Below are 60,948 nucleotides of genomic sequence, written 5' to 3'. Positions count from 1 at the left end.
GGCAAATGGAAGAGTATGGAATTATTGCAAGGGTTTCTCAATATTGTATTCATAATCACCACTACCAAAATCCTCTTTTACCTTGGAAGCCATGACTTCTTGGGGTCTTGAGATGATATAAACTGCCCCAAAAATCAAACTTTCCCACACAATTCTAGCAGATGTTGATTTCATGTGTTTTGCCAATGGTCTCTTCCTCCCCCCCAAATACCGTGCACAGGCCGTAGGAGGAATGAGCCTGCCAGTGAACGCTTCTCTCCAACAAGTGTCTTTGAGGACCTCATTCAGAAATTTTTTTTTAAAGGTTTTATTTATTTATTCATGAGAGACACAAAGAGAAAGAGGCCGAGACACAGGCAGAAGGAGAAGCAGGCTCCATGAAGAGAGCCTGACGTGGGACTTGATCCCGGGTCTCCAGGATCACACCCTGGGCTGAAGGTGGCGCTAAATCACTGAGCCACCGGGGCTACCCTCATTCAGAAATCTTGAGAGAGTTAAGAAGGTCTCAGATGAAAAAAAAAAAAAAAGAAGGTCTCAGATGTATCAAGGTGTTGTGTCCATCATCTTGATATGTGACCTCCAGGTTTGGCCCTGGAGTTCAAATGAAAGCCAGAATAACAATTCCAGTCTACAAGGTATATAAAAGACTTTCTAATGTAGGGCATATTATAGGAAAACTAATAGAACCTAACCTGGAAAATAAAGGGAAGCAAACTACTATTTTGAATGAATATTTGAGATTTTAAGATGGATTTCCCAATATAGTTCACCCATTTCCATTTAATATTCCTATTTTAAATCTTCAACAATATGTATATATTCACTCAGTGAATACTAAATATCCAGCCACAATTATCTGGGGTTCCTCAAAATTTTTTTCTATTAAAAAGGGCTTATTATACTGGAAAATATTGTGAATCACTTACTTTCCTAGACTGACTGGCTCATACCTTCTGGCCCAGTCATTTTTTAAAGGATAATAGCAAAGGTTCTAACATGGTCATTTTGGACTCTAGAAACAAGGCTACAGGAAGAAATGTTGATGTTGAACTTCCAGAGTAGTGTTAAGTGATTTTATGTGGTTATGATTCAAAATAACCTGACCGCTTTAAGAAGTCCAGGTGCTGAGTCATTTACTAAAAGAGCCAGAGGAGGTTAATTAGAAGCAGCTGATAGTGGCATCATCCCCTGCTTTTTTTTTTTTTTTTTAAATAAATGGAGAGGGTTATTCTATGAAGAGAACAGAGTGCTATAAAAGGTGTACAAAGCTAAGCAAAGACTCATGATTGAGGCCTACTAATTTATACCCCCACCGATAAGGGAAAAACTGACTCGGTGAATTCAAAGTAAGATACCTTGACAATATAGAAATTGTTAACAGTTACATCTAAAAAGACTGGGTAACATTTTTCCCTCTTATGCTGTTTGCTTTGTTTTCTGATAAATATTTTATTTTTTATAATAAACTCTTAAACAGCAAATGTTAACCAACATGCATAGCTCTTAGATTACACAAGGCAGTGTAAGGAAAGGGAAACTGGCCTCTGATCTCAACGAAATTGCAGAGGTTGGCGATGTCACATGGTCACGAAAAAGATAACAGTAGCATGTGCTAGGAATTAATGAGTAATGAAAGCAAGAGTGTTGTAAAGATTGAAGGAAGAGGAGTGGCTTCCTCTTCAAAAGTAGGAAAGTTAAGACACTTGGAATTCTTGGAGCATCAGTTCCTCTGAAGGGGGGTGAAGTGCTTCAGGGGTTGCTGAGCAGGAGGTGTGAGAGTGTGGAGGGGTAGTAATTACACACACCCCTGTCCAAATACCCTCCCGTGGCTTGCAGAGCCAGGGGGTAATAGTTTCAGCAAGGCTCCTTCCCCTCTGATCACTTCTTCAGAAATTGAATGAGACTCTAGACTCAGAAGTGAGGTGACTTGCTGAAACTATTACCTAAAATCCACATACTGAAAGGTGAGTGTTCTGTTTTCTTAGATTCTGTATTTATCTTTTTAGCAGCCATTCATCACAGGACCAATTATATTAATGTATAATACACATTTTTTTTTCCTGTATTCTTGCAGCTCTGGCATTTGTGGCCTTGCAGACCCTGAGAGACACCAATCTCCCGTAACTAGCTAATTCCTAAGAAGAGTAAACTAACTGCCTTGGAAGTACATTGTTTCATACACAAACCAAGCAATCTGGAGCCCGTTAGCCCCAACAACCTCCTCATCTAACTCGTATGCCCAGCAGTATTCCCGTCCTGTACCTACCCAGAGCCGGGTACACACAGTGAGGGACAGCACAGATGTCTCGGAGCTCAGCGGAAGACTTCAAACTGCTTCCCCTGCCCTGCCTTTCCCACTGACACACCAGTAAAGACTCTGGCCTCTGCCTTCATCCAGCTCCTGCCTCTCTGCCTCCTTCCCCAGCTCCGCTGTTTCCGCTATGGCCACGTGGCGTGCTGTGCCCTTCTCTGGGGAAATGTAGCATCACTCTGTCATCACTTAGTTACTCCCATAAATTAAAACCGGTGGGTACAAACCACTGGTGAGAGCACCCCCCTCCAAGACTCATCAAAGGAGGGATCCCTGGGTGGCGCAGCGGTTTGGCGCCTGCCTTTGGCCCAGGGCGCGATCCTGGAGACCCGGGATCGAATCCCACATCAGGATCCCAGTGCATGGAGCCTGCTTCTCCCTCTGCCTGTTTCTCTGCCTCTCTCTCTCTCTCTCTGTGACTATCATAAATAAAAAAAAAAAAAAAGACTCATCAAAGGAAGCAGGATCCTCACCAGGCTATAAGCTGTCTTCCTGGGGACGGGGACCCCTCTTAAGGTAGCTTTCCAGAGGCAATCCAGCGTCCCACGTAGAGGATATAAGCCTACAACCCAATTCGCTTAACCAAGTCCCAGTTCACAATCTGTAAGATACATAAGTGTTGGGAGTAGAGTGGGGAATAGGGGACATTGGACTTCATTTTCCCGCTCATCCAAAGGAACACTGCACCCCTCTAACTGCTCATCCTGAACCAAGCAGGAAGAGATGCAGAAGAAAAACTGGCACCCTGTTCTCATGGTTTTGCCTACCTAAGAACTTACGATAAAATTAAATTATTTTCTAGCAATCTGCTATGATAACAAAGTTCACTGTCGAAACATCCTCAAGGTTTTTTTATTGAATAGATACATGTGGGTGTTACATTTAGTCTCTGCCCTTTGGAACCAGTATTGATTCCAATCTACTTGTTTTGCCTCCAAAATGCACCACAGCACATGGAATGTAATCCATCTCTGCTGGAAACCCGGAGGAAGGGGTACGCGGCAGAAGATTCCCACTAGCTGGCTGGGACTTGTAGCCACCGGTTGTTTCTGGTCGCCCTGGCAATCCAGCAATCCAGTCACTAAGCTGTGAAGGGCACTGCTGTCAGGAGCCACAGGTGACTCATGAACAGTATTCGCCAGGGATCCCGGGAGGCAGAGAAAAGCTGCCACTCTTCTTTCTGTTAACCAGAAATCACATCCAGCCTTTGGTGTTTTGTTTTAAGAAAGCAAACTGCTCTGAAAAAAAAAAAAATTGTCAATTGGGCAACTGAGAGCAGGCTCATGTCTCTGTGATTCTAGACGATAGCTGTCCTTGCCTGCTGCTTACATATAACCCATGTAACCAGGAAGGCACGGTCGGGGTTGGTTCTCCTCTGCTCAAGGTAAGCTGGTTCAATGGGTTTACACAGAATTAGGGTGCTGGCCTAAATCAAAGATCCATGGAAGATCAAGTAAGGTGGAAGCACAGGGGCATTAGGCCCAAGAATCACTTGACAGATACTTAAAGATTTTCTTTAGGTCACAACCCCTGCCCTGAATCAACGGTCTAGTAGGGCATTCAGGCAAACAAGTGAGTCTAGAATGTGCCACGATAACATAACACAGAAGACACTGTGCAAGTATATATTCAGAGGTACACTGAGTCCAGCATTGGTGGATCAGGGAACGCTTCTCCTGGGAGAGGATGATAAAGCTTCTGCTACCATTTAGGAGATGGAACGATGTGAGAAAGCCTGTCACATCTGTGCTAATAAAAAGTGACCAGATAAAATAAAAATCATATTTTTCCATGGGTTGTTAGAAAGCAGTGGGTGGAATAAGACCTTAGTGAACTAAATTCTACAGAGAAGTCTGGGTCTAGGGGGATGGAAGTGTGTAGAGAGCTGTCACATTACCCTGCTCAGGGAGGTCTGGCCTAGCTACGGGTAGGGGAGGAACAAGCCTGTGACACTCTGAGGGACTCTGCAGAGTCAAGAAGAAGCCAGCTGAGATTTTTTGCCAACAGTATAAGCTGGTGGGACAGACTTGGGCCTGGAAGGACCCCAACCCCTCCAAAAAAAATTCACTTGGGCCTCCATCCCACTCCCTAAGATTGTTAAGATAGCAGCAGTAGAAGGAAATACGTCTGGTAAGTAAAAAGAACACTAAAAGTCTTGCACATTCTCATAGGTTTAGGGTCCTAGGCCTTGCTGAAGTTGAACACAAAGGTGAACCAAAATGTTCTGACACCATAGACCATTCCCCTCCAACTCAGACACTGACAAGATCAAAGAGTTCCACTCTTCACAGGAGGTCAGGAGTTGGGCTAACTGCAAGGGAATGCAGTCTGATTAAAACTAGAGCCCAGCACCAGTTCAACTCAATGTGTGAAGTATCTGAAGGCTCAGTTCTTCACTTAATTTCCACTGTTCCTTTTTTTTTTTTTCTCAGAAGGTCCAGAATAAAAATTAAAAATATGTGACATCCCAAAACAGAGGAAAAAGAACCCATAGTCAAACCTAAAAGAAGCAGACATATAGGTGAACCAGATACTGGAACCATTAGATAAGAATTTGAAAGTAACAGGGGTGCCTGGGTGGCTCAGGGGTTGAGCGTCTGCTTTTGGCTCAGGTTGTGATCCTGGGGTCCCAGGATCGAGTCCCACATCAGGCTTCCCACAGGGAGCCTGCTTCTCTCTCTGCCTGTGTCTCTGTCTGTGTGTGTGTGTGTCTCATGAATAAATAAATAAAATCTTTTTAAAAAGTTGAAAGTAACAATTATAAATTTGTTTTTAAAAATATACAGGGAGGGGCGCCTCAGTTGGTTAAGCATCTGACTCTGATTTCAGCTCAGGTCATGATCTTAGGATTGTGAGATCAAGCCAGGCATGGGGCTCTGTGCTGGGCATGAAACCTGGTTGAGATTTCCTCCCCCTCTCCCTCTACCCCTCCCTCCTCTCTCTCTCTCTCTCAAAAAAAAAAAAAAAATATATATATATATATATGTATATATATATATATGTGTGTGTGTATACATAGACACACAGGGAAAGATGGGAGATAGGTGCAAGAAATTTAATTTTTTTAATATTTTATTTATTTATTCATGAGAGGCACAGAGAGATAGAGAGAGAGAGAGAGAGGCAGAGACGCAGGCAGAGGGAGAAGCAGGCTCCATGCAGGAAGCCCGACATGGGACTTGATTCTGGGTCTCCAGGATCACACCCCCAGCTGAAGGTGGTGCTAAACCGCTGAGCCACCGGGGCTGCCCGTTGCAAGGAATTTTAGGAGAAAAACAGAAACTCCTAAAAATGGACATTTTAGAACTGAAGAATCTAGAATCAAAATTTATTGGATGAGTAGTTTCATAATAAATTGAACCCTAGAAAACAAAGTTTCAGTGAGCTTGAAGATAGGTTGATAAGAATTACCTATTCTGGGGAGGAAAAAAAAAAAGCAGAGCATCAATGAACTGTGGACAGTACTAAGCAATCTAACATACATGTATCTTGGAGTCCCAGAAAAAAGAAACATGACAAAAAAAATCTTTTTTTTTTTTAAATTAATGGCTAAAAAAACCTTCCAAAATTTTGACTTAGAACATCAAACCACAGATCTGAGAAGCCCAGCAAACTTCAAGAAGGATGAACACAAAAAATATTACATCCAAGTACCTTGTAGTCAAAGTGCTGGGAAGCAAGGATAAAGGAGGCAGCAGACAAGTAAGCAGGGGCAGGGGCAGGGGCGGGGGCAGGGGGGGGGGTGGGGGGACAAGGGGCAGGCCACAGGCAGGGGACACAGTGCATTTAAGGCCCACAGCAATTTCCAGTTTCAAGAATTTAGAGATGTTCCAGGGCAGGGAGTTAAAAGGAAAGAAGAGTGGGAAGCGAGGTTGGAGAGGTGAGCAAGAGCCAGGCCCAGGCCGCGGGCCTCGTGAGCACAGTACACTGAGGGCAACGAGGAGCTAAACCACATCCCGGGATGGCCAGCACATCTGGTGTGTAAACAGTAGCTACCGGGCCGCAGGTGCTGAGGCTGGAGGTACACAGATGGGGCAAGAGAGGCCACTGCAGGATCCCGGGAGGCAGAGCACGTCGGAAGGTGACATGCGGCCTGAAGGTCACCTGAGCCTTTCGGGCAGATTCAAGAGCAGAGCAGGAGCTGAAGGTGCGCAGCTTGATGAATGCTTAAGCACAGCAGAGGATGGAGTAAAGGGTGACGGTGCAGCTCGGCAGCTTCTCCGGGGCTGCCACCAGCGCCCCTCATTACCTTGTGCCTAATACAATGACTGTCCTCAAACACAGTCCTGATCTTGCCACTCCCCTGCTCAGAGCTCCCCAGGGGTCCCCTCAGGCCTCTGCCTGAAGTCTTCCCGCCTGCCCACCTTCCCCGGAGAGCCAAAGCCCTTACAGTGGACCACGAGGCTCCCCATAATATGTCCCCACACGAGTTTTATCTCCTCCAGTTCCCCACCTTGCTCACTCTGCTTCAGCCACACTGGCTTCCAGGCTGAGATGGCGCTTAGATACATCAGTGTGGGAAACTCCAGGGGTTGGGAAAATGGCAAGGGACTGACAAAGGAAAGACGAATGGCCAGAGAGGTGAGAGGGAAGTCATGAAAGAGTGAATCATGTCTCTCTCCTGCTCAGAATTGTTAACGGCCTCCAGCACCTACAGAAGAAACGTCGTGACATTTCCGTTTAGAATAAAGGTGTGTGTGTGTGGGGGGGAGGTATAAAATGCAGATTTCTAGGCTCACCCCCAGAGGTGCTTGTTTTTCTAAGGTTAGTCCCTGGAATGCATTTTAAGAAGTCCTGACAGCTCCCAAATAGCTGATACAGGTGGTCCACGGATCACACCTCAGAGAAACCTGGAGTCTACTATCAAATGTGGCACCAAAGGCCTTTAATGAGCTGTTCTACTTCTCCTGACTCCTTTCTTACCATTCTCCATTTCTGGAAATTTTTTTTTTTTTTCTCCAACAGAATCAAGCAGCTTCACGTCTTCCCTACATACCATACACACCCCAGGACTCTGTGCCTTTGTAGAAAAGTCCACCCCCAACTGTCTGTCTGCATCAACTCCACTCAAGTACCTGCTAAAAGGCTATCTTCTCCGGTTTCCTCAGATTTAGGAGCACCTGTTATCTGCGGTGTACCTACAAGTACGGGGCCACGCACACCCACGTGGGTGCAGATGCACAGCTTTCTCAGCGCTGTTAGCACCTCTGTCTAGATGCAGCACTTCTGGACTCCGTGTGTCTGCCCTCAACTAGAAGTTTTCTGAAGTGAGCCACTATTTCTGCATCTTTTCAGTGCTGGGTGTCCTGGTTGGTGCACAGAAAGGGCTCCAAGATTGGTTGGTGGCTGCCCTGGGTCCTACAGGTGAGGAGCTGCACGGTTAACATGGGAGCCAACATCTTCAAATCCCTGATGCCAAGTTCGGTCTCGGGGTCTGTGTGTTGTACGTTTCCGACGATCGAAGCGGCTGTCACCTCCGTTAGTGTACGCCTCACTTGTAGCGTCTGACTTTGTGTCTCACGTTCTAAAGCCCTAAGGAAACCAGTTCTGTCTCCTCCTTCGGGGCATAAAGAAACCCCTTCAGGGCAAGCAGGCTCAGTATCTGCATTCCCCACAGGACCGAGGCGAGCATCCGACACTTCCCAGGTATATACTTAAATGTATATACTTTTTATTACCGAACGACTTAGCTATTTACCCGACGGTGGAGGGAAGCAGGGGTAACCCCACTCGCGCCGCCCCCTTCTTAAGATCCCACAGCTAAAGCCGCGGTCTGGTCCTACCCCGCGCCTTGCGTCTGACGTCACAGCCCAGACTTGAACTACCAATCCCAGAATGCCGTGCAAAGAGGCGGGCTCTCCGGGAGCGGTCGCGTGATTGGCGGGCGGAGGTGTTTCCTTCCGGTGGGAAGGGCGCTGGGGGGTGGGCCCAGGGGGAGGTGTTGGCACATCGTTGCCGGGTTGGGCGGGCCGGGTTTGGGAGGGCTTTGTGGGCGAGCCTCTGGTCCCCCACCCGCTGACAACATGGATGAGGACGGGCTTCCTCTCATGGGGTCAGGCATAGACCTGACCAAGGTTTGTAAAAGGCCACGTTGCATTCAGGCGCCCTGGGAGGAGGATGGCCACCGGACGCTCGGTCCCAGGGACGCCCCATCTCTCCGTGTCCACGTCCGTCCTGACCCCCGGCCTCTCCGGTCCCGTCCTCGGTGGGGGGAAGCCCCACAGTTCACTGTAAAGATGCAGGGTCCTTCCTGACCCGTCCCAGCTGGTGGGGTGCCTTTCCCGGGGTCAGTCAGGGGCGCTTCCTGAGTGCGGACTCGCTACGCACGGGGTACGCGACGGCTACAGGGGCAGGTCGCGACCTCTCACCTCACCTCTTCTGTTTGATCCCCAAGTGTTCCGTGTGTCTGTGTGTCCTGCCGTTACCTCCTAAAGTTCGCACTTGTGAATCCAAAGCTCCCTCTTAAACTTTGCAGCTTCTGTCATCATCGGACACCACACTCCCACAGTTTAGGAAAACAAGTTCGTGACTATTTCTAGTACTTCGAGTAACTCCTATAGCATAGGAAAGAGGCCTGTTATTATTACATGGCAAGGAGTGTGTGTGTGTGTGTGTGTGTGTGTGCATAGATGCAGATGTCAGTGGGTTTGCATGGTGTACTTTGTCCTGTACAAACCATGTTTGTCTTTACATAACACAGGTGCCAGCTATTCAACAGAAAAGAACGGTGGCATTTCTAAACCAGTTTGTGGTGCACACTGTACAGTTCCTCAACCGCTTTTCTACAGTTTGTGAGGAGGTAGGTCCGGTGATAATGGTTTAATGGGTAGCTCAGGAACCATCTTACACTTTGAAAGGTGGCAAATGAGTAAAACAAGAATTGCAGTCTATGTGTTCATTTACCAGGACCTCTCGCTGTCCAGGTGTCCTGGTAACCTTCCTTACTTAAATCCTGCTCCATTCTGTACCATCAGTCTTGCACCCCACCTCTGCAGAATTAGTTTCTGGAGGCCTTCAGAGATAGTTTACTAAGTCTGTGACTAAAGAGAACAAAAAGGAATTCACAGTCAAAAACATTACTTTGAAATTTGTTTCTATTACCCCAAAGATTTACATTGTTTTCCCTGAAGATTTACATTTTTAAGTACACATTATTTTCAGTTTATATTAAAATTATCGGGGCACCTGGGTGGCTCAGTCTGTGATTAATCACTGCTGCTTTGGTTAAGCGCATCTGCCTTTGGTTAGATCAGGATCCAGGCACCTGGCTCCCTGAGCAGGGAGTCTGCTTCTCCCTCTACCCCTCCCCCTCCACTCATTCTTTCTATTAAATGAATAAATAAGTAAAATATTTTTTAAAAATACTATTTAACATTCCTTGATGCAAATGATGGTTGGGGAAGTAGCCTCAAAACATAACTTTAGTATCAAATATCCTTGATATCAAATATCAAATATTATGAAAATAATAAAAATACTTTTAGCAAATAACCAGTTAAGGATTAGGTACCAGGTTCAGGGACCCCTGTTTTTTCTTCAAAAGCCAAAAAAGAGAATGGGAAAGAAATGGAACCATGGGTTTAAATTGGGTTTAAGAAAGGAGAAGGAGGAATAAAATGAGATCATTCACAGGTGAGTCAATAAAAACAGTATTTAGTTCACTGTTTTATTTATAAGGTATAGCTTTAGCAAGTAGTTTTTGTTAGATGAATTCCTATTAGCAAAAATTTGCATGGAGACAGGGAAACTATTTTCACATGTATAGCATATGTTATTTTTGTCTAAATTAGCAATCTCTAGCCAAAATCTCTTCTGCCTTCTCACTAAAACAAAAGTGAAATATGATAATTGATAGAGTCAGGGACTCTGTTCCATGTATTTTATCGAACAGGCCCAGAAGTTAGGTGCTTGCTCCCATGAGTTTTATCGTATATTGCTGCCTCTCTAAATGGGATATAGAATCTACTGACCACAGAGCAGTAAACCAAAGATTACTGGATTTAGTCCCTCACTTTTTATACCAGGATAGGCAGGGTGGAGAGAGAGGGTTCAAGGATTGTTAGCAGAGAGGAGCAAATATTCCATCCCCATACTCCTTATCACCAGATTAAAAAAATAAAACAACAACCAGCAAACACACCTATGAAGGCAACTCAGTTAAACTGCCCTGAGACAGGGGCAGCCCCTTACTTTCCTAGTGTTTAGTAATTTTCACTGCCTGGATAGTGAATCCTATTTACTAAAGACTAGATCAAATATAACTAATCCTCTCCTGTTTATTTATTGCCTACGTATTAGCAAAACCACGTGATTCACTCTTTAACCCCCTTCTGTCTCTCTCTCTCTCAGCTTCCCCTCAACTGTTTTGAGTGTCTCACTAGTCCCTACTTCTTCTCTTCCTTAAACCCTAGAGAAAAGTTTGTTGACCAAAAACTCGTGAAGTTTGAAGGTAGTTTATTGCCACCTTCTTCTTATGGATGGTAGTCTAGGGTTGACTCTAACTCATTATTTGCAAATTCATATTTTAGCAGTTTGGATATTTATGTCAATTGTTGACTGGTGTGATGACACTAATATTTATTGTCTGCTTATTCTGTGCTAGGCATTTTACTAAGTGTTCTACATGTATTCAATCATCACAGCCCAGCCCTTTGAGAAAGGTCCAATTTTCTGTGTTTTAGAAACACAGAAATTGAGATGTAGAGAGATTTAAATCATTTGCTTAGTCCTTATTCATTCATTCAACATATATTTGTGTGCATAGTATTTATAGCTGGAGTCACTACTATTACTTGTGTGGACAAGTATTACTTGTGTCCACACTCACATAGAAAGTAACAGAGTTGGGGTTCTAATTCTGATCTAATAACTGGAAAAAATAGAAGTGTTTCACTGTTCTGTTACATTACACCTTCTGATCTGGTTAGGTACTGCAGTGAGCTATTTAAAAATTTGTTTTTTTTAGATTTGTATTCTCTTCTTTGCTATGCCATATTCATGGATGTGATGTCTTTTTTGATGTGATAAATTCCGAGGATATAATGTATGTATTCAACATCAAGTGCCATTTTTTTCCTCGAGTTAAGATCAATGTGATTTTTCAAAATGGGTTGTTTGTTGATAGCACCTATTAGACCTATAGTCCTTGTTTAGTGAAAGCCTTAAACAAGAGCCAAAATGTATTTTCTCCCTCAGTAAAAAAGGAAACGCAGATGTTATTTTTTGAATTGGAAGTGAACTGTGACAAGCGGGGGGGAAGGAAACCTTTGTTTGTTGTTTTTCACATAATTTGATTTGAACCAAACCCACCTGTAACAACTTCAGTCACAGCTAAACTCAAACTGGAAGTAAATTTGAAACAAATGATTAGGGCTCTTTCTTCATCAATAATACTGGTTTTAGAATTCTCTAATAAAGAGAAAACTGTAGAACTTCACTTTTTAAAAACTTTCTGGATACCAGGGTGCTTTGCAACTCTTTTAATGACTGTAATCAGGGTAAGAAGAAAGGTTGGAAGACAGAGAAAGGAAAGTAGTTGAATCAGACTCAAGTTACAAAGTTCTTCCTTCACAAATCCCAGTAAGCATTTCTGTTCTGGGCCTAATCAGAAAAGTCTTATGGTGGTCCATTGGGTTTGCAAATTTAAAACAGGATGGGATGAGGAGTGCAATGCAAGTTCTATGCCTATTACAGATAAAACTGAGCAGAAATTTAACCTTATAATGAATTTTAAATTCAAAGCTCCTCTATAAATAGGGCAATCATATGTGTTATTTTGACTCCAACTTGTAACATGTCTAGAATACAGAGTATTCAGCCAAGTTTAGATACTCTAAACTGTTTCTTTTTTCTAAATTCTTTAAGAATAGAAAAAAATACTGAGAATTTTCATATAACCTAACAAAATTTTATAGTGCTTATCTTCTGCATCCAATTTTTAACCCCGCTCTTGGATGTAACCTTCAACCAAATAATCTTGCTTAAAACTGTATTTACTTCTACAACTTTTATAACTGCTTTTACAACTTTTACAAATGCTGGGTTTAAGTGTCAGATGAAAATTAATAAAACCATTGATTGCTTCCCTTTCTGGCTTATAAGATGTATTCGACCCAGTGTGATATACCAAGAGATCCATTATTTTAAAGTATTGTTTCTCTTTTAGAGAATTGGATATGCAGACTGGATATTTTACAAACCTGAAAAGCCACAGTGTTTTATTTTTGTTTCCATGTTCAGCTGTTAACTCCAGATTTCTTCCTTTCATCTTCCTTTTCACTTTAATAAAATGCATTGCCTTAGAAATAGGTGGATGATAAATCAAGAAATTTTCAACTTATCTGGCAAACTTCAGGTACCTTGCAAATTCCCTTATTGTCCCAAACCAAGATATTTCAAGTTTGCTTTAAATGCTTATAAAGATAGGATGGTTATGTGGATGGAAAAACTGTTGTTTCAATTTCTTCTTTCTGCTAGAACTTTCGGAGGTGGGGACAGTTACCGTCATTGATCATGTTATTTAAACCCATAGTCCTCTACGGTTTAAGCAGTGGTTCTCAACCAGGGGACATTTTGCAATGTCTAGAGATGTTTTTAACTATTAAAACTGGCATTTAGTTTGCCTGGGTGGCTCTATTGGTTAAGCATCTGCCTTCAGTTCAGGTCAGTTCAGTTCAGTTCAGATTATTTTACTTGTGTGAAAACTCAGTTTTCTCTCTAAAATTGGCATGATAACAGTTCCTGCTTTATATGTTTGGTGTGAGATTTCAAATGATATATTGTATGCACAGTGTAGCATAGTTTACAATGATGGTGATTATTGCCTAAAAGTACATTTATCTGGGGCCACCTAGGTGAGCATCTGACTCTTGATTTTGGCTCAGGTCATGATCTCAGGGTGGTGAGATAGAGCCCTGCATTTGGGCTCCTTGCTGGGCCTGGATCCTGCTTAAGGTTCATTGTCTCCCTCTCCCCTAACCCCTCCCCCCTTTATCCGCTCAGGCGCCCACTCTCTCTAAATAAAGAAACAAATAAATAAAAGTACATTTATATAAAGATATCTAAACAAAAATTAATTTTTAATTCATCTTTTTCTGTTTTTATTTTAATCAAACCAATATAAGTATTTTTAGATAAGCTAGAAAGTATCTCACTTACAAATTAATTAGCTGTAGGATTTCTGTAGTTACTAATCTTCTCTAATGAATTAAAAGACTAATGAAATTTGCAAAAATTTAATTTCCATGATTTCTAGGACAACACTTATAATTTGGAAAGGAATTCATTCATATGATTTTTCTATAAACCTATATTTATGTTTACATTAAAGCTTTATATGAACAAATGCTAGAAATCAAACTTAAACTTAGCTTTAAGTGCCATTTAAAACTAGATTCTAGGGGCACCTGGTTGGCACCGTCGGTTGAGCATCTGACTTATTTTGGCCCAAGTCATGATCTTCAGTTCATGATATCCTGTCCCAAGTTAGGCTCTATGCTTGGCATGGAGTCTACTTGAGATTCTCCCTCTCCCCCTCCCACTTGTGTGCTCGCTCTCTCTCTCTCTAAAATACCAAAATGTTTTTTAAAAACTACATTCTAAAATCTTCCAACATTTAAAAATCCAGATCCAGGCTTGAATCACTGCTGTACAAGGCAATACTCTCTTTCTGGACCACATCTGTGTGACTAGGCCACAGATGTTGCCATGACCACTCAATCAACACACCCAGAACAAGAAACTTAATTTCTAAATCCAAGCTTGTTCCAAATCCTCCTGGGGGAGTAAGCTAACTCCTGGGCACCTTCAGCAGAGTAAAAAAGCCTCTTCTTTTATGGCAGTAGCCCTATGTTTTTTTGTTTGTTTGTTTGTTTTTTTATTGGTGTTCAATTTACCAACATACAGAATAACCCCCAGTGCCCGTCACCCAATCACTCCCACCCCCCAGCCCTCCTCCCCTTCTACCACCCCTAGTTCGTTTCCCAGGGTTAGATTTTTAAATGTTGGACGATTTTAAATAAATGGGATTTTTTTCCTCTAAAGATTTAAAAAAAATTAAATTAAAGAGGATCATGTATGATAACTCAATGGGGTTCATCTGAGGAACACAAAGTTCATATAACATTTGAATATCTATCAATGTAATTCACCACAGCAGCAAATGTAATAAGAAAAAATATGATCTCAATAGATGCATAAAAATCCTTTGAGAAAAAAAAATAAAAACTAGATTCTAATGTTTTATTTCTAAATTATAGATTTGTAGACACCAGGATGCTCATCTTAAAAGTGTCTGTGAAGAAGCTTTAACCTGTGGCTGCTTTCTGGTTTCCCCCCCACCCCCCTAAATGTGGGCAAAATGACCATTACTTAGGGTGTTAAAATTCTGCTTAGGAGTTAGTCAGGATCTTGATAATATCCCAGAAAGCAGTCAGAATGCTGCACATCTGCCAACTAGTAAACGGGCCAACTGGTCTTGGACTGTGTCACTGAGTATAACAGTGTTTAGGATTAGGGAGTTTTAAGTAAATGCTCTTATGGATCATATTTTGTGATGTTATTTTTATTTGTGTGGCTGTAAATAGTATATACACATGGGTAATTTAATTGTACAGAATAACTAGAGCATGGTAAGCTTTTGCTTCTGTTTTATCTCGGATTTGATGGTAGGTTGATTCCTTTTCCTTTTTAGTACTCTAATTTTTTCTCTTTGTTTTACTTCCTTCCAACCTGAACTGGCTCATCTTTTAACTTCAGGTTCTTTTAACTTTCAACTTAAAAAATTTAAATTTGGATTAATTGCATAAACGAATTGTATATACTTGTTAAAGTAACTTAAAAAGACAGATTTTCCAGAGTTAGGAGGAAACGAACTAGGGGTAGTAGAAAGGGAGGTGGGCGGGGGGTGGGGGTGACTGGGTGACGGGCACTGAGGGGGGCACTTGATGAGATGAGGACTGGGTGTTATTCTATATGTTGGCAAATTGAACACCAATAAAAAATAAATTTTAAATAAATAAAAGACAGATTTTGTTCCAGGCTGTCTTGAGCTAATTTTTATTCTTTCTATGAAGCATTCCTTCATTCATCAACAAATAATTACTAGATTCCTGTTAAGTGTCAGATACTGTTCTGGGCATGGGGGATATAACAGTGAACAAAACTCTCTATTCTGGAAGAAGTTTATATTCTGGTCCCAATGACTGATTATGTCTCTCATAATGACTTTGATAAGGCTGATAATGTAACTTTTGCTTGTCTGTGAATAGAGCTTTATAAAGTAGCCATGAAACATGCTAATGAAGATAACAGAATCCTTGAGCTCCCATTCCTACTCAATGTAAATGAGAGAGTAGTATATTAGAAAACGACTAGTATCTAAACCATAGTTTTTTAAAAATTATTTTCAAATTTTCCCTTTGTTATCCTGTTAACAGTTCATTTCAATCAGACTTTATACTTTTGTTCTAATCTTTCTTTTCCAGAAACTAGCAGACCTTTCTCTTCGTATCCAGCAAATTGAAACAACTCTCAATATTTTAGATGCAAAGGTTTGTATTTCTGAATAACTTATAGTATAAACTTTGCTCCACATATACCACTTTCTCAGTCATACTTTAATTTCATTTGGGAATGAATTCAATTTAGCTCCTGCATCCATAAAGTGGTACATGTTTTTTGTTTGTTTTTAATTTATTATAACTGTTAATAAAATGATATCATTATGAACTGTTAACTGAGTTTGTTTAAATGTACATGTGAACTAAAATTTCTTTCATTATTCTTCGTCAAACGCATGTGAGTAACATGCTAACAAATTGGGGTGTTCTATAGTTCACTCCATTTGATGGAAAACTCACAATTTTCTTAATAGTAATCATTTGATAACATAGTAAAAATTATGTAAAACTTCAGGTGTTTCCAGAGCAAAATTTGGAGAAAATATCAGCTATTTCCTATTTGCAAATATACTGAATGCTAATGAAGAATACCAATTTTGATGTCAGAAATTACACAATATAACTAGCAAAAAATAGGAAAGAGTTTTTATTTGAAACCTTGCAGTTTTATGTTTTCCCCGATTATAAAATAGTGGAGACATTAGTATATTTTTGTGACCTTGTCCTTTTTTAAAAAAGTTGATCTGAAAAAATACTGAATATTTATGGAGAAGTAAAATGGCTAATAGCTTTGGCATAATGATCAGAATGTCTAGTTTGTACTTTCTGTATCTTGTGGACATAAGCCATTATATTTCTCTCAGAATATTTCTGTAGCCTGAAAATTTTAGAATATCTAGCCTTGGCTGTGTTGAAGATACTCTTCTAGCAGCCATACCTACTTGAAACTGGGCCGTGGCTACTGTGCTAAGTACTGACATCAGTCAGCAGTTCTCAATGAATACTGTTGCTTTAGATATTACCATTGGGTTGGGTTTTTTTTTTTTTTTTCATTATTCTTCATTATGAGCATGTGCCTTATTTTAATGTTTGGGGGAATTCTTGAGTTAGAGTCCATAGTTACAAGTTAAGTTACTGTATGAACAAGTTAACCTTAATTATTTCCATAGCCATAAAATTAATCCCTAAAGTTAGCCAAACATCTGACAAATGTCTATCACTGATCTCAGAATGAAATCAGAAAAGAGCATTTGCATGGATCTTGCAAATCCAACCTGAAATACATAACTACTGACAACATTCCCATCTTTTGTATATGAAACAGACACATTTTAGTAACATTTGGTGGTAAATGTTTAAAGAAAGGAAAAAATAATGGGCTGTGTCAGACATTAAAATGTGATGACAGAGTCTTGTCATTTCCCAGATAATTCAAACTTAAAATGTACTACAAAGGACTTTTTTTAAGTACAAAATATGTTTAATAAAAATCTATTTACAACAACTATTTGAGGTAAGTTTTCTTATCCCCACTTCATAGGGGAGAAAATTGATGTGTACGGAGATTTATAGAAGGTCATATAGCTTGTGACTTAACCCATGGGCAAAGCCCATGCTTTTATATCTTATACTAAGATCCCATATATTTTTTAAAATAATTCCTGGGAAAAAATGTTTATATGAGTGAAGTTAGATTTATGAGAAATTATTCAAAAATACTTTATTTTTGAATACCTTTCACTTTTAGATAGTTTATGGCATGGAGAATTTCAGACACCAACGATGAAATTTTTTAAACCCTATTTCTATAGGCTTAAAAACTTAAGATAGCTATCTAAAACATACACTCATTTGGAAACTTAAAACGGTTAAGCAGCTTAATATTATCTTCATATACTAGCATTAATTTTCTTTTTTTTAGCCAGAAGAGACCATTAATTTTATTTTATTTTTTTATAATACATTTATTTTTTATTGGTGTTCAATTTACCAACATACAGAATAACACCCAGTGCTCATCCCGTCAAGTGCCCCCCTCAGTGCCCGTCACCCATTCACCCCCACCCCCCGCCCTCCTCCCCTTCCACCACCCCTAGTTCGTTTCCCAGAGTTAGGAGTCTCTATGTTGTCTCCCTTTCTGATATTTCCCACACATTAATTTTCTTTTCTCAGTTGTCATCCATTCCAGGCCTAGATGATGTCACATTTGAAGTATCTCCTGTAAGCGTCACTGGTATCACAAATGAATCACATTCTGAAACTACTTCAGAGAAATCACAGGTAAGTTTTTCAGTTCCAGAAAATATGAGCAGATCTTTTTGGTTAAAAGAGACAAACCTAGCGGCAGGCTTGAAGGAAGAAGTTAAATAAAGATGTAAAAGTTGAATAGTAACATTTCAAAAGCTTGAGATAGAAAATGAAGTTTGAAAAAAGTTAACTGTTTTATGGTTCTTTTGAAGAACTCCCTGAAGTTATTTATTTATTTATTTTTGCCTATAAAAGAGAAACTATATAGAGGACTAGGAGAAATCTTGAACATAATAATATTCTTCAAGTTCACTATGGACATTTTCCATACATTATGATAAGAAGGATATTTTTAAATGTTTTATTATAAAAACCTTCAAACACACACAAAAGTAGACCAGTACAATGAAGACCTAAAGGCACATCACCCAGATCCTCCAGTAAAGATTTTGTTACATTTGCTTCATCTAGTTTTTTTGTCACTTGCTAAAGTGAATCCCAGGCATCATTATCATTTCACCACTATGTAATTCCTTGAGCGTCTCTGAAAAGTTCTGGAACTTTCCTGTATAACCACATGCCTGTATCATATATACTATAATTAACAGTAATTCCCAACTGTCATCTAACCCTCTGTTACTCAAAGTATGCTCCAAGCACCAGCCTGGGCATCACAGAATCTGAGGTCCATCCCAAACCTACTGAATCAGAATCTATATTATATATATAGTAAGATTCCTAGGTGACTTGTAGGCTCCTAAAATTTGAGAGATGCTGACCTAGAAATATCAAGTATCTAAAAAGTGTGGTTTTAGAGTTGATTTGTTCAAATTAGCATCCTAGTAAGGGCCATACTTTAATTTACATTTGGTTCTTAATGTCTTGATGTTCATTTATGCCCTGTATACATTTAAATTTTATATTACTTTTTATGTCAACAAATGAAATTTCTTTGTTGCAGAATAGATAATTTCTAGTGTATTTCAGTGAAGTATTAAAATTCAAAATAAAATGATCACTTAAATAGTGATCTGTCTAGTAGTACTGAACAAATAGACTTCTTATCTATATGGATTCTGCATTTGCACCTGGAGATACTTTTCACAGGATACTTATCAGGTTATGAGTACATTGGGTGTGACGATAATGACTAACAAGCAGAAGGTGCTTACCTACCAGGCATGCTTCTAAGTGCTTTTCAGAAATTAACTCATTTAATTCTTACAGCAGCCCTATGAAGTAAATACTGTATTATCACTGCTACCTGTGTGAAATTATGTACATCATTACGTAACTTGTCAAAGGTCAAAAGAACAAGTGTAAGAGCTGGAATTTTAACCCAGGCAATCCAGTGCCAAAAGTCCTAGCTCTTAACCTGCTATACTACACTGTCTCCAGCACCTGTGTTGAATTCATTAAATATATTGAACATACATGTATGAGGCCATGAGAGGAGCCATAAATTTAATTATAATATGTTTTTGGGGAATAATTAGATGACCATTTATTTAATAATTAGATATTAGAAAATTTAACATCTATCTAATCAACATAGTAGATTTCATTATGGCCACTGGAATATATATAATATGGAAGAAAAAAATCCAGATGTTTTAAAGGAGTTTAACTTCACAAGATCCTTTCAATTAAATATGAACCATGCTTTTTCTAAAACAAGGCATGTATAAAAAATATTAAGAAAATGTTTTCACTCTACCTAATAGTTATTCTTTGATGGATATTAGCTGTCATATGTCTTTAAGTAGTTTTTGTTTAATTTCGAATATTGCTTTTTCCAGGTGTTATTTTGAATGCCATCTGTAGTATGTATCCTAAAACTTAAGCAGTTGTGTTGGTCCTGCCTATTTAAAGTCTCAAAAAATTGATTACAAGTAGTCACAACTAAATTTTCTAAAATTCAGAATAATTGGTATATTTTGGCAATTTTATTTAAAAACTATACATTAATTCATTTGAAGAATTTATAAAGTTCTGTTGGCTTCCTGGGTTTAAAAAATTGTGGTCAAGTCTTGTGTTGAGTAGCTTAATACCTGTTTAGCATGTTCTTAATATACAAATCAACATCTTACTTCTTCTCCATTGTTATTATTTTTTTATGTAAAATATTTTGAAATGGATTTAAGTACTGCTTAACACAGAATCACTGGCATTACAGTCAGCTCACTTACCTGGTAAAGGATAATCATGTACTTTTTTAATCACTCATCCATTTCAATCTCTAATCTATGTGAGTTAAAGAAGGACCCAAGGTTTATATACTGACCTTTCTGCAACTTTAATTTCATAGTTCGGATCTTATCATTACTCACATCCAATTGTGCAAATTGAGATTGAGAATAAAATGAAGGACAGTTGAGAGATATGATAGAGTACTTAATGGATCATTCAAATAGCAAAAGTGTAAGAGCTGACATAATTAAACTTTGTTGAGATCTTGGTTATTAGGCAAAGTTAACAGCCAAGTTTTGAAAATTCATTGGTCCTGTGTGTAATTAATTCTTATTTGTTCCATTGTGCTATTGTATGGGTTTATTGTCCATAATTTTTTAAAAAAACATACTTGGGTCTTGTTTGAATTTTTTAGTTAATTAAATGTTTTGGATGTTTTGTATTTATGTATTTTAAAGATTATACACACACACACACACACACACATTCATTTTTGTATATTTAGTGTCATATAACAGGAGAAACCTAAGAGATTTGGGGATGTTTTATTTACTTCAGTGTTTCAACAGGTTTAATATATATTTGAATTATCTGAGGAAAAATCTTAATATATAATTCATATTCTAAAACCTGTAAACATTTAAAGATATTTCTTGATTTATCTACATTTCAGCATAGACATGTAGACATATAATTGATTTCATTCTGTTGAGGAGCATCCTGTAATGCTAATATATAGATAATGAGAATTCACAAAAGTAAACTTACTCTAAATGTTCAGGTTGATAGAAGAAGCAAGAACTTTATACAGACAGTCCTAACTTTGCATTCTGAGGACAGGATTCCAATATGGACAATTTTCATTTAACACAGTTCCATGCAAAATGAGAACTGCCTATATGATAAAATCATTTTTATCCAAAAAGACCATTCCCCAGTATTTTTTATTGTAAGTGGTATTAATATTAATAGTTCTATATGTAGCTGAAAGATACAAACTAGATAATTTTGTCTGAAAAAAAAAAAGGACTTCTCTTCCACAAATTCTCCATGTATTGCTTTCTAAGATGATAGAATAGCCATATACACTTAGACTAAGATTATTTAATAAATGAGGAATACCTAGAAAATCAATTTACTGTCTGCTAGAGTTGAACAGTTGGCAAATCAAATAGTTTTATTAGCGTTATTAAAAGCTTTATTAAAATAATGTGTCCATTTATATAATTATGAAAACATGGGGGACAAATAAAGCAGAATTCCAATATTTTTTAATGCCATGAGTATATTTACATTTTTTTTTTTTTATATTTACATTTTTAAGGAACAATTATAAGTTGATATTAAGTGGAATTTCCTCCAAAATCATATTTAAGTATTTGTAAATATTTGGAAGCATATATCCCATAATTACATTATTGGTATATAAATTTAGAAATATGATTTTTTTCTGATATTGATTGTATTAGAATTATAAAAAGATACATCCCTTTTAAAGTAACATAATGGACCCCTCTGTGAATTGTCTGAAGATTTACACGCAATACTCTCTACAGCAGAACAGTTTACAAGACTCTGGACCACAGAGAAGTGAAGTAACACCAGAAAATATCTTAACTGTAGCCAAGGACCCAAGATATGCGAGATATCTCAAAATGGTTCAAGTGGTAAGCTAATTTGGTCTGTCTTCTCTATCAGCCTCATTTGAAATTCTTAACCTTAGAGGTCTCATTGTTATTTTTTCTGAGAAAACTGCTAAACCGAGTGACCAAGTTTTCTAACACTCTTACTTCTTTCCTATGTTTAATTAATGCCCTGGTAAAAAGTAAGTTTTCCTAGTTAAAATTGATCTTTCTAGTTAAAATCTTTCTAGTTAAAATTGATCTCCACTTCAGACTAACACAGTTTAATATTTAATATTTATGTAATTTTTTTTTGCTTTATATAAAGTTATCATAGCAAATCTTAGATGTATCAGAAGAATGAAAGTGCACTATTTATTAAATCATGTGGCTTTGACTTAATTCCTGTATGCTAGTACAAATAATGGGTTTTGTGTGTTTTTATTCTGAATTTCTTCTGTCACTGATTTGGTCATAAAAAAGAACCTAAGTCTTTTGGCCATTTAAGGTACAGCTTTTAATATTATATGACTTTAGAATTCATTTTTTTTAAATTTTTATTTATTTATTTATGATAGTCACAGAGAGAGAGAGAGAGAGAGGCAGAGACACAGGCAGAGGGAGAAGCAGGCTCCATGCACCGGGAGCCCGACGTGGGATTCGATCCCGGGTCTCCAGGATCGCGCCCTGGGCCAAAGGCAAGCGCCAAACCGCTGAGCCACCCAGGGATCCCAGAATTCATTTTTTTTTTCTGAGAAATCATTCCATGTATGATACCAAAAATATCTACAATTGTCTATAACAGCAGAAGTTAATTTCTTTTTATTTTTGTATAAAGGCCTATTGCAATGGTTGAAGGAATTAATTGAAAAAATAATGTATTTCTAAAATTCTATCAAGCAAAAGAAATATTAATATTAAAGAACGGTTAGATATGCTGTCCATGACATTATTTATCATCAAGATAATTAAAAAACAAATACTGTCAGATAATCAGAGTAGATTGGTTCATTTAGAAGCAACAGAAGTGACACTGGGGAGAAGAAAGTACATTCACTTTTCCTGGCTGTCAGAAAAAGTGGATTTGTCACTTTCAGAATTCTTCATTGACAACCCAAACCCTGAGCTCTAGGCTTTAGAAAAAAAACAAACCAGACTTGGGGATGAAAATACATAAAGTTCTTTTTATAAGAATAAAGGGCTAGTTTGAATATGAATTATGATAAATTTTTAAAGCTAGAACCCAGTAAAACTGTTTTTATAAAAAATATGGACTATTAAAACCTGTGTCTTACTCTTTCAAATAACAGAGGAAAAGTTTCAGAATGACTCTGGAAGACTTTTTATTTAGTCTTTTCATGCCTAACATATATAAAATATGAAATAGGAACATCTACTTGATGATATTGATAAAAATGCCTTGAAATCTTTGATAGAAGACTACATCTTAGGATAATTGTTATATTCTTGATACCTTGCTTCTGACTTTTTGAGAAGTTCAAAAATTTATTATCCTTTTCAGTGTAAATTTACTGTCCATTTATTCCACAGATATTTATTATACACTCATTTTAAGGTAGTATGTTAGGAATTGTTTATATTTATTTAGCCAGATAGGGTTCCCAGACATCACTTGACATTTTTATTTTTATTAATTACTTAAGACAAATTCCATTGTTTTTCAGAATCATAAATATACTGTGTGTGTGTGTGTGTGTGTGTAAATGACTGTAAATATTCACACAGCCTATGAGACCCTATCCAATTTAGCTCTCCTATTGCCCTTTTGATCTCATATCTTCACTCGCTCTGCTCCAGCTCTCCTGGCTGGTTTGATGTTCCTTGAATAAATATATAGACAGTCTCCTAGCTCAGCCCTTTATCTCAGCTATTCTACCCAAAACACTTTTTCCCAGGTATCTTGATGAAACATTTGCTCCACCACTTTTTTCAGATATTACCTTCTCTCTGGCCCATTCCTTTTACCGATTCCCTGCTCTTTTTTCTGATATAACTGGCCAATAAGATAAAAAAATACTACATATTTTACATACTTCGTGTCTCTTCTATCACTAAAGTACAAACTTTACGAGGGTAGGGAATTTTTTGTGTACTCTACTACTCTCAATTCCTACCTTGCACATAGTATTTACCTATGAATGAAAATAGCTACAAAATTCCTCTGTGCCATTTTACCTTTAGATAGGTTTTGGTGATAGGTTTCTTTTTTATACCAGCTCAGTGGTTTTCAGATTAGGAAGCTTTATCAAAACATGTTACTGATTCTTACCATACTAAATAAGAATCTCTAAAGTTGGGACTTGGAGCTAGAGCTATATTTTTAAAAATAGCTCTTTTGATTGAAAGCTATTTAAAAATATGTTATGTATAACATCGTTAAAGTATTTTTTATTTTAAAACTAAGAAGTAATAGTCTTGTTTTTATATTTAATTATGTGGCACTGCTTGGCACTTAGCTTCAGCCTATCCTTTTGCTTGGTGTCACTGAGTATGAGTAGGGGCTCAGTTTCTTCTGCCTCAGAATTTTCCTGTTTTTAGCCCAATTTTCCTGATTTCAGTCCTTTGGTATGTGTGTTTCTAATTTTTGCCTTTGGTATGTGTGTTTCTAATTCCTAAACATTTCCAAGGTTCTGGAAGTGCTACTTCTTTGTGGTATCCCCTCTTCCAGCACTTGGACTTGGCCTTCCTAAACTATGCTAAGTCATCAATCATACTTTTATCTGCTTTTAATTTCCACATGTTATGGTTAATATATGCTGCTTTGTCATTAAAATTAGTGTTTGTATTTTATTTCTTTTTGCCTAATTGTTTGGGGGATAATTTTCAAGAAGAAAAAGGGGAGCAGCATCTTTACACTGCCATCCTAAAACTGCAAGTTCATCCAAGTTAAATTTAATTTTATTGTTTTCAGTTTATTGTGCCAACCTGAATCCCAGAATCTTATTACCCAACTTTTGTTTCCTTCTGCTTTCTATCCTGCATTTCATTCTTCAGACAAAACCACAAACCCTTCTCAATATTAACTTCATACTTTTCCACCTCTGAATCTAGATTCCCCTTCTCTTGATTACTACACGTCCAAATGCTGCTCATCTGACATGTTCCTATGAATATTACCTTCTGAACCCACCAACACATAAAGCTAGAAATAATATCTCCCTTCAGTGATCTGTCTAACCACTGAAGTTTCTTTATGGAATTTAGCACTTTATATCTTGATAATATATACATATTTTTATTGCCCCTGTTGAAAATGAACCATTAGACAAAATATTTATCTTGACTCATCGTGGCATTCACTTTAACATCTTACCCATAATGGTACTCAATCAATATTTGTTGTATGTTCTATTTTATCCTGCATATTAACTCTCCTTCCCACCTTTGAGTCACCTGGAAACAGAGATATATTACTGTTTTTTCAAGTCCCTTATTTTATTTTATTTTATTTTATTTTATTTTATTTTATTTTATTTTATTTTATTTTTTTATTTTCAAGTCACTAATTTTAAATGTTTTATAGGACCAGATTAGGAACAGAACAACTAGAGGTCTCCCTGAAGGTTGATAGGAATCTGCCAGTCATTATTCTTTGGATTATGGTCATTAAGCCATATATAAATCCACTGTTTTTCCTGTTTTCTAAGAATATCATGAGTGACTGTCAAAATATCCAGCCACAAATGTAGTTACATGTTTGACAATGTCCAGGATTGTCTTTCCTTGGCATGGTCACTACCAGAGCTCCTATGGCTTCTGCATAATCATTCAGTTCTGGGTTTTTGTTTATATTTATCCATGAAATAGTTAAATCAATTCCCTTCATTACATCCTTTATCTGTTGGAGGATGAAATTTTCAGCAAGGTGACAAGAATTTATCAGCAAGGTGACAAGAATTTACTCTGATTTGAGTAAAATTAAGCTGCCAGTACATGTGAATAGCTAATGCCCCCATCATGGCTGTATCTTGTACTTGTTTGTAACATGGTTTATGAAAGATTGATCTAAATCCTCCATCTGGTCAGGTGATCAGACTCCATTTGATAATACAACCATTGCCTTCTTTTAGCCTCACTTGGCCAGTGAGTCGGGAAGTTTCCTTTATCCCACGTTCAAGAATCTCCATGGATGTGTGTATATGTTGATTTATAGACATCTTCCATGTTCCATTGTAAAATATTGTAAGACATTCTTTTCAAATGCCAGTTCCCATTTATGAATTCCTTTCCAGTAAGTGTTAACAGTCCCTGAGATTTACTTATTTTGATATTGCAAGCTTGCTTTCTATAAACACATACTTTTTTTTTTTTTAGGCTATTGGATTTGTTTTCTATTTGTTTATATTTCTCCTCTTCATAATTACCTACTAGTTCTTCCACTCTGTTTTTTCTCCTATCATATTATTGTTACTTATAGTCATACAGTTTTAACTGAAGATTATTTTATTCTTTGATTTTAATTTAAAGCCCCTTGATCATACCTGGGTGGGTCTTTTTTTTTTAAGATTTTATTTATTTATTCATGAGAGACACACAGAGAGAGAGAGAGAGAGAGAGAGAGAGAGAGAGAGAGAGGCAGAGACACAGGCAGAGGGAGAAGCAGGCTCCATGCAGGGACCCCAACGTGGGACTCAATCCTGGGACTCCAGGATCACACCCTGGGCCAAAGGCAGGCGCCAAACTGCTGAGCCACCCAGGGATCCCCTGTGTGGGTCTTGTTAAGCATAATTTTTTGGTTCTTCTGAACTACTTAACACTTTTCCAAGAGTATAATCATTTTAGTGTTGTAAGTCATTCATTACCTAACATATGGTTCTTTGGCAGCATCTGCATAGCTGATTGTGTTTCTTTTTTAAATTTTATTTATTTATTTGGGGGAGCGAGAGAGAGAGAAAGAGAGAGAGCATAAGCAGGGAAAGTGGCAGAGGGAGAAGCAGGTTCCCCACTGAGCAGGGAGCCCGATGTGGGGCTCCATCCCGGAACCCTAGGATCATGACCTGAGCCAAAGGTAGAGACTTATCCAACTGAGCCACCCAGGCGCCTTGCTAGTTGTGTTTCCTAAATCCATACCTTTACAAAGCTATAACTTTAACTGGAAGAACAGATGACAGTACCAACTTGCTTTAGAAAATTCCTCACAGCAGTAAAAGAGTCATATAAAAATTTGAATCATTCAATTTCTATCAGTGATTGTGGGAGGTATCTAGATAGCTTTGTATCTCTATACTTAGGGTAGTAAATTGCCATCCTATTTTCTGTTTAGTCTTCTAATCAATTGTTCATTTGGCTGAGATGGTTCAGTTCCTTGAGTATAACTGAGAACAAATAGGATTCAGAGAGATTAGATAGAAAATCGAATTTAACCACTTACTATACGAAGGAGCCTAACCTCAGCTAATTCGAAAGGGTAGCTTCATTAGAAATTGCCTTATCTATATTGGAAAGTATTTCACCTCCCAACAAAATTGTAGATTTTTATTTAAATGCCAATTTTTCTCAACCTCAGAGGGTTACTAAGGTTCCTCTTTTTTGTCCACGACTAAAAATTGCATTTTGGGATACCTGGGGGGGCTCAGTCCTTTAAGCATCCAACTCTTGATTTTGTCTCAGGTCATGATCTGAGGGTTGTGATATCGAGCCCCATTTTGGGTTCCACACTGGATGTGGAATCTGCTTAAGATTCCCACTCTCACTCTCCTGCTACCCCTACCAAAAAAATTGGTTCTAGTTACTAATGTAGAGAAAGACCAATATACGCATAATCCATCATGTGAGTTGTATTTTGGCTATTGGTATGATCTTGAGTAGTTTGTCATCCATTGTACACATTGCTACATGTTGTGTTAGAAGTCTACAATCTGGAATGTAGGAAATTGTTTGTATTAACAAAAGAATAGAAGGTAGCATGGTCTCAAAAATACCTGTGTTTCTGAAAAAATCACTATATACCAACAGTATAAAATCTCTAAAATCCCCCAAATAACCATTTCTTTTTTTTTCTTCAAATAACCATTTCTGTACCCTGAAAAGGAAATTAACAATGCCATAAATTCTCTCACCTCTTAAGGACAATAATAGGATTTCTTCCATTTTTAATTGCCTTTATAATTTTGTCATTTAAAAGTATGAGCTCCTGCTCCATAAGCAGAGTCTTACATCTGTAATTCTATTTATGTTGTTTCTTTTCTTTTCCAAAGTGTAATATTCTTCTACTCAGTGCCTTAATACTTACTAGGCCCTCATCCCTCTTGTAATCTATCCTCTTGCCTCCTTCTTGAATTATTGTCTAAAACCATTCCATTCTTTCTAAGACAGGGAGTAGACAAGTATTTCTCAAACCCTTTAAGCTTCTTCACTAGTATAAAATCTTGAATTTGCTTTTACTTACTATCCATGTAGCAATCACTCACTTCAGATAGGAAGACATAAAAAGTCCTACAAGTTACAAATACAGATTTTTAAATAATTTTATTTATTTTAGAAAGAGTGAGAGCAAGAGGCACACAGAGGGAGAGGGAGAAGCAGAATCCCCGCTGTGTAGAGCTCCCAATGATGCTGGCCTCAATGCGGGGCTGGATCCTAGGACCCTGAGATCAGGACATGAGCTGAAGACAGACACATAACCAACTGAGCCACTCAGGTGCCCCTATAGCTTTTTTTTTTTTTTTTTTTTTTTTTTTTTAATTTTCAGGCTTCTAGGATGTCAGGATAAAACTACAGTCTTTTTTTGGCTCTCTAAGCTTCCATGCAAATTTCCTCTTCCTGAGTCCTGGCTATCTCCTAGAATGTACTGCTTTGGTATTTGCCCTGCTTTGCTTGCTACAGGTTTTAGTTTTAGAAACTAGGCAATTCATTTGCAAGTACATGGATGGAGCTAGGGTATATTATGCCGAGTGAATTAAGTCAGTCAGAGAAAGACAACATATGATCTAACTCATGTGTGGAATTTAAGAAAGAGAACAGATGAATATATGAGAGGAGGAAAAAGAAAAAGAAAAAGAGGAGAGAGGGAAATAAGCCATAAGTGACTTGTTCTTAACAATAGAGAAGAAAGAAACTGAGGATTGATGGAGGGATATGGGTGGGGGATGGATATTAAGGAAGGCACTGGTTGTGATGAGCACGGAGTGTTGTATGTAAGTGATGAATCACTGAATTCTACTCCAGAAATGAATATTGTACTGTATGTTAACTAACAAAATGTAAATAAAATTTAAAAAATTTGAAACCAAACCAAAAACATTAGGTAGTCAAACCTGCTTAATTATTAAAAACTTCTTTGAACAGAAGCCAACAGAATCTTTCAAGCATCAGAAGTATCAGTTCACAGAGAAGTAAATAGTACCTTGCTTTTTTGGTCTCCATTATCTTTTTCTATCACTCCTACGTTACTACCCTCTGTGAGGTATAAGAATAATCATGTTTCCAAAAAGAAGTTGTTTCTCTGTGCCACAACTTGAATGCCTGGGAGTACACCTAGATCTTTATTCTACTTCTGGGATGCAACATGGTATAGTTTCTTAGCTTTGTCATACAGTCCTATGTGACCACATTCAGGCCATGTCACCTCTCAAGTCTTCAGGTTCCTCATACATAAAATGAGACCTGAAGTTCCCTCTAGGTTTGAGATCTATTAATTGATCCCCAAATTTGGATCTCATTATTAATGAATGTTCCTGGAACACCTGCTGGCATTTTCCTATTTTTTTTCCCTTTTTAAGAAAGTTTTACACAAGATTTTTCAGTGAGTAATACTGTTGTCTTCCAAATGTGGCAGATAATCGATTCTGATTTAATGTTTGTTGTCAAAATAGTGCAGCACAAGCCTTTACTAAATTACATATTGCTTTTATAACTTAACTGGAATTGTGTACATAGATCACTTTCCCAACAGTTCTCCCCTTTTTACTGGCAAAGTTTGGTGAATCCCTTGCCAGTAATAAATTGTACATTGGGAAAGTCCGACTTCCACATTAAGCTAATGACTTGTATTTTTTGAAACCATATTTGCCAGTCTCTTCGGACACTTGGACTTTTTTAAAGCTCTATTTTCTTTGGCTGGCTTAAAATGTGAATTGAATAATCTCCTTGGTTTTGGTGGTTCTGATGCATCTGTTGCCAGCAGTGGATGTTGGCTTGGGGAAATGTGACTTCCATTACCCAACGATGAAGAATCTCCAACTGATTATTAAAGATGTTCATCAGGACGTTATATACCTTAGACCTGGGGAAAATAATCAAGCATGAAGTAGAGTGCTCTTTAGATAAGGTATAGTTTTTGTAAGGTAGTTAGTTAAAGGCTTTAAAGCCTTGTTTGGGATATGGCCCCTGGTGTGACCTCCCATGGTCTAGAGTTCCAGGGTAGGTTCCTCATCACTGATCAACAGTGTAATCAAAAAGGAGGAGCTACTATTTCATATATAGTCAAAGTTGTGGAGAACACTGGTATAGATTTAGTGTAACAAGTATATGATATTTTTTTCATTGCTTTTAGACTCAGTAAATATTATGATATATTAACATGTGGTTTTAGTTTCCTTTATAATACCCAAAGTTTACTGCTCAATATCAAGGTCAGTATTTTTTCAGTACATAAAGGTTGGGGTGCCAGGGACAACTTTCCATGGTGTTTTAGCATCTCACTGTGCATTGAAGATAAAAGCTGCATGTATAATGATTGATTTCCTACACATATGAATGTGGATGAAGTTGGATACAGAAAAGATACAAGTGAACATTTGCCCATTTAATTAATTGCCCTATTTAGTCAACTTTGCCAATTGAAGAGGAACAGCCAGGTCCATTTGACTACAACTAAAAGAAAAAAGCAAAGCTTAGCAGAATGGTAACTTTGAACTGGGGTAAATGGAACTCAAGAGAGGACAGTTATCCTCCTTCCTCTACATTCTGTCTTATAACGAATGCAAAGGGGATTAGATGGAGATTTCCCCAAAGGCAGAAAACTGTGACAGCCACCATTTGGGAGCCCTTGAGGTGTTATCTCTGCTTTTCCATAGCCTGAGTATCTGGAAAACCTAGAAATAGGTAACTTTTTGTTGTATTTTTGGCCCAAGAAAAAGAATTACTTATTCTCTGCTAGTTAGTGAACTAGCCTCTAAGGAAACCATGTGTGAAGAATTATGCCAGTTTTACTGGAAAGTGTTTCACTTTCCCAAAAAGATTGTAGATTTTCATTAAAACTTTTTTCAATGATTTCAAAATCACTTAGGATTTTTCAATATTTTGGCTACCTTTTGAACCCTCTCCAAGGTGCCTTGAAAGTTAGGGAGTTCAGAGCCTGTCATACTACATACAGTTTAATGTTGAGAAGTATTCATTTTAAATTATTTATTCGCCCTTTTGTTTATTCTTTGCTATTTTATTTTTCTTATATATGTTAGAGAACAATAAACAATCATATTGCTAAGTTCAGGTTTTAAATTTGCTTTTTCTGATACATTTGTTTTCCTGATTTCTCCTTTTCCTTAGAATACTGAAGGAAAAAAATGTAGTGGGCAGGTACTAGTAAGTTAGATGGTTGTCAGTATCCATTTGGTAATAGTCTATGCACCTGCCTTATCTATGCCTCATATATTCTTTGATAATAGCACTTTGCCATAAATATATAGCTGATACCACATATTTTTCATTGTAGTTTTCTTTTGTGGCAGTCATTTGCTAAGAAGATGTTGATTTGAGTAGTTTGTTTCCAGAAACTAGTTGTTTACCAAAACTATTTCTATTTATGGAACTTCTAATCTCTGGAAAAATACATTTTAAATTGTGAACTGCAGGAGCATTTAGAGTCCTCAACCATATTTAAGGAATAGTCACATGCCAACAAACTGGTGTATGTAGAAATCAGTGTTCCTTAGAGTTGTAGGAGGATATCTGGCTGCTCTAGACTCGAATTTTTTGTTTTTTAATAATATATCAGATAATTAAAAATCAAATTTAAAAACAATTTAAAAGGAGAAATAAATGGAACTTGAGATTATTGAGATTACAAAATAATCTTTTAAAAATAATCGATAAGGTATTACATTTAGTATGCTAAATTGGGAATCCCTGGGTGCCGCAGCGGTTTGGCACCTGCCTTTGGCCCAGGGCGCGATCCTGGAGACCCGGGATCGAATCCCACGTCAGGCTCCCAGTGCATGGAGCCTGCTTCTCTCTCTGCCTGTGTCTCTGCCTCTCTCTCTCTCTCTGTCTCTCTCTGATGACTATCATAAATAAATAAAAATTTTTAAAAAAAGTATGCTAAATTTGTCAGATCCGTTTTTTCTAAGTATAAAAGTTATGTATGAAAAGAATATATTTCTTTAGGAATTTATTTGCATATTTTTGTGTGATTAGTATCATAACTAAAATAATTTACATAGGATGGCCTATCTGAAACAGTCCTTTAAAACCAAAACATTTAATTCTTTATTTCAGTTTATTTTGTGGAATACCAGTAAAATTTATTTCATCTGCCTTAAATTCACTGTAACACAATACCTCTGTATGCCTCTCCCTGTAAAAGAAGGAAAAAGGAATTAAGCAAAACAGGAGAGAATATTTGGAGGATAAGCTTAAGGTAGTTTTGAATTTCATAGGAATCTCCTTTGAATGGCATATAAAATAGGAACCAACAAAGATGGGCTAAATGCAGAAAAGTATTTTAACTTTAAACTTCATATCTTTCATTCCAACTCATTTAAACAACTCTAACTTCAGAGGTTGTGACAAAAAGAACAGTAATCTATTATTAAGGTTCTTAAGGAAGCTTCTGAAGATACATATTAATAATGACAGTTTCTATAGTTGCTGAAATGTGTGTTATAGTTCTTTTATTCTGATCCAACTATAATTTTTTAGTCACTCAACTTCGATTTCTCAGTGTCCTTTTATCTTCTTTGCTACTACTAACCATTCTGCCAGAAATAAGGGACCTCGCAAAAAAGTTTTCCAAAGAGGAGGAAATAAGTGAAATAATAAATTATGTAGTTATTTACTTAGATTTACTCTTTTCAAAAATACTGTGATTCTCACCATAACTAAAATTTGTCTAAGATTATGGTTTATCAACAGGAGGAAAAGTAAAAGACCAGAGAAGCAAATGAGCTATAATAAGGAAGTAGGCTCAACACTGGTGGCAGAGAAATGTCTTAAGTGGTTTTAGAGACCATCAGCTTGAGAAAGACATTTTAGCACCATATTTAACAGAATCTAATAGTATAAACATTTATAAAAATGGGGTAGACAACCCTTGTCTAAAATGAAAGACACAATATTTCATTTGTAAGTAAATTTTTTGATAAGGATTGTTTTACAGTTTGGAAAAATGTGAATATGTTAACTATGTTTTAAAGGGAAGTAGATTTCGAAATATTAAATTTCATATTAATGAAAATTATTTCTCTACTTGAAGATACCTACATCTTAATACTGCAATTTTTAAAAATATCTCCAGATGTAAGTACATCTTACCGTAGCTTTTCATCATATAAGACAGCATCACAACTTTTCTCGTTGTTTTCCTAGCCCAAGTTCACAAATGACTTTTATTCAGTTAATTGGTTAGATCATGTGATGATGACACACACTGATAACAGATTCAGGACCCTTCTTCATTGTCGTTCTATAGCCATGTTGAATGGCTAATACTGATCATCCGTCTTTAAATGGGTACCTATGGATCACTAAGGGCACTGAATGAGACTCATGACACACCTGTTCAAACACATTATCACTATTGAAAAATTAGTTCAGAAGTGACTATTTTGTCGTTTCAATCAGTAGAATCATCTTTGTAATTAATTGCTAAGAATTTTATTCTTTACAACTTTTATTGCTATATTTGGAGATATTTCTTTGAATCTCCTTAAATAGGTACATGTAGTAATTTTCAAAAACTGAACAAAAGGCCATCTGAACTTATTATGCTTTTAATTTTGGTAGTGAATTCCAAAGTGATTTGTTGTAGAAATTTTTTTTAAGTTTTTATTCCTAGAAAGTAGAAATATAGTTAAATTTAGGAAATTTTAATGAATACATGTTTCAAAGAACAAATGTCATTTGAGTGAAATGTGGTGTAGCAAAAAAATATATAGCTGAAGTATTCATAATGGCGTTCTAGTATTGATTAGCCTATTAGAGCAAGTCTTTTAATTTTAAATATTATTTTACATTATAATGAGGGGGGAAATGGGTTTTTCATAGCACCAAATTGTCCTTAAATCAACAAATCCCTGATTAGCTACAAAATGCAAAGAAAACACAGTGCAGCATGATCATTACACATGACATTTATCATGTTACAAGAATATCAACGGGAAAAATCAATCACATGAGGAAATTGATGCAGCTGTATTTTTATGACTGATTTTTTTTTAATTTTTATTTATTTATGATAGTCACAGAGAGAGAGAGAGAGAGAGAGAGGCAGAGACATAGGCAGAGGGAGAAGCAGGCTCCATGCATCGGGAGCCTGATGTGGGATTCGATCCCGGGTCTCCAGGATCGCGCCCTGGGCCAAAGGCAGGCGCCAAACCGCTGCGCCACCCAGGGATCCCGCAGCTGTATTTTTAATTGACTCATAACAATAGATCCTTCACCTTTTGAAATAATTTCTTTAAAGGTTTTTCTTGATAGGCATTTAAGTTAACTTTAGTTCCCGTTCCCAAAAGGCACATGGGATATTGGCTAATGTATTTATTTTTATGAATATACTTCACCAGTGTCCTGGGGTCCTAGTCAGGACCAGTGTCATTTTTATCTATTTTATCATGGAATTTGTTCCTTCATCTGATGAGCACTTAGTGAGAAATACTTTCTCACTACAAAACTTATCTCTTGAGATAATCAATGAAAAAGGAATAATTTACTCTTTGTTCCATATAAACCACTGTGTATAGCAGTAGTCAAGATATGTGAACCTCTTTTATTTCCCCGCATATTTAGGTTCAAATCAGTGACCCTTCATAGCAACAGTATTGGAGTTAATATCAGAGTCTAGCATTTTCTAAATCTACCCAAGTCATTAGTGATAAAGCTTCCCTTTTTTTTAGATAGCCATATTCATTTTACATGACTAAGAGATATATTTTAAATTAGTTTTGTATCCCTGTACAGAAAATTTCCAGAAGGAGATCAGTGATCATATGCTTGCTTCTGTGGTAGGATTAGTGCAGTATACATTTAGTATCTATTATATAGAATATTTCACCTGAAGATTTTATTCTCATTATAGCACCCTACTTAATATTTTCATAAAAGGCAGTATAGATATTTTTAAGATGGCACTGTTGAAAATTAAAAAGGAAAGAAATGGTTGAGTCCATTTCACTAAGTTAAAATTTAATTAAACAACCTGATTAGAGGACTGGGTTGCCTTTTTTCCAACCTATGGCATCTTTTCAACTCCTATTCATTCCCTCTCACTGCAAGGAAAAAAATACTAATTCACCTGTCAACTCAGCAGATCATTTTGTTGTTGTTGTTGACCTAGGTAAGGGAAAGAGACTTAGTATTTTACCTTTTTAATAACTACATTGTTGTGATTCAAGCTCATAAACTGAGAGGAGAAACCGAAGTATACAGAGCATTTTTTGTTACTTTTTAAAAAAGTCATTTATCCCTATTAGATTGAGTTAGGATTTTTCTTCTCCCCTTCTAATCTAAAACTTTAGGAAAACCTCAGTATGTTTTACAAAAGAATTCAGTAGCTTGTCTTTCATTAACGCAATAAATATAAATACTGGCAACTTACAGTTTTTGTGATACAAGAAAACTAGTAACTGTTAGTGTTGCCATCATAATTTCATTAGTGTGGCTTCTTTACACACTTTCTCCAGTGACGCAAATACAGACGTGATTTTTTGGAACATCAAACTTATGGCTGCCTTCTCTCTTCTTCATTACTTATGTTGGACAAACTGCCATTTTCACTTGCCAAAAATAATCCCACAGTTCAGTAGACTTCAGTTTTGAGGTCTCTCATGTCCTCCTTAGACCACCAGTAACTTTGTCTCTTGGAGAACAGAAATTGCACACTTCTTTTTGATGTTTAATAAACCTGACTCTTTCCTTAACCCCTGAGGAAGAATACATCAAAACAACAAATTTTCTAAGCAATACCACTGGAAACATAGCAGCAAATCCCTTTGGAATGCATCCTTTGGGACACAGGCCAAATTATTTTTGTATCAAACTTTATGAGATTTGTTAAAGTGATAATAATACTAAAGTCTCTATTAGGGTAAGATAAGTCATTGGTATTTTCTCTTATCTGTATCCATATACAGAAATGACTAAAGAGTCCCCAAATTTTGGTAGTATCTGTATTCTTGTGCTGTAAAGAGCTTTAAGAAACTAAGGGTAAATTATGGAGTGTACATAGTTAGGTTTCTCGTATATACTATAACCAAGGCCATGAAACTCATGTTAAAATAGGAAGCTTATCTAATTCTACCAACTTCCATTTTCCCCATTACTCCCTACCCACTGCTTCCCTCACTACCACCTTATACACACACTCTGCTATATTTTAGGAAATGTTTTTTTCCATCTCATTTCTCCTCCCTTCTGTTTTCTTGGCTTTCCAACTTACTTCTATAACCTTTCCAATGATACCCTATGGATTATGCTAAAGTATAATAAATAAATCACATACTTTACTTGAGTCTGTAGAAAGACCTTATACCATCAAACCATAGTTAATAGAAACTGAGAGGTCTTTTTAAAGAAGTGTAACGTAAAACTCTACTCTTTTTCACATCTATCCTTAGCACTTTAGTGTTTTTTATGAAATGCTTTATAGTCCTAACTTTCCTGGTTCTACTAAATAATTAAGTAATAGTTAAGTACTTAATTATCAGGTAAAGTTCCCAAACTTATTCAAGTGTCAGCTTTCTCTTCTACCATTAAAATTAATGAATTTTAGTATGAAGTAATTATTAAGTACATTTTGTTTAAAAACCTTTCTCTCAGGCAGCCCGGGTGGCTCAGCAGTTTAGCGCTGCCTTCAACCCAGAGTGTAGTCCTGGAGACCTGGGATTGAGTCCCACATCGGGCTCCCTGCATGGAGCCTGCTTCTCCCTCTGCCTGTGTCTGTGCCTCTCTCTCTCTCTCTGTATCTCTCATGAATAAATAAATAAAATCCTAAAAAAATAAAATAAAATAAAATCCTTTTAAAAATTAAAAATAAAAACCTTTCCTAGTTCTAGGAAATATATTTTAAAAGTGGTACAAGTTTTAAGCTCATGCTTTTTTGGTTCCAAATATAAGTATCTGTTCACATTGGATGCCCCTAAGCAAGTTGCTGCCTTTTTTCTTTCATTTATCCTTAAACTTCATAAGCTAACAAAAGGTTTTATCTTCTACCTTCTTTGTCTTTTAAACCTACCATATTTCACTTTTTAAAATTTCTTAAAGTTTGCACCATGAAACAGTATTACTTTCAGGAGTGTGACTTTGAAGAGAGTTATGTGATGGTACTATTTTCATCTAACACTTGGGGTGCATTTAAGTGTCCATTGCTTTCTGAGTCTTTTTTTGTTTTTGAGAGAAAAAGCCCACATGTGAGAAGAGTGGTAGAGGAGAGGAGCAGAGGGAGAAGAAGAGAAAGAATCTAAATCAGGCTCCACACTGAGCAGGGACTCTGAGGTCATGACCTGAGTCAAAATCAAGAGTCAGTTGCTTAACCCACTAAGCCACCCAGGTATCCCACTTTCTAAGTCTTAACAGACTACATTTTATTGATTTATAATTTAAACATAACAGTTATGAAAATAAATACTATAAAAAGGCCTGTAAATAACAGTCTTGACTTTGCTGCCTCTCAGGAGAGAGTCATCCTGATAACCTATAAATTTGAAAGACAGTCTTGTTTTCCCAACCTCCTTTAACCTCTTTTCCTATAGCCAAAATAAGAGACTGGGTGTTAACCCATTATCTCACACAGTTACAGGGAAAAGAAAAGAAAAAAAGTTCTCATGGTGATAAGAATTCTTAGGATCTACTGTCTGAAGAAGTTTACTATATACCATACAGCAGTATTCGCTGTAGCCATCATGTTGTACATTACATCCCTACTATTTATCTTATAACTGGAAGTTTGTACTTTTGACCACCCACCTCCCCATCCCTACCTCTGGTAACCACAAATCTGGTCTCTTTTTTTCTATGAGTTTGGTAGTTTTATTTTGTTTCTAGATTCCACATACAATGAGATCATGAAGTATTTGTCTTTATGTGTTTTAGCATTATGCCTTCAAGGTCCATCCATGTTGTCATAAATAGTAGGTTTTTCTAATTTTTTATGGCTGAATAATATTCTATTGTGTGAGATACATCTATACCACAACTTCTTTCTCCATTTGTCTACTGATAGACACTTAGGTTGTTTCCATGTTTTGACTATCATAAACAATGCTGCTACAAAAATGGACTTACAGATATTTTTTTGAGTAGTTAGTATATTCATTTCCTTTGGATATATTTCCAGCACTGGAATTGCAAAATCATCTGGTAGTTCTATTTTTAATTTTTTGAGAAATCTTCACACTATTTTCCGTAGCAACTGTACCAATTTACAGTCCCACCAACAGTGCACAAGGGTTCCCTTGCTCACATTCATCTAACATGCATGAGATGATATCTCATTATTTTTAATTTTCATTTCTCTATTAACTAGTGATGTTGAACATCTTATTATGTACCTGTTGGTCATTCATATATCTTCTTTGGAAAAATGCCTATTCAGGTCCTTTGCCCAATTTGAATTTGCATTATTTACATTTTTTTACTATTGAGTTGTATGAGTTCTTTATATATTTTGGATATTAACCCCTGACAGATATATGGTTTGTAAATATTTTTTCCCATTCTTTAGGTATTTTATTTTCACTTTGTTGATGGTTTCTTTTGCCATACAGATGCTTTTAGTTTGATATAGTCTCACATATTTTGTATTTTGTTATTTGTGCTTTGGGTGTGATTTCCATAAAATCATTATCAACTCCCATATCAAAGAGTTTTTTTCATAAGTTTTCTTCTAGGAGCTTCATGGTTTCAGGTTTTAAATTTAAGTCTTTCATCCATTTTGAGTTAATTTTGTGAGTGGTATAAGATATGGATCAGGATCAGGCTTCGTTTTTTTTTACATATAACTATTCAATTTTCCCAGCACCGTTAATTGAAGAGACTGTCTTTTCTCCATTGAGCGAGTATTATTGGCTCCCTTGTCAGATATTAGTTGGCCATCTGTATTTGGGTTTATTTCTGGGCTCTCAATTCTGCTTCATTGTTGTATATATCTGTTTATATGAAGGAGGCATTTTTAATAATTGATTATCTTATGTCCTTTGCTTAGGGTGTTCCAGTGATGGCAATAAGAAACAAAATGATATCAGAAGGACTAGACCCAGATCTTCTTGAGTAAGTAATTATTCTAATATCATATTATGCCAAGATGTTAAATTTATCAGTTATAATAAAAATATTCCAAGCTTTTTTTTTCCCACTATACAGTATTTTATGGTTGAGGAAACCACCTCATAGATAGTGTCTCTGCGAATGTTAGAAAAATGAAAAATCTCTCTTCTTCTACTAAAACCAGCCTTTGCACATTTTAGGAACAGTTTCAATAGATAATTGATGAATCTATATATCCAAAAGAGATGGAATTTGATGACAGTTTTGCTCCACAGCAGTAGCGGCCAACAAAAATTTTTTATGCTACCTTTTTCTTTTCCTTTTTATTCTATTCTTTCCTTCCTTTCTACCTCCTTTATTCCTTCCTTCCTTTCTTCCTTTCTTTCTCTACCAGATTTTTAAGACCTTAGTGTATAGGAAAGTTACCATGATCTAAGTTGAGCCAGATTGAGAAATAAATAGGATAAAGCCACTCTAGGTCCGCATTAATAATTGCTGTGAAACTAGATATCTGTTTGTGTGAATTTTATTAAAAAAAATGTTTTTGAGAAATGCTGACAAATTGTGGGTTAGAATTTTGACAATAATTTATTCCATCCAAGGAAACCTGGCTACATCGCTCATTCTGGATAAAATATATCTTAATGGATTATTCAGAGCTAGTCTGTTTTTCAAGTATCTAGATATTTGTAAAGTGTCCAGTTTGGGGTTTTAGTTCACCCTGATGTATTCAGTTATGTTATCCAGACATTCATACTCTACTAGCAATATACTTTGAAATTTTTCTTGGCGCTCAGCCCTTCAAGAAAATGTGTGCATTTTGGAGGTAAAACACAATAAAAGTCTTCTTCTCATATTTTATCTTTTAAAAACAATATTTAAGAATTTTTTAAAAGTCTGTAAGAACAGATTTCACACATGTATCTACATTTAGTATATATCCAAGTAGCAAACAGTTCAAATACAATGGCATATATTAGTAATTTGAACTCAGACATCTCCAAGATATTTGGCATTTGTTCTGGAAATTGTTTCTGACACACACTTTAGAAACAGATGGTTTGTGACATATATTTTAATGTGAATTGAGCATATGGGTCCAATCCATTTTGGTATTCATTGGAATATGTTATAAATATATTTAACATTGACCATGACCTCTTTTTTGCTTCTGGATACACAGTAGACCTTCTACAATAACAGAGCTAAAATGACCTTTAAAATTATTATTTTTCTCTCTAGAGAAAATGTAATGGAAAACTAACCATCCAGTTAGCATCAGCATATGTTGGATATCCAATCTCTTTACCCCCTACCGGCTTCATTTCATCCTCTTCCCAGTCTAAACCTACTTCATAATCTTTTACTTCAATCAGCTACCCACACCAAGAACTTGAAAGTCATCCTTCAGTCTATCCTATTCCCTGTCCCTATCAGTCACTATGATTTTTTTCATTTTTAATATCTCTCACAGCTGACCACAGGACTCCATGCCTATTGCTGTTCAGCTCAAGCCCTCATCATTTCTTACCTGAACTATTATTATAGCTCCCAATTGGTTTCCTTAATTCTCTTTCAGTCTGTCACTAAAGCCTTAGTGAATCTAAACTTTCTGTGACTTTCAACTGCCTTCCACACATAGTCTTACACCTTAGAATTGCAAATAGATGTTTTTATCATCAAGACCCAGACTCTGTTGCTTTATTTCTTGCCTCTCTTCCATACATTCCTATAGCAGATGACTGGCAGCTCTCTGAATGTTATTCTCCTATTCCCTTTTAGTGTCTTTGATTTTTTTTTCTCCTTGAAACTCCTTCCCCCACCTTATTGGCCTGGCTAATTTCATATTTGTCAAGACTCTATCTAGGTATCACCAAGGGAGGAAGTCCATGGATGACTACCAAGGGGAGAATCCCCAGCACCCCTAATACTTCCTTGATGTATCTCATTTAGCAAGTTTGAGGACCCATCATTGTCTGTAAATGTTGAGAAACATTCAGTTGCAAGGTGGTGCCAAGTGTTGGGATAGAATTCCAGTAACAGTTAACATTGTCTTACAGAAAAGCTTCTCCTCAACCACAGCCTGGAGCCTGAATTCTGATCCATTACCTCATAAGTACATGCCATGGGTCACAAGGGTTGGAGTGGGGGTGACTCACTATAACCTATCACCATTACTACTAGAAAACCAGCTTCAGCATTTAGCTAGATACGATAAGTGAAATCAAAGTGAAATCAACCGTCGTGTTAAAGAGGGATTCTGGCATTTGGGGAATTATGTTTACAGAAAATTTGGGAGCCTCACTTTGGGGAAAAAAGTCTGAGATGATGAAGGAGAAGAAAATGTATCATCTGAGGGAAGAGTATACTTTTATTTAGAATTTTAATACATATTAAGCCTCAGCCAAGAACTTTCAGTAAACATTGTCTTGTTTTTACTTTAAAGTATAAACATACACTTTTTAAAAATTAGCCTTAGGTGGTAAGACAAACTCATACAACTATTAGAGGAAATAGTTTAGATCTGTCTGCACTGAGCAAAAAGCAAAGCTGAGGGTAATATAGAAATAAAGACTGATCACAAATACATTATTATTTGATTGACTTGTTTGTATAAAAATTTGGAAACTAATTTTAAAATAGTTTACATAATAAGGGAGAAGAAAAGTTGGCTATTTTCCAAGAAAAAATGACTATCATTGAATTTTAGAAAGTCTGTGAAACTGAAGAAAAGTCCTGATAATTAGCAAATAAAATTTGTTTGCTAATAAATGATTATTTTTAAAACTCCAAGTTTTTGAGAATAACAATAGTGCTTATATAACCAAGAATTATTCCTGTTTAGCTTGTAAAAATTAGTTTCCAATGCTACTGAGATAAAGACATGTGAAAGAATACCTTTGTAATCATCATACTCTAAAGAGTTTAAGGGGAGACAAAATGGAAATCTTTAAGGTTAATTTGTTTTAGTTTTGAATTCAGAACTGTGCAACAGGTAAATTCCTTTAATCAATGCCTAATCTTATGGGGCAAGAGGGAAGTTTCTCCCTTATCCTATTCTTTTGTATACTTGTATGTCTCAGAACGATAGTTACTATTATTATCTAGCAATTACTACTTCTACTATTCTAGAATACATAGACTGCCCCCTGGACCTGCCCAGTAAGAGATGAAATTCATAATGGTTAAGGCACAGGCTAAGACAGACTTTAGAAATGGTTTGCATATTCAGATTCTGCTCTGCCACTTTCTAGCAGTATGACGCCAGACTAATTATTTAATTGCTCTCTGCATAAATTTACTCATCAGTAAAGCCAGAAGAATTCACCCTTCACAGAGTTGTTCAGACTTAGTAAGAGAATGATGTAAGCACTTAGCAGAGCTCTAGACAAGCAAGTCCAATAAATGTTAGTTGTGATTTACAAATGCTTTAATGAGGGATTATGTAGCAAGTTGTAAACAATTGGATTTACCAGGCTTTTGGATCACAGCTTATTTATAATAATTTAGTTGTCTATATACCATTTTATTTTCAACAAGATGTATTTAACATACACGGAGTGGTTATCCTTTTGAATTATTCTGTTTTCTCAAACTGAAAAATCTGTATTTTGAAATTTGCAGTAAGTAAAGAATAGACTTCTGAAAATGAAATTCAATTGGTCACACTCTTTAATATTAGTGGAGGAGTACAGTTTGTAGCATTTTTTGAGGTAAAATTAGTATATAACATTATATGTTGCAGGTATACAGCATTGTAATTTGACATCTGTATACACTCCAAAATGATCACCACTGAAAGTCATTACCATCATCCATCACCACACTTTATTCACTCATTTCGCCCACTCCCACCCCACTTCCTCTCAGGTAACCACCAGTCTGTTCTCTGTATCAATGAGCTTATATTTTTATTTTGTTAATTCATTTGTTTGCTTTCTTTTAGATTCCACATGTGAGTAAAATCATTTGATATTTTTCTTCCTCTGACTTATTTCACTTAGCATAATACCTTTAAGGTCTATCCATCTGTTTTGTTGTAAATGGCAAGATTTCATTCTTTTTTATGGCCTAGCTGTATTCATTGTATTCATTGTATACAACCTCTTTAGTAGTCATCCATCCAATGATGCACATTTAGCTTGTTTCCATTTCTTGGTTATTGTGAATAATACTGCATGAAGGTGCAAATATCTTTGTAAATCAGCATTTTCGTATTTGGATAAACACACAAGTCAAATAGCTGGATCATGTAGTTCTATTTTTTGAGGAATACCCATACTTTTATCCACAGTGGCTATATGGATTTGCATTCCCATCAACAATATTTGAGGGTTACCTTTTCTCCACATCCTCACCAACACTTGTTATTTCTTGTCTTTTCAGTAATATCCATTAAATCCAATGGGAGGTGATATCTCATTGTGGTTTTGATTTGCATTTCTCTAATAATTCGTGATGTTCAAGATCTTTTCATGTGCCTGTTGGTCATCTGTATGTCTTCTTTGGGAAAATGTCTATCCAGATCCTTTGCCCATTTTTAAATCAAGTTGTTGTTATTTTGTTACTGAGTTTTCTGCGTTATTTATATATTTTAGATATTAATCCCTTAGATACGTGATTTGTAAAGTCTTCTAAGTTTGTTGCCTTCTCATTTTGATGATGGTTTCTTTTGCTGTGCAGGAGCTTTTTAGTTTTTGTTGTAATCCCATTTGTTTATTTTTACTTTTGTTTCCTTTGTTTTTGGAGTCAAATCCACAGAAATATCACCAAGGCCAATGTCAAGGAGCTTATTCCATGTTTCCTTCAAATAATTTTATGGTGTCAGGTCTTACATTCAAGTCTTTAACCCACTTTGAGTTAACTTTTTGTGTGTGGTATAACATAGTGGTCTAGTTTCATTCTTTTGCATGTGGTTGTCAAGGACAGAACATGAGACTCCTAACTCTAGGAAATGAACAAGGAGTAGGGGAAACAGGTGGGCGGGGGGATGGAGTTGACGGGCACTGAGGGGGGCACTTGATGGGATGAGCACTGGGTGTTATACTATATGTTGGCAAATTGAACTCCAATAAAAAAAATATACAAAAAAATTTTAAAAAATAAATAAAATACATGTTTATTGAAAAGACTTCTCTCTTCTCCATTGTATATTTTTTGACTCTTATAAGTTAATTGTCCATTTTGTGTGGGTTTAATTCTTTGTTATCAGTTCTGTTCCATTGATCTCTGTGTCTAATTTTATGCCAATAACATTCTGTTTTGATTATTATAGCTTTGTACTATAGTTTGAAATTAAAGCCTGATACCTTCAGCCTTGTTCTCAAGATTGCTTTGGCTATTAGGGTTTGGTTCCATATAAATTTTAGGATTATTTGTTCTAAAAGGCCATTGGGATTTTGATAGGGATTGAATTGAATCTGTAGATTGCTTTGGGTAGTATGGACATTTTAACAATATTAATTCTTTCAATCCATGAGCATGTGATATTTTTCCATCTTCTTCAGTTTCTTTCATTAGCATCTGACAGTTGTCAATATACAGATCTTCCACCTCCTTAAAGTTATTACTAGGTATTTTATTCTTTTTGATAAAATTATGAACGGAATTATTCTAATTTCTCTTTCTTTTCAAATTAATAAATTTTATATTGGTTACATGTTGAAATAATATTTTGGATTTATCAGGTTAAATAAAACATAGTAGTAAATTTTTTTATTGGAGTTCAATTTGCCAACATATAGCATATGTTGCATATAGCATATAGCAACACCCAGTGCTCATCCCATCAAGTGCCCACCTCAGTGCCTGTCACCCAGTCACCCCCACCCCCCGCCCACCTCCCCTTCCACCACCCCTAGTTCGTTTCCCAGAGTTAGGAGTCTCTCATGTTTTGTCTCCCTCTCTGATATATCCCACTCATTCTCTCCTTTCCCCTTTATTCCCTTTCACTATTTTTTATATTCCCCAAATGAATGACACCATATAATGATTGTCCTTCTCCAATCGGAATATGCTGTATTTCACTCAGCATAATACCCTCCAGTTCCATCCAGGTTGAAGCAAATGGTGGGTATTTGTCGTTTCTAATGGCTGAGTAATATTCCATTGTATATATAGACCACATCTTTATCCATTCATCTTTTGATGGACACCAAGGCTCCTTCCACAGTTTGGCTATTGTGGACATTGCTGCTATAAACATCGGGGTGCAGGTGTCCCGGCATTTCACTGCATCTGTATCTTTGGGCTAAGTCCCCAGCAGTGCAATTGCTGGGTTGTAGGGCAGATCTATTTTTAACTCTTTGAGGAACCTCCACACAGTTTTCCAGAGTGGCTGCACCAGTTCACATTCCCACCAACAGTGCAGGAGGGTTCCCCTTCCTCCACATCCTCTCCAACATTGTTTGTTGTTTCCTGTCTTGTTAATGTTCACCATTCTCACTGGTGTGAGGTGGTATCTCATTGTGGTTTTGAATTGTATTTCCCTGATGACAAGTGATGCAGAGCATTTTCTCATGTGCTTGTTGGCCATGGCTATGTCTTCCTCTGTGAGATTTCTGTTCATGACTTTTGCCCATTTCATGATTGGATTGTTTGTTTCTTGGGTGGTGAGTTTAAGAAGTTCTTTTTTGGATAATTTGTTATTATTATAGGAACACCACAGATTTCCATATGTTAATTTTGTATCCTGGTACTTTACTGAATTCATTTATTAGTTCTAACAGTTTTTTTGGTATGGTTGTTTGAGTTTTCTATGTATAGTGTCATGTCTTCTGCATATTGTGACAGTTTTACTTTCTTTTCAGTTTAATGCCTTTTATTTCTTTTTCTGACCTAATTTTTGTGGCTAGGACTTCCAATACTGCGTTGAATAAAAGTAGGGATAGTGGGTATCCTTGTCATATTCCTAATTTTAGAAGAAAAGCTTTCAGTTTTTCAGTATTGACTTATGTTAGCTGTGGGTTTGTTATATATGGCCTTTATTATATTGACATGTGTTCCCTCTATATCTACTTTGTTCATTATTTTTATCATAAGTGGTTGTTGAATTTTGTCACATGCTTTTTATGCATTTATTGAGATGATCATATGATTTTTGTACTTCAGTTTGGTAATGTGACCTATCACATTTATTTGTGGATGTTGCACCGTTCTTGCATCTCTAGAGTAAATCCCACTTGATTGTGGTATATGATCCTTTTAATGTATTATTGAATTCAGTTAGCTAATGTTTTGTTGAGGATTTTTGCATCTGTGTTCATCAGGGTATGTTAGCTTGTAAGGTATGTGTCTTTGTGTATGTGGTGTCTTGGTTTTGGTATTAGGGTAATGCTGGCCTCCTAAAATAAGTTTGAAACCATTCCCTCCTCTTCAATTTTTTTTGAAAGAGTTTTAGAAGGATAGGTATTAAATCTTTGGATGTTTGGTAGAATTCACCATGACTGAAGCTGTCTAGTTCTGGACTTTTGTTTATTGAGAAGTTTTGATTACTGATTCAGTCTTCTTACTAGTAATTGGTCTATTTAGACTTTCTATTTCTTCAGTCTTGGAAGATTGTATATTTCTGGGAATTCCTTTCTTCTAGGTTGTCCAATTTTTTGGTAATTGTTCATAGTACTCTATTATGATCTTTTGTATATTTATGATGTCAGTTGTAACTTCTCTTTCCTTTCTATTTTACTAGAGGCCTCTTACTGTTAGTCTAGCTAACATCTTGTCAATTTTATCTTTTCAGAGAACCAGCTCTTAATTTCATTGATCTTTTCTATTGTTTTTTTATTCTGTTAGTTCCATTCTGATCTTTTTTTTTAAGATTTTATTTATTTGAAAAAGAGAGAAAGTACAAACAGACGGAGCATCAGAGGGAAAGGGAGAAGTAGGCTCCCTGGGACCTTGACCTGAGCTAAAGGCAGATTCTTAACCAACTGAGCCATCCAGGCACCCCCCCCCCCACACTCTAATATTTCCTTTCTTCTGCTGACTTTTAGTTTCATTTTTTCTTCTTTTTCTAGCTCTTTTAGGTGCAAAGTTAGTTGGTTTGAGATTTTTTTTTTCCTTGTGGTAAACTTGTATTGCTATGATCTTCCCTCTTAGAACTGTATTTGCTGCATCCCATAGATTTTGGTATGTCATAGTTCCATTTTCTTTTGTCTCTGGATATTTTTAAATTTTTTCTTTGATTTCTTTAACGATTCAGTGGTTGTTCAGTAGCATGTTATTAATCTCCACATTTTTGTAGTTTTTCCAGTAATCTTAGTAATTGATTCTACTTTCATACCATTGTGAGTGGAGAAGATGCTTGATAAGATTTCAGTCTTCTTGAATTTATTGATTTGTTTTGTGCCCTAACATGTGATCTTTCCATGTGCACTTGAGAAGCATTGGTATTCTGCTACTTTTGGATGGAGTGTTCTGTATATCTATTAAGTCCATCTGATCTAATGTGTCATATAAAACTGATGTTTCCTTATAAATTTTGTTTGGATGATCTATCCATTGATGTAAGTAGATGTAGTATATTGATTTGGCTAATGAAAGCTTGTAATTGAATCAAGCTATCATGCAGTCTTTAAACTAAACCAGCTCAGTTGGCATTTGCCCTGAGGGTATTTATCCAAAAGACATTTATACCTCCTCCCAGACTATGGAATGACCACAGTTACGGTTGCCAGAAATAAAAGTAACCACCTCAGCCTACTTATCGTTTTCCGACAAGAGGGAGTTTACTAGTGGTAATCGAAAGGATTCTAGAAACCAAGAAAACTTTCTGTCCAGCTCCCTAAGGGAATTCCTTATCTGCCAGTGATCTTTTCTACGTCCTGCTACACAACAACATAATGGATTAAAGTTTGGGCTTTGGCTGGTTGAGAACAGGATAGACTGCAATTTTTCAACTGAATGATTCCAAAAATAGTTTTTCTGCTCTTTTTTAAAATCCTTGCTGAGCTGGAATCCCATTCAATGTAATTGTCACTTCTCAACCACTGGCTGGCAGACTTGCTAGAAAGTACAGAGCAAGGAAAAAACAATGTCAAAATATTGTTATTGGTCCAGAGCTGGAGACCTTGATTACAAGAAAGAGAGAAATAATAGAAATACTAAAGATATGGTATTAAAAAACATTGTGATCTACCAATGACTAGTGAGCAAAAGATAAGGGAGCAGCGGGGAAGTAAAGGACCCCAAGATAAACAGCAAAAGCCAATCTTTACTGGGAAAGCTGGCTGTCTATTTTTTTTTTTTTTTGTAGTAATAGGCATTACATTTTCTCCCTATGTACCACAACAAAGGACAGGATATATGTGTATTGATGGGCATTCAGATGGGAAAAGACCAAAGTATGTGTAGTCTGAATAAATGTAATGCTGAAGTAAGTCTCCCCGGCTACTATAATATCAAAGTCTGAATTGTCATTTTTATAACCACCTCAGAGGTCTTTATATTGTCAGTACAATCTTGGTTTAGGAATTTAGTGTTTTGCTTTTTCTTTAAGACCACCTGTTTCCATTGCATAGAGCTATGACTGAACACTACTAATTGACAACAGGATCATGTGACATTATAGGTTTATGTGTGCTATAGTTGATATTGAAAAGTAATTTGAATGATAGCTACTATAATCTCTCCCCATAACCTACTCAGCAATATTTTTACTAACAATGTTCTTGGCACTTAATCTGCTTTAAATTTAATGGCTTTTAAGTTTAAAGAAAATAAAAAAATACCTTTAAACTATTTATCTACATCAATAAATGTTTTTCCAAAGTATGTTTATATGTTTTGTGTCCTTAAAGTAACTGTGATTTTAAACACGAATATAAATATCTCTTTAATAAAACAAATTAAACCAATGGAACTTGTATGAGTTTAAAGTTTTTGCTTTTATTAAGACTTTTATGGATAATCTTGGTGCCACAAATTATATGTTTATTAAAATGTAGCTACCAAGGTAGCATTTTTTATTGTATAGCCCCTAAAGATTGAGATTTTTAAAAAAACATACATGATACATCATGAATACACGAACTTTGTATGTGTTTCTGCATTTTGCTGATGAACTCTTTTTTAGTGATTCACTATATATTTGAGACACTGAGAAACTGTTATAAAGTCCTCATCTTCCCATTTTAATAGTGAATCTTGAGTTTTGAAAAACTAAACTTCAGGCCAGTACTTTAAGGTAGCAACCTTTTCGAACATATCTTTAAAACTTCTTTGCATGAGGGCACCTGGGTAACTCAGTTGCTTAAGCATCTGCCTTCAGCTCAGGTCATAATCCTGGGGCCCTGGGATTGAACCTGCATCTGGTTTCTACCTCTCCCTCTGATTCTCCCTGCTGCTTGTGCTCACGTACTGTCTCTCAAATGAATAAATTTTTAAAATTTTTTTTAAAAAACTTCTTTGCGTGAAAAACAACTTAAAAGATTCATATAAACAGGATCAAGTAAGAGCAATTCTGATCATAGCACAAAAAGCCAAAATTTTGTTTCCCTCATGAATATGAATATCCAGTGTGGAAATGATACTGTTGTAAGCTTTATTATTACTATTAACTTTCCTATTAAGCTTTTCATAAAGTATTTATAAAATACTTTCATATACATTACCTCATTTGATTCTCATAGTATCTTGAAGTTTTTCTCTTTTTTATATCTGGGTGGATGCTTTTTCTTTTATCCTAGCAATTCCAAGTCAAAGTAGCCTAAAATTTATTTTTAAATGAACGAAGACAAACAATAACAAGTATTCACAGAGATACAAAGAAAATGGAATCTCTGTGCACTATTGGTCGGAATGTAAAATAATACAGCTACTATGGAAAACAATATTGCAGTTCCTCAAGAAATTAAGCATGCTATTACCATATGGCTAAGGAATTCCACTTCTGGGTATATACCCAAAAGAAGTGAAAGCAGGGACTCAGACATGTATTTGTATACCATATTCATGGTAGCCCAAAGGTGGAAGCAGCCCACATGCCCACCCATAGGTGAATGGATAAACAAAATGTAATGAGTGCAAACAAAGGCTTATTATTCATCCTTTAAAAAGGAAGGAAACTCTCATACCTACTGCTCCTACCAAATGGCTTAATGTCATCGAATTTAAATGCAACATCCTTATGTTCTAGCTCCCAAATGACTTATTATAGTTCCCAAATGCAGCATGAATTCCCTTTCCCCCCCTTTATTCAAAATACTCTCATCCCCACTTATTCCCACCTTTTCTGTTTCTGGGAAACTCCTACTCATATCTGAATGCCCTTCACAGATTCCACTTCTCTGGAATCTTCTCTAACTCAACCTTGTAGAGTAAATTGCTTTTTCTTTTCACATAAGCATAGTTACTACAACTATATTCCTGTATATCACACTGTATAATAATAATTTGCATTTATGTCTCCCTCTAAAATATCTCCCTTAAATATCAGCTTCTCAGGGCAGGAACTACTTGTTATTCATTTCTCTATCTTCAGCACCTAACAGAATCCCTGGCAAAATTGTGGGTATGTGATGATGATATGATAGAAGATAGAATTTATTTAATATACTTACTATGTGCCAGATACTGATATACTTTACTAATAGCTCATTTTAATCATTAACAATCCAATCAGTTGGTTGGATCCAGAGTGGTTACATAGCTTCCCCAAAGTTGCTCAAATGTGTAGCAAGACTAGGAGTTGAATCCAAGCAGTCTGGCTCCAGTATCTGTGTTCTTAGCTACTATGCTATACAGCTGTGTGATGATCACATGTATTAAAAAATGGCTATACATATAAATTATGTAATTTCAGCTCCTTCTAGGCTTAAGAGGCTTTTGCCTTTAAGTAGCATTTATTTTAGAGACATCATATACATTGTTTTTGTTTGAGTTGCCATAGATATAATTTTGATGTAGTATTCAAATAATTCACTCTGATAATTTTTTCCTTTTTAATAAAGTAGAAACAGTAAGAAATCACCTATGGCAAAGAGAAATTTACTTGAAAAATGTGTCCAGTATTCATGCCCACTACTTCTAGAGTTCTTGCTTCTATGGAGAGCAGTGAAGACTGTGGTCTTGTGTTAGTATTTTAGACAGATGGAATATCAGTCAAAACTTAGAAAGTCAAAAACCAGCTTTAAAGTTTTAGTATTGAGTGCATGTGTCTTCCTTAATAGTCATTATCAATCTGGAAGCAGAACAAATGGATTTATGTTTGACCCATTGTTGGAAAGCAGTGTCAGCATTTGTTTTGTAGCATGACAGAATTTTTAAAAACTCAGCCATAATTTCTAATAACTGAATTTAAATGATACATTTAAATTTAATGTACATTTTTTGAGTAATAGTAATTACATTTGTGGCAAAGAAGACTCTTATTGATTGGTTTCCTAATTCTTTAATAAGAGTCAAGGAACCTGAGGGACAAATAAATCTGGTAGGTTTTGATTATTAAGGCTGGCTACATCATTCTTCCTTTCTCTCTTAATTTCCCCAGTATACTTTACTCACTTAATATACTTTCTTAGTAAGAGTGAATAGAGGCTGAATGATAGTATTACCATAGCGATTAGAATGACTTACTAACAAATAGTATGGAGACTGTCTTAAAATTTAATTTGGTTTATTATAATATATCTCTGCGGGGATCCCTGGGTAGCTCAGCGGTTTAGCGCCTGCGTTTGGCCCAGGGCACGATCCGGAGTCCCAGGATCGAGTTCCATGTCTGGCTTCCGGCGTGGAGCCTGCTTCTCCCTCTGCCTGTGTCTCTGCCTCTCTTTCTCTCCCTCTCTCTCTCTCTCTCTCTCTCTATCATGAACAAATAAATAAATAAATCTTTAAAAAATTAAAAAAAAATAATATATCCTTGCAAAGTTGGAGTTTAACCATTCCCATGTCTCTTTGTTGTGCCTAAGGAATCTTTGAGACATATTTTTTACCAACTCATACTTTTTACATTCATTCTATGAAGATAAAATATAAGTGAAAGCCCTCCACAAATATTAAGAACTTCTTTTACCAGGCCCTCTTCCCCCTGCAAAATTTCCATATGGCTTGGGTTTCTTCATAGCTATTCTTTTACTCTCTTCCATTTTTAAATTTCTGCAGCTCTCCTGGAACATGAAGATTTTCCTTTCTTTCCATTTCTAGTTTTCCTTTCTCTGTACCTTCGGTACACTTGGAGGCTGCAGAGATGTAGCACTGGGCATGCCAGCCTCTCTACATCGCATCTGTGTCTGTAGTTGGGTCTCCATGGTAATAAGCAGAAAGTGCTGAAGTAGCACACTCTGTAGGGACTGGCAAAAGAAAGCAGTGCTGTGGCCCATACAGGAACAGCCCTTAATCCCCGCAGTGCTGGGGAAGCCAAAGAGGAGAGCACGCTGTGGAGGAGAGCAGGAGACTCTCAGTTAAGGATGAAGACGTGGCAGATTTATTAGCAGCAATATTATAGGATGAACCTAATTTACATATAGTAAATTTTTTTTTCAACTGGAAAAATTTTTCATTGTTCCCTTCTCTTTTAGGAGGCCAGATGCTCCAGTGCCTGATGGTGAAGGTGAAAAAAATACAGAAGAAAGTTCAGACAGTGAATCTTCTTTTAGTGACTAAGCTTAATTTTGATAACAGTAACATATACATGTGTAGGTATACATATACATTCTATAAGAAAGAGAACCTGAACTTGAACTCTTAATCATAAAACATCAAATGGCCATATATCCACCACCAAACTTCTTCTATGTTAAAAATAAATAAAGCATTTATAACCTGGCAGTATGTCTTGTTACCAAAATACGGAGCTATTACCAAAAAATAGAATAACCTAAATAGAGTGCCTTTAGTGCTACAAATACCAAGGTGTGGATATTTTAGGGATGTGGTGAGCATTGAAAATGAAGGCAATGTAATTTTGGCAATCAAAGATAGACTCAATGCAAAAAAAAGTGAATTTGGCTAAGTGAATTATTCAATTTTTGTGACTATTTTAGCATGGAAAGTATTATGTGCATTTGTAGTATGAGTGTTGTTAAGTTTCTGGCAGAGATTAATACCAGATTTAAATTTTCTGTGACAACCTGAGGCTTATATGTCATAAAATATGAATTTGGAATTTATTGGTCATATTTATTAGAATATAGAACTTTTTACCACTTGTCCATTAGTTTATATACTATCAAAGTGTCAGTCTTAGAATATTTATTATCAGTTAGAAATTGAATTGAAGGTAGTGTCAGTGTGTTTTAGAGTGAGCTAGCATCATGTGATCAACTCTTTTATTGCCAGTTAAACAGGTAGAAGAAAGTACTTAAAATGCTATCTTCACCTCATTTTGCAAATAATTCTTCATGAATAATTATTTGCACACTGTAAAAAATTCCTAAAATACGTACATGAAAAGGTATATAAATGTATTTGGTTAATGGTACTCAGTTTAGCCCACCTGAAAGTAGACACTGAGAAAAGGGCTTGGGGATAAGTTGTCACTTGTGAGGTGGTCACAGGATGCAGAAGTGAGAGAACAGGAAGAGCAAGAGGAATAAAAGCCACACAGAAGTATATTGTTAAGGTTGCCATTTTTGGCTCTAAAACCTGTGGAGCTTACAAAATGCCTCCCCAAAATGCCCACCTGATACAGAGAGGATAATTGTTAACCAGTTTCCATACTCCCTTAGTTGAAAGTTACCACCAGGAGCATTGACCACCCCAGCACTTCTGGGCTACACTCTTGTGTGGGAAGGCAGGCTTCCCCCACATTGAAAAGGGACTTGGAACGGAAAATAAAAAGATGCATGGCTCACACCTGTGATGTGATTTCACCAGCAAAAAAGCTCAAGTCTGAGCTTAGAACTGTCCATGCGGTTGTGGCTCTATCAGAAGTTGACAATGGGATGCAAAAGAGGTATTTGTTGCTGAATAGTCCTTGCCTGTCCAGAACTGCTTGAGTCCCCAAGTCTTCGAGGCAGTGGTCAGGCACATTCTGTAAAAGACTACCCAGAAGGATTAGACAAGCTCCATTCTTGTTAGTATTGAACCCAAGGCCAAAATATATTCCTTATCCTTCCCCTACCACCCATTTGAGGTTTTCGTTGCTCTCTGCCAGAAATTCAGCTGGTCTGGTTTGGTCAACTGCTAGAGTGAACCAGACCTTCTTCCCTTCAGGGACCTAGGGTCCTGGTTACTTTGCCTTTTTTTAGGATATGATTTTCACAGTTGTTTGTTCTCTGTTCACACCAGCCTTGAAAACATTAAGACATGCCCCCAATGAATCACCTGAGTTCCAGACACTCCTGTTTCATGTTATAGTCACATTCCTAACTCCTCGTGTTAACCAACATATTAATTGCCCTTTCTTGCCTGTTGTCCCACAGACATGAGCAGCCCAACAAGACCAATTGGCAGCTATAGCTTCAGTTTTCTGGAATCCTTACAGTGCTTCCTGGTGGAAGTGTGCCAGCTTCTTCCCTTTACCCTGTCAGGATACAAGACCTCCAATCCAGCAAAGCCTAAGGTGATAGGAATGGAAAACACATTCTACAAGTAGCTCACTGGGAATGGTGGTAAGAAAGGCCAATCCTATTTCTATCCTCTTGGTTCCTGCACCTCACAGCTGGGGACATGGCATCATATACTGGCCATTGGTATAGTGCATGTATCATCTCCTGGAAAATAGGACCTTAATCCTACAGGATGTTATACCTGAGCTGTTGCCTAAGCTGACCCTATTAATAGATCATTTCGTTGTTCTCCTAGATTAACTGCTTCTGGATAATGCTGTATATGTAGGAGCATTGATCTAATCATTCAAAGCTTAGTTCCTGGATCTAAGGCATTGTAATGCAGGATACCATGTTGGTAATAGGCATTCTGTAGACTACCAGATAGTAAAGATGGCAGAGGTATTGCTGGAAGGGAGAGCAAACCTATACTAAGAGTACAAATTAATTACCGTAGGAATGAATTACTGCCTCCTTCAGGGTGGAAGGAAATTAATGCACACGAGTTGCTACCGAGTAGCTAGTTGATTTTGATAAAGGAATAGTATCAAATCCTTGATCTCTGCTGGTGACAGATCACCTATTCAATAGTGGTAGTAACTAGATCATGCTTAAGGAGAGAAAACCCAAGCTATTGGGCCCATGCCCATGCATGACCTCCATCGTGTCACCATGATTACTCCATTCATGGGTTTGTGGTGCAAGCCTGGAGTGGTCAAGGACATGACTGGCTGAAATGTACTAGAATCATCCTGTTTGCCAATCCTTACTTCCTATGTAAGTATGTAAGTGTTCTCTCATTGACATTCCATGATACAAAAATCTGCACATTTTGCCATAATCAAAAAGACTTTATTCTTTTTTTTTAAGATTTTCTTTATTTTTTTCATGGAAGACACACAGAGAGAGAGGCAGAGACACAGGCAGAGGGAGAAGCAGGCTCCCTGCAAGGAGCCTGAAGCGGGACTCGATCCTGAATCTCCAGGATCACATTCCGGGCTGAAGGCGGTGCTAAACCACTGAACCGCCCAGGCTGCCCAAAAAGACTTTATTCTTAACTCAAGCCTTGTCTTTCTCTATCAGCATGGATGACTAAGTGTGCTGTTTGAAACTGTCCATCACGAAGACTTTTCCCTCACCACTAATCTCTGTGGCCCCCTATGAGAGAGGCTATAGCGTAGAACCCAGCCATTGTTGGCTCACACCAACATATCAAGTTGGTCCATCCACGAACAAGGCCTACCTCTTCCTTCCTTATCTGTCAGCTGGCAGGTTAATATTGCAAAAAAGAGCTTCAGGTGCTCACCTCTCCCTATCTCCATGCCTTTTGCCATATAATTTTATGTCACCTTCCCACTGTGGGTGGAGCATTCTACACCTTTTGATTCTGAATTTAGCCATATGATTTTGCCTTGGACCAATAGAATGTTAGCGATGGATCCAAGCAAAGGTTTGAAAAATATCTGGATGATTGGTGTTGTCTTCTCTTCTGCCTTTGCTATCGACATAAGGACATGACTAGGATAGTGTAATGAAGAATGAAAGCTGTGTGATGCAGAGCTAAGTTGTTTCCGTCACCCAGAAAGCCAAGCTCAAAATGTGAGCAAGCCCAGCCAACACCAGAACATATGCCTAGCCAATTCCCAGCTGGCCCTATATGTGTGAATAATAAATGCTCATTGTTGATTCTCGTAAAGATGTTTTCGATTATTATATGGCATATTGTAGCAATAAATAATTGATACAACTGATCATAGGGAATTCCCCATGAGATTATAGGAATAGGTTGAAGGAGAAGCATTAATGCAAGAGAGGTAAATGATAGGGGTAAGTAGGCTACCTGTCCATGTAACTTGCACATGCCCTCTGGACTTGCTCCGGCTTGATCCCAAATGCATCATTTGGATGCACAATGGATTCCTACTGTGACTACCTGACTTTGTGATTTAGTGACTCTGATAGCACCCACCTCATGATGGGCAGCTCCATTTAATCACTGACATCAGATTTTCAGTTTCTAATAGGTACAGAGGCAGGCCAGGAGTTGCTTTTCAAACAATGAAAAGGCATGACTGCTCCAGAACCTAATATCAGTGCTGTCTATTAGAACTTGCCAGGGATGCTACACAGTGTACTACTCAGGTATCTGTAGGGTCAGTGGATACTCTGTCATGTAATCAGCTGAGCAGCAGGGCAGCTTATGTCATAGCCTGAACCTAGAACACAGCATTCTCTGCTACGGACTCCATTTGAAACTGACAGCCTTCCAACTCTCCCCACAGATATGTGAGAGCAGTGTTTGGCTTTCAAAAACCAAAGCCTCCCAACATGCTATACCTTTATCTTAATGGTAGAGGATACAAGTTCAGTAACTTGTCCTCTACCCTCGAGGGGATGTCCTAGCATCCTCCAGACCATTGGACCCCTAAAATCTGCAAGGATCTGAATCTTCTATCTTCTAGCTTGTGTCTTACAGGGCACCACAGGTCCTTTCCCCTTCCTCTTCACTAAATCTGATTGGCCTGATTTACCAATACAAGTTACCAGCATGAGGTTTTGTGGAATATTAGGATGAACAAGATACCAGCAGACTACATAGTGAGGGAGGAGGAGAGTTAATAGAACCCTCTGATAGATTAGCATGCCTTGCTGTCCTTCCCATGTATATATAAACACTTTTGATGTTCTTAATGATTGAAAAAAGTTTTCCAGATCAACAGTCATCCACCAAAAAAACAAAACAAAACAAAAAAAGGGATACACCATGTCAGAGGCTATGTTGATATGTCCCAGGAAAGTTGTATCAGGCACAGGAGCCATGACTGACACAACCACTTGGTTCAGTTTGTGATGGTCCTTTGACTTCTAACCGTGGTCCTTGTAATTTAGTAGGTCATGCAGGTGAAGGGGGGGTAGCACCTCTGCATCCTTTAAGTGTTTGAAGGTGGTGCTAATCTCTGCAATTCCACTCAGAATGAAATATTTTTTTTCTGGTTTACTATCTCGGCTGGGGTGGTAGGGTAATTTTAGGGATTTGTACTTGATCCTCCCTACCATAATGGATATTATTCCATAGGTCAGCGAACCAATGTGAAGCAGTTAAGAATATCCCAGTTGTGTACTCATAGACCAGGGAAATAGCCACAGGGACCTATTTGCTCTGACTGAAAGTATTAAAGATGGACTGGAGCCCAGATTTTGTTACCTGGTGTCCATAATGCCCCACTCTTAATTAGGGAAAATGATGACATCTTTGATTGCTTGATATCAAGTCAGTTTGGCCATCTATCCAACAATATTTAAAAGGATTAAGTATGTGCCTTTCTCCATTGTATAGTTACTTTGACAAGTAGCTTATAGTTCTTTAGAGAAAGACTGAGCAAATATTTTTTTATATATACTTGTAGTGGCAAAGGTGGCATTTTTTTTTTAAGATTTTCATTTATTTATGGGGTGGAGGCAGCAGGGCGCAGAGGGAGAGGGCCAATTAACAAGACCTGAGCCAAAAACAAGAGTTGGCTACCCAACCAACTGCACTCAGGAGTCGCAAGTGGCATTTTTCAAAGCACTTTGGCCTCCTTTTTGATGGATGGACATGAGATAATAATTATAGGAAAACATTTATAGAAGCTGACATCAGCCTTCTCACCAGCTCATGCCTTTTTTTTTTTTCCTGGCTTTTACAATGAAAGCTACACTCTAGTCTACTGCCTTGTACCCTGAGCATGAGGTACGCCATGGTATATTAGTCACCACCACAGATCTCTGCTCACCAAAGAGTCTTGATTGCCACCTCAACTCGTTGCCACTTCATTCACTGATGGTAGAATGTCACTAACTGCCTCCCGCCATTATGGAATCCTACCCTCCCAGTTAATACCACAGAACCTAATTCGGTGGTATTATATCCTCTCCTGTGAATTCTGGCCTCCAGAATGTAGCTACCGCTGACTTTTCTCAAAGATGTCAGCACTAGCCTCATTAGTTACATTCTTCATTTCCTTAGTAAACAGAGTTCTGTAGATCCTTCCTGAAAAAATAGTAGGTTGGCTCTCTCAACACAATAAATAAATCCATTCTAACATTCCTGCCTCTCAGGACCTGACCTCTTCCTCAGTACTTTGACAAGGTGATTTCAGCATCTCCATCTCACTTAGTGTAGGCCATCATGACCAAATTTCATGAAGTCATCCCAACAGCCTATTAGCACCAGCAACACTGCCAGGATGTTGAATCTTTTGTCTTAAGAGAGTGCTCTCATGTTAATAAACTCTCCTCCATCCTGCCTTATATTCTCTGTCTGGTCTGACATGCTCAAGATCTATCCCTACACATATTCTCCAGATGTATGCCAATACTTGTCAGCCAGTTCCTAAAATTCTTTCAGTAAATAGGCTCTTTCTTCCCAGATCAAGGACTATCTTTTCTCTCTCAGCTGAAACTTGACGTTAGTTCTCAAAGCAACAGAAGAAAAGAAGTTGAATCTTGAGGTGGGGTGGTAGGGGTCATCGTACACAGAAGGCATCCACTCCAACTGAACATTGCATAGCCTCCAGGTAAGACAAGGCAGTTCTCTAGTAAAGGAGAAAGGGCTGCTTTGGCTGGCCTGATATTCAAACTGCTCAAACGCATCCATCCAAATTTTTCCATCTCAAGTCTGTCAATATCAGGGCTGTGACTTTAGCAAAGCTGACTGTGGAGGCTTCATGTTTCATCTCCTTTGCAGGTCCGCCACTCTTAGACGTTGGGCCTGATTTTCAGCACAGCTGAAATCAGCTGTGAGAATAATGGTCTCTTTAAATACTGCAGAAGTGACCTTTTGGCTTTCTGTGTGTGTCCTATGACAATAGTTGGTGGAGCTGAGCCTTTTATATCCTTTTTTCAAGGTTTCCAAGACAATTAACAAATGCTAGTCAATTCTACAATCCTTTGCCCCCAAACTATCCTAGTGACAAAGCTACTGGCTAACTCATGGCTTCTTGTCCCAACCCACCACAGGTGAGATTCTTATGAATTGTGATGCACAGCAGAGATTACCATCATCCTGTTTATTCTAACCATAGGATAAGGGACCCAGTTCTAGAATCCTATCCTAAGGATCTGCTTTCCAGGGCCACTATCATACCAAAGTCCTATGTGGTATTCCTCCTAAAACAGATCTCAAGATAAGCACTTAGGCACAATTTGATTTGTAAATTAATCCCAGGACTCAGGAGTGAGAGAGCAGGAAGAATGGGACAGGGAAGAAAATACAATACAAGGGTAGATTGTCAGGATTTCCACTGTGAGTGCTTGGGACTTGATTCTAAGACCATTACCTCCTTAGGAATGAACAGATGCATTAAAAAAAACATTAATTCACATCTTCTATATCTTTGATGAAGTTTTTGCCTGAGAAGGATGTTTTGGAAAATATCAAACACTTTCTACAATCAGAATGTATTATCTTTATATTGGACAAAAATATGTTTTGTCTTATAAGACAAAAAAAATAAAGTATAAACAAAACAAAAAGAAATGAACAAGTGCTTCCCAGAATTGTCCACCAGAAGGACTATGGCTGAATCATCTGTCTGCTAGCCCTGCACCCGTTGATTGAGGGTATTACTCCTCCACACTTTGGGAAATAGTTGCCTATGCAGTTAGGTGGCTCCATGCCCTTAGAAAGAATACTTTGTTAGAAACTAGAGAAATGGGATATTCATTGGAGATGAAATAAAAGGTGAGTCTGAAATTGAATAGAAGTCTACTACAGCTGTGGCTGACATCCAAGGTGGGACTGGGGGATGTGTTGCAGGGCACTACCAGAAGCTTCCACTGTGGATGATACTACTTTTAAAGCACCAAATTGACTTGGACTTACTTTATTTAAAATGTTTAATTTTCATTTTAATATAAAGAAAATTGGATGGTGAGCCATGGTCAAGATTTCCAGAACTTTTTCATTACAAATTTTAGTCTTTAAAATCTTCCAAGAATGAGCAAAGGATAAACAATGACTAAATCTGTATCTTTATAGTTTGTTGTAATTATAATATAATTTTTAAATGTTTCCTTTTACACATACCCTGCAGAGTTTCTCTGTGAAACTTTTATATCTGAACCAGAGCATGGCTCCTGTTAGAGAATAAATTGTGTCCATGTGCTCTTGAAGAGTGCCCAGACAACATAACATTCAGTGAAACTGTTTTGTTTCTGATCAAGTTCTTCACAAAAACAAGCTTGATTTCCAGGATCCATGAAAAACTTAAATT

The 60,948-nt window shown here is 37.0% G+C and overlaps 1 protein-coding gene and 1 long non-coding RNA gene across 5 annotated transcripts; one reads left to right on the top strand and one right to left on the bottom strand.

Moving 5' to 3' along the window:
* Window positions 1-3,134: 3,134 nt before the first annotated feature.
* LOC102151875 lies at window positions 3,135-8,620 on the bottom strand. Its single transcript, XR_005370698.1, has 2 exons — window positions 7,387-8,620; window positions 3,135-3,549 (listed from the first exon to the last, which is right to left on the bottom strand). It is a non-coding gene; the product is annotated as an uncharacterized LOC102151875 (long non-coding RNA).
* Window positions 8,229-52,973, top strand: WASHC3 (WASH complex subunit 3). 4 transcript variants are annotated; one of them, XM_038558854.1, is made up of 7 exons: window positions 8,229-8,385; window positions 9,012-9,110; window positions 15,796-15,861; window positions 17,884-17,991; window positions 21,708-21,815; window positions 39,148-39,212; window positions 52,724-52,973. In XM_038558854.1, exons 1-7 carry the CDS (start codon window positions 8,335-8,337, stop codon window positions 52,806-52,808), a joined length of 582 nt encoding a protein of 193 aa, XP_038414782.1. In that variant the 5' UTR covers window positions 8,229-8,334; the 3' UTR covers window positions 52,809-52,973. The 4 variants fall into 4 exon arrangements, with proteins under 4 accessions (XP_038414782.1, XP_038414781.1, XP_038414784.1 ...); XM_038558853.1 differs by having other exon boundaries at window positions 21,705-21,815; XM_038558856.1 differs by lacking the exon at window positions 15,796-15,861.
* Window positions 52,974-60,948: the final 7,975 nt, after the last annotated feature.

This window comes from Canis lupus, chromosome 15, assembly GCF_011100685.1.
Source record: "Canis lupus familiaris isolate Mischka breed German Shepherd chromosome 15, alternate assembly UU_Cfam_GSD_1.0, whole genome shotgun sequence".
Lineage (NCBI taxonomy): Eukaryota > Metazoa > Chordata > Mammalia > Carnivora > Canidae > Canis > Canis lupus.
This window is presented reverse-complemented; position numbering and strand designations above follow the sequence as displayed.

What these genes read in the sequence shown, in the direction of transcription:
- WASHC3 (XM_038558853.1), top strand. Translation starts at nt 8,335, where the DNA reads ATGGATGAGGACGGGCTTCCTCTCATGGGGTCAGGCATAGACCTGACC. An exon ending in CTACTTCAGAGAAATCACAG is followed by an intron (nt 17,992 to 21,704) that starts GTAAGTTTTTCA and finishes TACTCTCTACAG; the next exon opens with CAGAACAGTTTACAAGACTC. An exon ending in CTAGACCCAGATCTTCTTGA is followed by an intron (nt 39,213 to 52,723) that starts GTAAGTAATTAT and finishes CTTCTCTTTTAG; the next exon opens with GAGGCCAGATGCTCCAGTGC.